Source organism: Phyllobates terribilis, unplaced genomic scaffold (assembly GCF_046119375.1).
Source record: "Phyllobates terribilis strain yellow unplaced genomic scaffold, ASM4611937v1 Scaffold_9__5_contigs__length_417890890, whole genome shotgun sequence".
Lineage (NCBI taxonomy): Eukaryota > Metazoa > Chordata > Amphibia > Anura > Dendrobatidae > Phyllobates > Phyllobates terribilis.
This window is the reverse complement of record NW_027362769.1, coordinates 394,959,882-395,031,970: the sequence shown is the minus strand read 5'-3', so window position 1 is coordinate 395,031,970 and position 72,089 is coordinate 394,959,882. Positions and strand designations below refer to the sequence as shown.

General features: G+C 45.8%; 1 protein-coding gene across 1 annotated transcript; it reads left to right on the top strand.

The window, feature by feature from the left end:
- The first annotated feature begins 25,803 nt into the window (after positions 1-25,803).
- Positions 25,804-63,771, top strand: LOC141162568 (zymogen granule membrane protein 16-like). The gene is made up of 4 exons (XM_073648800.1): positions 25,804-25,932; positions 60,786-60,890; positions 61,556-61,688; positions 63,108-63,771. The coding sequence occupies exons 2-4, from the start codon at positions 60,836-60,838 to the stop codon at positions 63,433-63,435; spliced, it is 516 nt and encodes a 171-aa protein (XP_073504901.1). The 5' UTR covers positions 25,804-25,932; positions 60,786-60,835; the 3' UTR covers positions 63,436-63,771.
- The last annotated feature ends 8,318 nt before the right edge of the window (positions 63,772-72,089 follow it).

The following is a 72,089-nucleotide window of genomic DNA, read 5'->3' as shown; positions in this document are numbered from 1 at the left end:
AAGACACATCTGACTCCTTACATTTCAGGCCCCGTCCCCATCTATTCCCAACCCGCACAAACGCCTCATCCTGCTGATACCCCAATACTGAGCCTCTGCTGCCGTATGTGACCCTATTACTGCACCTGCGGTGCCCTCTAGATGGTAAAACAACCCTCTAGAATACAGTAATGCCGTGTGCAACTGCCCTACAAAACTGTGCCCACATTGTGCCCCGTAGAAAGTAATAATGCCCTCTGTGTGCCCCTTTGACAGTCATAATAACCCGAGTTCCCTTTCTGGTAGGAAGACTCGCTCGGCCACTTCTGGAAGTAGACTCAGGAACCCGGGTTTTCTTTGCATGCTTTATTAAAGAAGTTGTCCACTACTTTTACATTGATGCGCACCCCGCACCTATTAAATTAAATGGGAGGTGGATGTGCAGTACCCCACGGTGGCCACTACCACTTGACGGCGGAGCCCCGCAGGTGAGCACTTCCAGCCGCCGGCACCGATAACAGCTGATCGGCGGGGGTGCCGCGTGCGGGACCCCGGCCGATCATACATTGATGCACCAATGTAAAAGTAGTGGACAACCCCTTTAACAGCATAAAGCTCTGCACTCCAGCAAAATAAATACAGCCTTACTTTGCAAAACAACAAAACAAAAGATAAACTATAGCACAGTCCATATGTGTGTGTGCGGGTCGCTCACACAAGTTATGTCCAGCCTTCAGCTCCCTCCTGAGCTATGGCTGTCCAGTCTGGAGACCTTGCCTCTCCAAACACAACTCAAAGAAAAAAAAACAGGACTGAACATTTAAAGGATGCTCAGCCACACCCTGAGGTGGAGGTATGGGGAATGACGTCCCTCCCATCTCTAGGTCATTCGCCTAAAACCACGCCCTTTAAGTGAGTTAACCCTCCAGCATATAACATGCTGGCAGAAAGTCCACTGGTTTCAGTTCACACAGGCTAGCAACCTGTGCGACACATACCTCCCCTCATATATTATACCAGTTACTTTGTCACACCTTATAACGATAAGTGCCCACTTAAGATTTAATAATGTCCTGAGTCTCCCCCCATGTACAGCTCCCCTCTATACAGTATGATGCTCTCTTATACACAGTATAATACTCCCTCACTGTATAGTACCCCCCACACAGTATACTGACCCCATAGTAGCCTCCAAAAGGATGCCTCCAACACTGTATGATGGCCCCCACACTGAGCAAATACTCCACATTATCTTCCACACTATATGATGGCCCCCACACTGTTCAAAGACCCCACATTATCTCCCACACTGTATAAATAGCCTACATATAGTATAATGCACTCCCCATAGTCCTTCATATAGTATAATGCACCCCCTCATAAGCTGAGACTGTAGTATAATGCTCCCCCCTTAGCAGAGTCTGTAGTATAATGCTCCCTCCCTTATAGGCAGAGTCTGTAGTATAATGCTCCCCCCCTCCTCATAGGCAGAGTCTGTAGTATAATGCTCCCCCCTCCTCATAGGCAGAGTCTGTAGTATAATGCTCCCCCCTTAGCAGAGTCTGTAGTATAATGCTCCCCCCTTATAGGCAGAGTATGTAGTATAATGCTCCCCCCCTCCTCATAGGCAGAGTCCGTAGTATAATGTTCCCCCCCATAGGCAGAGTCTGTAGTATAATGCTCCCCCCTCCTCATAGGCAGAATCTGTAGTATAATGCTCCCCCCTTAGCAGAGTCTGTATTATAATGCTCCCCCCTTATAGGCAGAGTATGTAGTATAATGCTCCCCCCTCCTCATAGGCAGAGCCTGAAGTATAATGCTCCCCTCTCCCTATAGGCAGAGTCTGTAGTATAATGCTCCCCCCAATAGGCAGAGCCTGTAGTATAATGCTCCCCCCATAGGCAGAGTCTGTAGTATAATGCCCCCCCATAGGTAGAGCCTGTAGTATAATGCTCCCCCCCCATAGACAGAGTCTGTAGTATAATGCTCCCCCATAAGCAGAGTATGTAGTATAATGCTCTGCCCTTCCCATAGACAGAGTCTGTAGTATAATGCTCCCCCCATAGGCAGAGTCTGTAGTATAATGCACCCCCCCTCCTCATAGGCAGAGTCTGTAGTATAATGTCCCCCCATAGGCAGAGTATGTAGTATAATGCTCTGCCCTTCCCATAGACAGAGTCTGTAGTATAATGCTCCCCCCATAGGCAGGGTCTTTAGTATAATGCCCCCCCTCCCCATAGGCAGAGTCTGTAGTGTAATGCCCCCTCCCCATAGGCAGAGTCTGTAGTATAATTACCCCTCCCCATAGGCAGAGTCTGTAGTATAATGCCCCCTCCCCATAGGCAGAGTCTGTAGTATAATGCTCCCCCCTTATAGGCAGAGTCTGTAGCATAATGCTCCCCCCCATAGGCAGAGTCTGTAGTATAATGCTCCCCTCTCCTCCTAGGTAGAGTCTGTAGTATAATGCTCCCCCCTCCTCATAGGCAGAGTCCGTAGTATAATGCCCCCCCCATAGGCAGAGTCTGTAGTATAATGGTCCCCCCTCCCTATAGGCAGAGTCTGTAGTATAATGCTCCCCCCATAGGCAGAGTCTGTAGTATAATGCTCCCCTCCTTATAAGGCAGAGTCTGTAGTATAATGCTCCCCCCCTCCTCATAGGCAGAGTCCGTAGTATAATGCCCCCCCCCATAGGCAGAGTCTGTAGTATAATGGTCCCCCCTCCCTATAGGCAGAGTCTGTAGTATAATGCTCCCCCCATAGGCAGAGTCTGTAGTATAATGCTCTACTCCTTATAAGGCAGAGTCTGTAGTATAATGCTCCCCCCTCCTCATAGGCAGAGTCTGTAGTATAATGTCCCCCCATAGGCAGAGTATGTAGTATAATGCTCCCCCCTTCCCATAGACAGAGTCTGTAGTATAATGCTGCCCCCATAGACAGAGTCTGTAGTGTAATCCCCCTTCCCATAGGCAGAGTCTGTAGTATAATGCTCCCCCCATAGACAGAGTCTTTAGTATAATGCCCCCTCCCTATAGGCAGAGTCTGTAGTATAATGCCCCCTCCCCATAGGCAGAGTCTTTAGTATAATGCTTCCCCACTCCCCATAGGTAGAGTCTTTATTATAATGCTTCCCCACTCCCCATAGGCAGAGTCTTTAGTAAACAGCCCCCATAGGCAGAGTCTGTAGTATAATGCTCCCCCCTCCCCATAGGCAGAGTCTTTAGTATAATGCTCCCCCCTCCCCATAGGCAGAGCCTTTAGTATAATGCTCCCCCCCTCCCCATAGGCAGAGCCTTTAGTATAATGCTTCCCCCCTCCCCATAGGTAGAGTCTTTAGTATAATGCTTCCCCCCTCCCCATAGGCAGAGTCTTTAGTATAATGCTTCTCCCCTCCCCATAGACAGAGGCTTTAGTATAATGCTCCCCTCCTCCCCATAGGTAGAGTCTTTAGTATAATGCTTCCCCCCATAGGCAGAGTCTTTAGTATAATGCTTCCCTTCCTATCCCATAGACAGTCTTTAATATAATGCCCCCCTCCCCATAGTGAGAGTCTTTAGCATACTTCCCTCCCTAAACCATAGGCAGAGTCTTTATTATAATACTTTCCCCCCTCCCCATAGGCACAGTCTTTAGTATAATGCTCCCCCCCTTCCCATAGGCAGAGTCTTTAGTATAATGCTTCCCCCCCTCCCCATAGGCAGAGTCTTTAGTATAATGCTTTCCTCCCTACCCCATAGGCAGAGTCTTTATTATAATACTTCCCCCCTCCCCATAGGCAGAGTCTTTATTATAATGCTTCCCCCCTACCCCATAGGCAGAGTGTTTAGTATAATGCTTCCCCCCTCCCCATAGGCAGAGTCTTTAGTATAATGCTTCCCCCCCCACCCTTTAGGCAGAGTCTTTAGTATAATACTCCCCCCTCCCCATAGGCAGAGTCTTTATTATAATGCTTCCCCCCTACCCCATAGGCAGAGTGTTTAGTATAATGCTTCCCCCCTCCCCATAGGCAGAGTCTTTAGTATAATGCTTCCCCCCCCCCACCCTTTAGGCAGAGTCTTTAGTATAATGCTCTCCCCCTCCCCATAGGCAGAGTCTTTAGTATAATGTTTCCCCCCCTCCCCATAGGCAGAGTCTTTAGTATACTTCCCTCCCTAAACCATAGGCAGAGTCTTTATTATAATACTTTCCCCCCTCCCCATAGGCACAGTCTTTAGTATAATGCTTCCCCTCGTAACCCATAGGTAGAGTCTTTATTATAATGCTCCCCCTCCCCATAGGCAGAGTCTTTAGTATAATGCTCCCCCTCCCCATAGGCAAAGTCTTTAGTATAATGCTCCCCCCCCTCCACATAGGCAGAGTCTTTAGTATAATGCTTCCCCCCTCCCCATAGGTAGAGTCTTTAGTATAATGCTTCCCCCCTCCCCATAGGCAGAGTCTTTAGTATAATGCTTCTTCCCTCCCCATAGACAGAGGCTTTAGTATAATGCTCCCCTCCTCCCCATAGGTAGAGTCTTTAGTATAATGCTTCCCCCCTTCCCATAGGCAGAGTCTTTAGTATAATGCTTCCCCCCATAGGCAGAGTCTTTAGTATAATGCTTCCCTTCCTTTCCCATAGACAGTCTTTAATATAATGCCCCCCTCCCCATAGTCAGAGTCTTTAGCATACTTCCCTCCCTAAACCATAGGCAGAGTCTTTATTATAATACTTTCCCCCCTCCCCATAGGCACAGTCTTTAGTATAATGCTTCCCCTCCTAACCCATAGGAAGAGTCTTTATTATAATGCTCCCCCTCCCCATAGGCAGAATCTTTAGTATAATGCTCCCCCTCCCCATAGGCAGAGTCTTTAGTATAATGCTCCCCCTCCCCATAGGCAGAGTCTTTAGTATAATGCTCCCCCCCTCCACATAGGCAGAGTCTTTAGTATAATGCTTCCCCCCTCCCCATAGGTAGAGTCTTTAGTATAATGCTTCCCCCCTCCCCATAGGCAGAGTCTTTAGTATAATGCTTCCCCACTCCCCATAGGTAGAGTCTTTATTATAATGCTTCCCCACTCCCCATAGGCAGAGTCTTTAGTATACTGCCCCCATAGGCAGAGTCTGTAGTATAATGCTCCCCCCTCCCCATAGGCAGAGTCTTTAGTATAATGCTCCCCCCTCCCCATAGGCAGAGCCTTTAGTATAATGCTCCCCCCTCCCCATAGGCAGAGCCTTTAGTATAATGCTTCCCCCCTCCCCATAGGTAGAGTCTTTAGTATAATGCTTCCCCCCTCCCCATAGGCAGAGTCTTTAGTATAATGCTTCTCCCCTCCCCATAGACAGAGGCTTTAGTATAATGCTCCCCTCCTCCCCATAGGTAGAGTCTTTAGTATAATGCTTCCCCCCTTCCCATAGGCAGAGTCTTTAGTATAATGCTTCACCCCATAGGCAGAGTCTTTAGTATAATGCTTCCCTTCCTATCCCATAGACAATCTTTAATATAATGACCCCCTCCCCATAGGCAGAGTCTTTAGTATAATGCTTCCCCCCCTCCCCATAGGCAGAGCCTTTAGTATAATGCTTTCCTCCCTACCCCATAGGCAGAGTCTTTATTATAATACTTCCCCCCTCCCCATAGGCAGAGTCTTTATTATAATGCTTCCCCCCTACCCCATAGGCAGGGTCTTTAGTATAATGCCCCCCCTCCCCATAGGCAGAGTCTGTAGTGTAATCCCCCCTCCTCATAGGCAGAGTCCGTAGTATAATGCCCCCCCCCCATAGGTAGAGTCTTTAGTATAATGCTTCCCCCCTTCCCATAGGCAGAGTCTTTAGTATAATGCTTCCCCCCATAGGCAGAGTCTTTAGTATAATGCTTCCCTTCGTATCCCATAGACAGTCTTTAATATAATGCCCCCCTCCCCATAGGCAGAGTCTTTAGTATAATGTTTCCCTCCCTACCCCATAGGCAGAGTTTTAATTATAATACTTCCCCCTTCCCCATAGGCAGAGTCTTTATATAATGCTCCCCCTTCTCCATAAGCAGAGTCTTTGGTATAATGCTCCCCCTCCCCATAGGCAGAGTCTTTAGTATAATGCTTCCCCCCTCCCCATAGGCAGAGTCTTTAGTATAATGCTTTCCTCCCTACCCCATAGGCAGAGTCTTTATTATAATACTTCCCCCCTCCCCATAGGCAGAGTCTTTATTATAATGCTTCCCCCCTACCCCATAGGCAGAGTGTTTAGTATAATGCTTCCCCCCTCCCCATAGGCAGAGTCTTTAGTATAATGCTTCCCCCCCACCCTTTAGGCAGAGTCTTTAGTATAATACTCCCCCCTCCCCACAGGCAGAGTCTTTAGTATAATGCTTCCCCCCCTCCCCATAGGCAGAGTCTTTAGTATAATGCTTTCCTCCCTACCCCATAGGCAGAGTCTTTATTATAATACTTCCCCCCTCCCCATAGGCAGAGTCTTTATTATAATGCTTCCCCCCTACCCCATAGGCAGAGTGTTTAGTATAATGCTTCCCCCCTCCCCATAGGCAGAGTCTTTAGTATAATGCTTCCCCCCCACCCTTTAGGCAGAGTCTTTAGTATAATACTCCCCCCTCCCCACAGGCAGAGTCTTTAGTATAATGCTCTCCCCCTCCCCATAGGCAGAGTCTTTAGTATAATGTTTCCCCCCCTCCCCATAGGCAGAGTCTTTAGCATACTTCCCTCCCTAAACCATAGGCAGAGTCTTTATTATAATACTTTACCCCCTTCCCATAGGCACAGTCTTTAGTATAATGCTTCCCCTCGTAACCCATAGGTAGAGTCTTTATTATAATGCTCCCCCTCCCCATAGGCAGAGTCTTTAGTATAATGCTCCCCCTCCCCATAGGCAAAGTCTTTAGTATAATGCTCCCCCCCCTCCACATAGGCAGAGTCTTTAGTATAATGCTTCCCCCCTCACCATAGGTAGAGTCTTTAGTATAATGCTTCCCCCCTCCCCATAGGCAGAGTCTTTAGTATAATGCTTCTCCCCTCCCCATAGACAGAGGCTTTAGTATAATGCTCCCCTCCTCCCCATAGGTAGAGTCTTTAGTATAATGCTTCCCCCCTTCCCATAGGCAGAGTCTTTAGTATAATGCTTCCCCCCATAGGCAGAGTCTTTAGTATAATGCTTCCCTTCCTATCCCATAGACAGTCTTTAATATAATGCCCCCCTCCCCATAGTCAGAGTCTTTAGCATACTTCCCTCCCTAAACCATAGGCAGAGTCTTTATTATAATACTTTCCCCCCTCCCCATAGGCACAGTCTTTAGTATAATGCTCCCCCCCCTTCCCATAGGCAGAGTCTTTAGTATAATGCTCCCCCCCCTCCCCATAGGCAGAGTCTTTAGTATAATGCTTTCCTCCCTACCCCATAGGCAGAGTCTTTATTATAATACTTCCCCCCTCCCCATAGGCAGAGTCTTTATTATAATGCTTCCCCCCTACCCCATAGGCAGGGTCTTTAGTATAATGCCCCCCCTCCCCATAGGCAGAGTCTGTAGTGTAATCCCCCCTCCTCATAGGCAGAGTCCGTAGTATAATGCCCCCCCCCATAGGCAGAGTCTGTAGTATAATGGTCCCCCCTCCCTATAGGCAGAGTCTGTAGTATAATGCTCCCCCCATAGGCAGAGTCTGTAGTATAATGCTCTACTCCTTATAAGGCAGAGTCTGTAGTATAATGCTCCCCCCTCCTCATAGGCAGAGTCTGTAGTATAATGTCCCCCCATAGGCAGAGTATGTAGTATAATGCTCCCCCCTTCCCATAGACAGAGTCTGTAGTATAATGCTGCCCCCATAGACAGAGTCTGTAGTGTAATCCCCCTTCTCATAGGCAGAGTCTGTAGTATAATGCTCCCCCCATAGACAGAGTCTTTAGTATAATGCCCCCTCCCTATAGGCAGAGTCTTTAGTATAATGCTTCCCCACTCCCCATAGGTAGAGTCTTTAGTATAATGCTTCCCCCTCCCCATAGGCAGAGTCTTTAGTATACTGCCCCCATAGGCAGAGTCTGTAGTATAATGCTCCCCCCTCCCCATAGGCAGAGTCTTTAGTATAATGCTCCCCCCTCCCCATAGGCAGAGCCTTTAGTATAATGCTCCCCCCTCCCCATAGGCAGAACCTTTAGTATAATGCTTCCCCCATCCCCATAGGTAGAGTCTTTAGTATAATGCTTCCCCCCTCCCCATAGGCAGAGTCTTTAGTATAATGCTTCTCCCCTCCCCATAGACAGAGGCTTTATTATAATGCTCCCCTCCTCCCCATAGGTAGAGTCTTTAGTATAATGCTTCCCCCCTTCCCATAGGCAGAGTCTTTAGTATAATGCTTCCCCCCATAGGCAGAGTCTTTAGTATAATGGTTCCCTTCCTATCCCATAGACAGTCTTTAATATAATGCCCCCCTCCCCATAGTCAGAGTCTTTAGTATAATGTTTCCCTCCCTACCCCATAGGCAGAGTTTTTATTATAATACTTCCCCCTTCCCCATAGGCAGAGTCTTTATATAATGCTCCCCCTTCCCCATAAGCAGAGTCTTTGGTATAATGCTCCCCATCCCCATAGGCAGAGTCTTTAGTATAATGCTTCCCCCCCTCCCCATAGGCAGAGTCTTTAGTATAATGCTTTCCTCCCTACCCCATAGGCAGAGTCTTTATTATAATACTTCCCCCTCCCCATAGGCAGAGTCTTTATTATAATGCTTCCCCCCTACCCCATAGGCAGAGTGTTTAGTATAATGCTTCCCCCCTCCCCATAGGCAGAGTCTTTAGTATAATGCTTCCCCCCTCCCCATAGGCAGAGCCTTTAGTATAATGCTCCCCCCCTCCCCATAGGCAGAGCCTTTAGTATAATGCTTCCCCCCTCCCCATAGGTAGTCTTTAGTATAATGCTTCCCCCCTCCCCATAGGCAGTCTTTAGTATAATGCTTCTCCCCTCCCCATAGACAGAGGCTTTAGTATAATGCTCCCCTCCTCCCCATAGGTAGAGTCTTTAGTATAATGCTTCCCCCCTTCCCATAGGCAGAGTCTTTAGTATAATGCTTCACCCCATAGGCAGAGTCTTTAGTATAAAGCTTCCCTTCCTATCCCATAGACAATCTTTAATATAATGCCCCCCTCCCCATAGGCAGAGTCTTTAGTATAATGCTTCCCCCCCCTCCCCATAGGCAGAGCCTTTAGTATAATGCTTTCCTCCCTACCCCATAGGCAGAGTCTTTATTATAATACTTCCCCCCTCCCGATAGGCAGAGTCTTTATTATAATGCTTCCCCCCTACCCCATAGGCAGGGTCTTTAGTATAATGCCCCCCCTCCCCATAGGCAGAGTCTGTAGTGTAATCCCCCCTCCTCATAGGCAGAGTCCGTAGTATAATGCCCCCCCCCCATAGGCAGAGTCTGTAGTATAATGGTCCCCCCTCCCTATAGGCAGAGTCTGTAGTATAATGCTCCCCCCATAGGCAGAGTCTGTAGTATAATGCTCTACTCCTTATAAGGCAGAGTCTGTAGTATAATGCTCCCCCCTCCTCATAGGCAGAGTCTGTAGTATAATGTCCCCACATAGGCAGAGTATGTAGTATAATGCTCCCCCCTTCCCATAGACAGAGTCTGTAGTATAATGCTGCCCCCATAGACAGAGTCTGTAGTGTAATCCCCCTTCTCATAGGCAGAGTCTGTAGTATAATGCTCCCCCCATAGACAGAGTCTTTAGTATAATGCCCCCTCCCTATAGGCAGAGTCTGTAGTATAATACCCCCTCCCCATAGGTAGAGTCTTTAGTATAATGCTTCCCCACTCCCCATAGGTAGAGTCTTTAGTATAATGCTTCCCCCCTCCCCATAGGCAGAGTCTTTAGTATACTGCCCCCATAGGCAGAGTCTGTAGTATAATGCTCCCCTCCCCATAGGCAGAGTCTTTAGTATAATGCTCCCCCCTCCCCATAGGCAGAGCCTTTAGTATAATGCTCCCCCCTCCCCATAGGCAGATCCTTTAGTATAATGCTTCCCCCATCCCCATAGGTAGAGTCTTTAGTATAATGCTTCCCCCCTCCCCATAGGCAGAGTCTTTAGTATAATGCTTCTCCCCTCCCCATAGACAGAGGCTTTATTATAATGCTCCCCTCCTCCCCATAGGTAGAGTCTTTAGTATAATGCTTCCCCCCTTCCCATAGGCAGAGTCTTTAGTATAATGCTTCCCCCCATAGGCAGAGTCTTTAGTATAATGCTTCCCTTCCTATCCCATAGACAGTCTTTAATATAATGCCCCCCTCCCCATAGGCAGAGTCTTTAGTATAATGTTTCCCTCCCTACCCCATAGGCAGAGTTTTTATTATAATACTTCCCCCTTCCCCATAGGCAGAGTCTTTATATAATGCTCCCCCTTCTCCATAAGCAGAGTCTTTGGTATAATGCTCCCCCTCCCCATAGGCAGAGTCTTTAGTATAATGCTTCCCCCCCTCCCCATAGGCAGAGTCTTTAGTATAATGCTTTCCTCCCTACCCCATAGGCAGAGTCTTTATTATAATACTTCCCCCCTCCCCATAGGCAGAGTCTTTATTATAATGCTTCCCCCCTACCCCATAGGCAGAGTGTTTAGTATAATGCTTCCCCCCTCCCCATAGGCAGAGTCTTTAGTATAATGCTTCCCCCCCACCCTTTAGGCAGAGTCTTTAGTATAATACTCCCCCCTCCCCACAGGCAGAGTCTTTAGTATAATGCTCTCCCCCTCCCCATAGGCAGAGTCTTTAGTATAATGTTTCCCCCCCTCCCCATAGGCAGAGTCTTTAGCATACTTCCCTCCCTAAACCATAGGCAGAGTCTTTATTATAATACTTTACCCCCTCCCATAGGCACAGTCTTTAGTATAATGCTTCCCCTCGGTACCCATAGGTAGAGTCTTTATTATAATGCTCCCCCTCCCCATAGGCAGAGTCTTTAGTATAATGCTCCACCTCCCCATAGGCAAAGTCTTTAGTATAATGCTCCCCCCCTCCACATAGGCAGAGTCTTTAGTATAATGCTTCCCCCCTCCCCATAGGTAGAGTCTTTAGTATAATGCTTCCCCCCTCCCCATAGGCAGAGTCTTTAGTATAATGCTTCTCCCCTCCCCATAGACAGAGGCTTTAGTATAATGCTCCCCTCCTCCCCATAGGTAGAGTCTTTAGTATAATGCTTCCCCCCTTCCCATAGGCAGAGTCTTTAGTATAATGCTTCCCCCCATAGGCAGAGTCTTTAGTATAATGCTTCCCTTCCTATCCCATAGACAGTCTTTAATATAATGCCCCCCTCCCCATAGTCAGAGTCTTTAGCATACTTCCCTCCCTAAACCATAGGCAGAGTCTTTATTATAATACTTTCCCCCCTCCCCATAGGCACAGTCTTTAGTATAATGCTCCCCCCCTTCCCATTGGCAGAGTCTTTAGTATAATGCTTCCCCCCCTCCCCATAGGCAGAGTCTTTAGTATAATGCTTTCCTCCCTACCCCATAGGCAGAGTCTTTATTATAATACTTCCCCCCTCCCCATAGGCAGAGTCTTTATTATAATGCTTCCCCCCTACCCCATAGGCAAAGTGTTTAGTATAATGCTTCCCCCCTCCCCATAGGCAGAGTCTTTAGTATAATGCTTCCCCCCCCCACCCTTTAGGCAGAGTCTTTAGTATAATACTCCCCCCTCCCAACAGGCAGAGTCTTTAGTATAATGCTCTCCCCCTCCCCATAGGCAGAGTCTTTAGTATAATGTTTCCCCCCCTCCCCATAGGCAGAGTCTTTAGCATACTTCCCTCCCTAAACCATAGGCAGAGTCTTTATTATAATACTTTCCCCCCTCCCCATAGGCACAGTCTTTAGTATAATGCTTCCCCTCGTAACCCATAGGTAGAGTCTTTATTATAATGCTCCCCCTCCCCATAGGCAGAGTCTTTAGTATAATGCTCCCCCTCCCCATAGGCAAAGTCTTTAGTATAATGCTCCCCCCCTCCACATAGGCAGAGTCTTTAGTATAATGCTTCCCCCATCCCCATAGGTAGAGTCTTTAGTATAATGCTTCCCCCCTCCCCATAGGCAGAGTCTTTAGTATAATGCTTCTCCCCTCCCCATAGACAGAGGCTTTAGTATAATGCTCCCCTCCTCCCCATAGGTAGAGTCTTTAGTATAATGCTTCCCCCCTTCCCATAGGCAGAGTCTTTAGTATAATGCTTCCCCCCATAGGCAGAGTCTTTAGTATAATGCTTCCCTTCCTATCCCATAGACAGTCTTTAATATAATGCCCCCCTCCCCATAGGCAGAGTCTTTAGTATAATGTTTCCCTCCCTACCCCATAGGCAGAGTTTTTATTATAATACTTCCCCCTTCCCCATAGGCAGAGTCTTTATATAATGCTCCCCCTTCCCCATAAGCAGAGTCTTTGGTATAATGCTCCCCCTCCCCATAGGCAGAGTCTTTAGTATAATGCTTCCCCCCCTCCCCATAGGCAGAGTCTTTAGTATAATGCTTTCCTCCCTACCCCATAGGCAGAGTCTTTATTATAATACTTCCCCCCTCCCCATAGGCAGAGTCTTTATTATAATGCTTCCCCCCTACCCCATAGGCAGAGTGTTTAGTATAATGCTTACCCCCTCCCCATAGGCAGAGTCTTTAGTATAATGCTTCCCCCCCACCCTTTAGGCAGAGTCTTTAGTATAATACTCCCCCCTCCCCACAGGCAGAGTCTTTAGTATAATGCTCTCCCCCTCCCCATAGGCAGATTCTTTCGTATAATGTTTCCCCCTCTCCCCATAGGCAGAGTCTTTAGCATACTTCCCTCCCTAAACCATAGGCAGAGTCTTTATTATAATGCTTTCCCCCCTCCCCATAGGCACAGTCTTTAGTATAATGCTTCCCCTCCTAACCCATAGGTAGAGTCTTTATTATAATGCTCCCCCTCCCCATAGGCAGAGTCTTTAGTATAATGCTCCCCCTCCCCATAGGCAGAGTCTTTAGTATAATGCTCCCCCCCCTCCACATAGGCAGTCTTTAGTATAATGCTTCCCCCATACCCAATAGGCAGAGTCTTTAGTATAATGCTCCCCCCCCCCTCCACATAGGCAGTCTTTAGTATAATGCTTCCCCCATACCCAATAGGCAGAGTCTTTAGTATAATGCTCCCCCCCGCCCCATAGGCAGAGTCTTTAGTATAATGCTTCTCCCCTCCACATAGGCAGAGTCTTTAGTATAATGCTCCCCCTCACCCATTAGGCAGAGTCTTTATTATAATACTGCCCCCTCCCCACAGGCAGAGTCTTTAGTATAATGCTCTCCCCCTCCCATAGGCAGCATCTTTAGTATAATGTTTCCCCCCCTCCCCATAGGCAGAGTCTTTAGTATAATGCTTCCGTCCCTAAACCATAGGCAGAGTCTTTATTATAATACTTTCCCCCCTCCCCATAGGCACAGTCTTTAGTATAATGCTTCCCCTCCTAACCCATAGGTAGAGTCTTTATTATAATGCTCCCCCCTCCCCATAGGCAGAGTCTTTAGTATAATGCCCTCCCCCATAGGCAGAGTCTTTATTATAATGCTCCCCCCCCCATAGACAGAGTCTGTAGTATAATGCTCCCCCCTCCCCATAGGCAGAATCTTTAGTATAATGCTCCCCCCTCCCCATAGGCAGAATCTTTAGTATAATGCTCCCCCCCTCCCCATAGGCAGAGTCTTTAGTATAATGCTCCCCCCCGCCCCATAGGCAGAGTCTTTAGTATAATGCTCCCCCCCGCCCCATAGGCAGAGTCTTTAGTATAATGCTTCCCCCCGCCCCATAGGCAGAGTCTTTAGTATAATGCTTCCCCCCTCCCCATAGGCAGAGTCTTTAGTATAATGCTTCCCCCATACCCAATAGGCAAAGTCTTTAGTATAATGATTTCCCCCTTCCCATAGGCAGAGTCTTTACTATAATGCTTCCCCCCTTCCGGTAGGCTGAGTTTGTAATATAATGCCCCCCCATAGGCAGAGTCTGTAATATAATGCGCCCCCTTTCCCCCGGCAAATAATAAATAAGCAGTACTCACCTCTCCTCCTTGTTCCCTCGCTGCTCCGAGCGCCCGGTCCGCACACATCTTCAGCACAGCAGGCCAGGCGCCAAGTGATGACGTCAGAGATGTCAGTCGCAGAGAGGGAACTGATGGGAGAGGGTACCGCGCTCTCATCACTGAGCTTGCGGTGACGGGCGGGGGGCACGATGCTGGCACTGCCCCCCCCCCTCCTGCTCAAGGGCCCCATAGCGGCCGCCGGGCGGTACAGGGACATAGAGTCCCCCTGCTCTGCCCGGAGTGTAACTGTATCGGCGGGCTGCGGGTGGGCCCTCTCAGAGCGCACCGCTCCTTTTGCTACCCCCCCCCCCACATGACACCGGGGAGGTAAAATGACAAATTGGGCACAATATGGCCATTTTCACTTAGGGGTGTACTCACTTTTGTTGCCTGTGGTTTAGGCATGAATGGCTGTGTGTTGAGTTATTTAGAGGCCACACCAAACTTACACTGTTATACAAGCTGTACACTGACTCCTTTACATTGTAACACAGGGTCAGATTTTCAGTGTTGTCCCATGAAAAGATATAATAAAAAATTTACATAAGTGTGAGGGGTGTACTCACTTTTGTGATATACTGTACATATGCGTCTCCCGGCTCTTTGCACTCTCAGCTTTCAGTGTCTTCCAAAACCACCTTTGTAACTAGAGCACCTGGCGCCTTTACCTTTAGAAATTTGATCCCTCTGAGCCGCCGTTGTTTTCAGGGTCTCCTTGACCACAGAGACGCCGACCTCCTGAGCCGTTGCTGGTTGCCTAAGTTATTGATCCCTCCGAGTTTCCGTCGCTCTCCTGGGTAACACTGACGCGCGCCTCCGGCATAGGAGCTCCTTGCTGTAACTAGGCTGCTGCTTGTCCCCGTGTGATAATTGGGGGTTTTGGAGTTTCAGTAGACGGTTGTGACGACCTCAGGTGTTCTGAACCACAGGACAAGTCTGCGGCGCGACGTGATTATTCTACATGACTCACGTGCTTGTACCTGATGTTATATCATTGCACTCATTTAAATGGATTTTCTTTGTTATTAAGTTTTATGAGCAAATCATTGTTCATGCGAATGTTCACCTTGTCTCCTCCCCTAATTTTCTTTCTTTTTTATCTAGCTGCCATTATTCCCCATGCAAATACTCACCTGAGGAAGAGGCTGCGAAACGCGTAGTCGTTTTACTTTTGTACTCATTTAACGAAAAAATAAATAAATTAGAATAGATTTGTTGCAACCATTGAGGAGAGCGGAGCCCCTTACTTCCAGTGGTTTCAGCTCACCGCCTCTACAGGAGACAGGTTAGGACTGTCCCGATGGGTGCACCGTGTCGTGGTGGGATGACCTTTATGCTTTTTTGATCAAAATAGCGTTAGCTAAGTCCCCTATGTTATTTACATATAGTATCATCATTTACTTATTTACTAGGGTATATGTTCATTTTGGGTTTTGATTTTTTTTTTCTTGGGTTTAGTCTGTTTTTTTGTACCTGAGAATTTCCGCTTCTGATGAGACCCGCGTCTCCATAAGGCCATTGGCTCCGCATTTTGCGACCCTGGCTGTTGTACACCGATTGAGTCATTTACTGATCACTTTTATACGTTTATTTGATCAGATGATGCCCTATGTGTGTGGCGCCCAGGGGATGGGGACTACTCGGCGCCCGGGCCTTAATGCCTGGTCTTGGGGGGGATGTCGCGGTGGTCGGCTCCCGGGCCCGTACCCTGGGGTCTCTCTTAAAAAAGGGGAAAATGAAATGTCAAAGTTCGTAACGCCACCTGTGGTGTCTGGTGAGGATCACCAGCGCTGCGGCAGTCCACTGAGGCCGGTGTTACGGCAGCTTTGATGGTGTAGCTCCCCACAGGTGGAGCTAAGCCTCAGGGCAGCGATGTTTGACGAGGTGCACGATATGGCGGTGACCCAGCTGGGTCACAGGAAGAACATTGGACACACACACACGGTTTGCTTCTGTACCTTTTACTGGTGGGAATGCAGGTACCGTCCGGAGCACTGTAGGGTGAGGGGTGCACTGCAGGACTCTCCCCAGTGAGCAGGTGTAGGGCCTCCTGTTTCTTCGCCGCTTAGTGTTAGTCTCTGGCCTGCCTGGAGCTAGGCCTAACTTAGTCTCTGTTCTGCACCGGCTGATCCTGTGGTAGGGCCTTCTGTTGGAGTACACACTCCCTGGTATATGGGGCCTCGGTAACTCCTGACCCTGGTATAAGAGTCAGCGTTTGGTATTCCTGGAACCTGTAGTTCGCCAGGGGTTCTGGTTGTCTTCTGCTGGGTATAAAGAATCCCTGCAGACTCGGACACAGTGTCCGGGATATGGTTTCTAGGGTGAGCTGGTAAGGCTCCTCTGCCCCCAATGCTACTCACTCCTCTAGCCTTCGGCCTACTAGGGCCCTCACTAGGCTATACACAATGGCAGTTAGCTGGCTGCCTCTTCTGCTGCTCTCTGAGCGTCAGCAACGCTCCTAGCTCGCTTAACTCGAGCTGCTTGAGTCTGACTGAGCTCCACTGCAGACTGACCTGTTTCTCTGTGTCTCACTCTGCAGGAACTGGCTGTGGACTCCAGACTGTTCTGTCTCCACTCTCTTCCTGAGGAGACCTCACTCACAGACTCTCTCCTTCTGTGTCTGAGCAGAAACTAAAAACTGCTGAATCACTCCACCTTCCCTATTTATATCCCTATCAGGCTCCCTCTGGTGGTCTGAGGTGGAAGGTGGAGGTGTGTGTATGCTCTGAGGGCCTCTTGTGGAGAAAACCTGAAATGCACCCATCCAGGATCTCTGACTCCATGCACAGCAGGGCGTCACATTCCCCCCTAGTTGAACTCAGCACTCCCGGGCTGAAGCACATTTTGTAACAAAAACAATAACAAGCTTCCCTTTATGGGAGGTTAGGACACTTGAACGTTGCATAACCAGAACATGGATAAATATACATATATAGTTCAGTAAACAGTAGGCAATGAGCAACCAGAAAGTCCAAGTCTCTTCCTGAGAGGTTACTCAAAGGGGCACTCAGGGAGTGCAAATATTTACAAATAAAGTCTTTGGGCTGCACATAGTCCTCAGCCGCAGAGTTCTTAGATACCCAAGCGGGTAATGGGAAGCAAATAAGTAAAGTGTCCGTTTCACTTGGATTGTCCATTAGAGGGGCAAAATATAAGTTAAAGGCATGTAAAGGCAATAAATACATAGCAATACATACGCAGGATAATGCAATAATATACAGTATTATACAATACAATACAATACCCCAGGGGTAACTATCTACATCTGTCGCGGTTTAACTATTTTACTTAGTGTACCTGACAGGGAGTTGACCTTTCGTGCTACGTGTAGATCTGCGTAGTGCAGTGGTCTGTGTAGTGTCAGTGTTTCTCTCAGCTACCCTGTTTAGCTACTAGCGATGGTATTGAAAAACTGCCTTAACCTCGCTACTGGGCTGGCAAGTTCACCATTGGCTGGGCCTTCTTGCTCTGCTTCTGCCGGGGATCCTTCTTCCGGGGATTCTTCCTGAGCAGGCTCTTCTGCGGCACTAGGCTCTTCTGCAGCACTTACAGGTTCAACTTGCTGTGGAGGGTCTTCTGGCTGTTGGAAGAATTGGAGTACTGGAATTATGACTGCTCCTCCGATTTGAGGCCAATCTGCAGGGAAGTCTCCTAAATCAGTATGCATTACTGCTTCATCAGGTTCCTCCGGGAAAATGAGAGGCACTTCTTCTTGGGTTTTTAGCAGATCTGGACACAACTTCAGGTGGTACCTAGATATTGTCGCAGTTGTTCTTCCTCCATCTTCGCTGATCAGACACGTCTTTCTGTTGTCAAACCTTGAATTCAGCACAGTGTAGGGTTCTCTCTCCCACTGGTCATCAAGCTTGTGGTTCCTCCGCTTCCTTTTCAATACCACTTCTCCTGGTGTGAAGGGTTCTGCTGGTGCACTTCTGTTGTACTGTGCTTCTTGTTTAGCCCTCACCCGAGTGAGACTGTCTTCGACACAGGCTTGTACTCTTCTGTACTGCTCCTGTCTGGTCGTTTCCCAGTCCTCAGTGGTCACATCAGCTTCAAGTTCTACAACACCAAGCTCCAGGTCCATGGGCAACTTCCCAGGTCTTGCCCGCATTAGATATGCCGGAGTGCAGTTGGTGGAACTTACTGGTATATGATTGTACAGGTCTACTAGGTCAGGTAGTAGGTCTGGCCACTGGTTTCTCTCCTCAAGTGGTATGGTCTTCAGCAGGTCGATGATGATGTTATTCATCTTTTCACAGAGACCGTTAGTTTGGGGGTGGTACGGTGTAGTCCTGATCTTTTTACACCCGTACAGATGGCAGAACTCTTTGAACAATTCAGCCTCAAAGGCCGGGCCTTGGTCAGTCAGTATCTGCTCAGGGTATCCATGGGGTCTGCAGAAGTACGCTTGGAACGTCTTCGCTGCTGTCTCTGCTGTCAGGTCTTTGACAGGGGCGACCACCAGGAACCTGGAGTAGTGATCCACCATGGTCAGGGCATAGGTATAACCTGACCGGCTGGGTGACAACTTGACATGGTCCAGGGCCACGATCTCCAGGGGACGAGTCATCTTGATGGGTTGCAGGGGTGCCTTCTGGCTGCTGTAGTCTTTTCTTCTGAGGCTACAGGGTCCACAGTCTCTGCACCACCTCTCAATGGAGCTGCGCATTCCCACCCAGTAGAATCGACACTTCAACAGGGTCTCTAGCTTTTTCCAGCCAAACTGCCCCGCTTGATCGTGGTAGGCCTCCAACACCATCTGGATGTCCGTCTTGGGGACCACTATCTGCCATACCAACTCGTGGGTCTTGGGATTGACGTACCTCCGGCACAACTTCTCACGGTACATAAACAGCCGGCTCCTCTCGTTCTACAGCTGCTTTGCTTGAAGAGACGCATCCTTCTCCAGGGAGGAACCTTCTTGGGTTATCAGCTCCTTGATACAGATGACAACCGGGTCGCTATCCTGGGTCTCCTTCCAGCTGTGGTGAGGCAAGGGGTTTAACGACTTAAAGCGTTGCCTCCTGGAGGCTCGTAGCTCGTGGATCATCCCATTCCGGTGGAAGGCAGGTAGCTCAATCTCCTCCAGGTCATCCACTACTTCTTCTGTGTCTGACTGGTGAGGCACCCTGGACAGGGCATCGGCGTTGGCGTTCTTGTGGCCCGCCCGGTACTTAATTGTGAACTGGTAGTTTGACAGCCGAGCCATCCATCGTTGTTCCATGGCTCCCAGCTTGGCTGTTTCAAGATGAGTTAAGGGGTTATTATCAGTGTAGGCAGTGAACTTGCTGGAGGCAAGGTAGTGCTTGAACCTTTCTGTGATGGCCCAGACCAAGGCCAGGAACTCCAACTTGAAGCTGCTATAGTTCTCTGGGTTCCACTTGGTCGGCGCTTCCTGCTTGCACACGCGATTACTTTCCCCTGGCCATTCTGCTTCTGACTTAGGAAAGCTCCCAATCCTTCATTGCTGGCATCAGTATACAGCAGGAACGGTTGGCTGTAGTCAGGGTAGGCTAGGATCTCATCACCTGTCAGGATCTCCTTCATTTCTTGAAATGATTCAGCCTGTTCTTTACCCCAGTGGAACGGGGGATTTCTGCCCTTGGGGACTGCCCTACCAGGAGGTCTTGCAGAGGTGCTGCTCTCTTGGTGTAATCTTTTACAAACCTCCGGTAGTATCCTATCAGTCCCAGGAACTGACGCACCTCCTTGAGGTTCTTCGGCTCCGGCCATTTCTGGATGGCAGTGACCTTCTCCGGGTCTGGTGCTACTCCCTCTGGACTGACAATGTGCCCCAGGTACTGTACTTTTCTCTTGAGCAGGTGGCACTTGGAGGGCTTCAACTTCATCCCATACTGGGACAGTGACTCAAATACCTCCGCCAGGTGCTTCAAGTGGTTCTCATACGTCTTGGAGTACACAATCACGTCATCCAGGTATAGTAACACAGTCTCGAAGTTGTGGTGTCCCAGGCAGAACTCCATCAATCTCTGGAACGTTCCGGGGGCATTGCAGAGTCCAAACGGCATACTGTTGAACCCGCAGAGTCCCATCGGGGTGGTGAAGGCTGTCTTCTCCCGATCCTCCTCAGCCACAGCTACTTGCCAGTACCTACTAGTGAGGTCAAGGGTGGAAAAGTAATTTGCAGACTTTAAGGCAGCCAGGGATTCCTCAATACGGGGTAAAGGGTATGCATCTTTATGTGTAATGCGATTTACTTGTCGGTAATCTACACACATTCTCATGCTTCCATCCTTTTTCCTGACTAGAACTAGGGGAGCTGCCCAGGGACTACAACTATCCCTTACTACCCCTGCCTTCTTCATGTCATGCAACATCTCCTTGGCTTTCTGGTAGTGTGCTGGAGGTATAGGCCTGTACCGTTCCTTGATGGGGGGATGGTTGCCTGTGGGGATGTGATGTTGTACCCCCTTAATCCTCCCAAAGTCAAGTGTGTGTTTGCTGAATACCTGCTCGTATTCCTGAACCACCCGGTGTACTCCCTGTTTCTGGTGGGCAGGAGTGGTGTCTGTCCCAACATGGATCTGCTGACACCAATCCTCCACCTGGGTTGCAGGGTCATTATCCTCCACTTGGTCTGGGGAGGTTAAGGACTCCGCCGTGTGAATAGAGTTATTATTTACAGTGTAAAGTTTGGCAATAGTGGCATAACGTGGTAATCTAACCTCATCTTCCCCATAGTTGAGAAGACGGACGGGCACCCTCCCATTGTGTACATCTACTACCCCCCTGGCAGTTAAGAGTGTAGGTCTGTGCTCTGAGCTAAGGGGTTCTACTACCGCCTGGTAGCTCTGTCCTTTAAGACCTATTGCTGCTCTACACCAGATAAGCATTTCACCCATTGGGGGAATCACAATGGGTATCGGGTCCGTTACCCGCACGCTACCAATCTCACCACCGGTCAGCCTCATTTGCTGCTGGTACATCAGGGCTCGGATCTCCTTCTGGATCGCTCTCTTCTGCCCTGGTCTGGCAACGTCAGCGAGCTGTTGGAGTAAAAACACAACCTCCTCCAAACAGTTACCAACAATGTTAGTGCCTAGTACCACATTCAGTCCATTTTCCTCATTGACAGTCTTCACTACAATGAGTCCCTGGTCCTTTAACTCTACTCTCCCCACTTTTACTGCTACATTCTTAACCCCAAGTAGGTCAAGAGGGAGGCCGTTAGAGGCATATACTGAAAAGTCTGGGTTTGAGGGTTGGAGACTGTCCATGGACCAGTATTTGCTATAGAGGATATCAGGTATGATTGTTACCTGGGATCCGGTGTCCAGCAGGGCAGGTATCGCAATGCCGTCCAGTATTATGGATAGGAAAGGTCTTCCTCCCACGAACCTGCGGTGCCAGTCTGAGGGGCCTGCTGAGTCTATTCCTGGGTGTTGGCCCTCAGACCCAGGGTTTGCTCGTTTAAAGGACAATCACGCACTGTGTGACCTGCCTTTTGGCAGCGGTGGCAGACGAACTCTTGGTGAGGATGGCGCTGGTTGTTGGTCCTTCCTGGGGGCGGCGTTCTCCTCCGGGGTGGCGATGTCCTCCTCCGGGGTGGCGACGTCCTCCTTCTCCTCCGGTTCATCCAGGAGACATCCTCAGGGCAGTCGGCTAGCAGGATCTTTCCCTCCGTCTCTGGCTCCGTCCGTAGCTGCAGGGCACTCATCACAGTGGCCAGGTTTTTGGTCAGCTGGCGCACTTCTGAGCGCAGACAGTCCAGCTCAGTAGGGGGCGCTGCTTGCACTTTGGCTTCAGCAGCAAGCGGGGAAAAGGTGGGTGCTGCTGGCGTTGTAGTGGCCTCACCCTGGTAACGTTGGATTGCAGTATCTGCTGTCTCCAGGGGTTGCAATCCCCTTATAGCCATATCCTTAAGGGTGTCAAAGGTAGCATCTGGATGATCCAAGGACCACCAACGCACAGTCCTGCTCTCCGCTTGGGACCTCAGACCCCGGACAAATTGTTCTTTTAGCATTTTACTCTCATTAGTTAAGCTAATTGGACTAACCTGTTTTAGAGCTCGCAGGGCCCCTTGTAAACGGCAGGCATAGTCCCGAACGCTGTCCTCCGGTTTCTGAGAGCATTGGTAGAACCTCATCCGGAGGTCTGCCTCAGTGCGGTCCTCAAAGGCAGTCTGTAATTTTTCGAAAATTGCGGACACTGATTCCTGGTCTGCAGCCGACCAAGTCTCTACTTCTCTCTCCGCAGCACCAGTCAATTGTCCCACTACTACTGCAGCTCTTTGTTTGCCCGTCATAGAATACATGTCCAGGATGCTGCATATTTTGTGCTTGAATCCAGACAGGGTGTCTGGCTTGCCGCTGTACTGGGGAAGCCACTTTGCTCCAGGCATGTATGGTAAAGTCAATGGTACGATAGGGGCTACAGGCCCTGGTGATGGAGCGGTTGCTCCGTCTTGCGCGGCGGCCGCGGGTTCATCATCGGGGCTGTCAGCCTGGGCCGCGACGTCGGGTTGTTGCTGCAACATCTTGACACCCCCCTAGTGAACCGTGGCCTACCTTCCTTCTGTAGGCCGCAGCTCCGCAGGTGACGGTCTTCTGGTAGGACCTTGCGTCGCTTATGTTCCATGTCAGAGCGTTCGCTGGGGTCTTCCTGCCAGGACCTGACGCTGCGTCAATGCGTGGGGCATGTCCTCGACTTCGCGCGCTTCCAGCAGTTACGCCCCTCTTCTTCCTGCGCGGCGACCGGAAAGATGGCGGTCAGTGGCGGGAAACTCCAGAAAATGGCGGGAAAAGTTTCACCACTGAGTTTTACAGTCTTTTAAGGCGCACAGTACCCGGTGGCAACGGGCACAACTCCTTCCGTTGCCGCGGGCACGCAATCCTGTTCGTGACGCCAGTTAGAGAGATGTGGCGCCCAGGGGATGGGGACTACTTGGCGCCCGGGCCTTAATGCCTGGTCTTGGGGGGATGTCGCGGTGGTCGGCTCCTGGACCCGTACCCTGGGGTCTCTCTTAAAAAAGGGGAAAATGAAATGTCAAAGTTCGTGACGCCACCTGTCTTGTTTGGTGAGGATCACCAGCGCTGCGGCAGTCCACTGAGGCCGGTGTTACGGCAGCTTTGATGGTGTAGCTCCCCACAGGTGGAGCTAAGCCTCAGGGCAGCGATGTTTGACGAGGTGCACGATATGGCGGTGACCCAGCTGGGTCACAGGAAGAACATTGGACACACACACACAGTTTGCTTCTGTACCTTTTACTGGTGGGAATGCAGGTACCGTCCGGAGCACTGTAGGGTGAGGGGTGCACTGCAGGACTCTCCCCAGTGAGCAGGTGTAGGGCCTCCTGTTTCTTTGCCGCTTAGTGTTAGTCTCTGGCCTGCCTGGAGCTAGGCCTAACTTAGTCTCTGTTCTGCACCGGCTGATCCTGTGGTAGGGCCTTCTGTTGGAGTACACACTCCCTGGTATATGGGGCCTCGGTAACTCCTGACCCTGGTATAAGAGTCAGCGTTTGGTATTCCTGGAACCTGTAGTTCGCCAGGGGTTCTGGTTGTCTTCTGCTGGGTATAAAGAATCCCTGCAGACTCGGACACAGTGTCCGGGATATGGTTTCTGGGGTGAGCTGGTAAGGCTCCTCTGCCCCCAATGCTACTCACTCCTCTAGCCTTCGGCCTACTAGGGCCCTCACTAGGCTATACACACTGGCAGTTAGGTGGCTGCCTCTTCTGCTGCTCTCTGAGCGTCAGCAACGCTCCTAGCTCGCTTAACTCGAGCTGCTTGAGTCTGACTGAGCTCCACTGCAGACTGACCTGTTTCTCTGTGTCTCACTCTGCAGGAACTGGCTGTGGACTCCAGACTGTTCTGTCTCCACTCTCTTCCTGAGGAGAACTCACTCACAGACTCTCTCCTTCTGTGTCTGAGCAGAAACTAAAAACTGCTGAATCACTCCACCTTCCCTATTTATATCCCTATCAGGCTCCCTCTGGTGGTCTGAGGTGGAAGGTGGAGGTGTGTGTATGCTTTGAGGGCCTCTTGTGGAGAAAACCTGAAATGCACCCATCCAGGATCTGTGACTCCATGCACAGCAGGGCGTCACATGTGCGTGGGCATTTTTTATCTGCTCTTTGTAGATTTACTGTCACTTGTCTTGCAGGGTGATTGTTCCACGTAGCTCGCGGTAATTGTCGCAGGCCGCCAGGTAGATCTTTCTGGTGGTCCTCATCATCTGCCCGGCTCTCCGGTTGCAGCCTAATCCGCCTCTCCCCTTTTTTCATCCACCATGTCTCCTCATTCAGCAGGATTTCCTTAAAATAACCTCTGATCTTACGGATAACTCCGTCTTCAGTTCATCAATTTCAGTTTTAATCCTCTTTAGCTAAGCACGGAAAAGTCTTCCTATGCTTGGAGGCGCCATCAGCCTCGTCTCAGCCTCCCGGAGCCTCGCCACAGACTTACGAGATTCCTCTTTATCCTTACAGAGATGGCTCCTCGCCCGGGAGCCACAGATGGAAACAGACTCTGGAGGTCTCTGCAGCCCCCAGCCTGGGGAGGATGTATGGCCCATGTAACTGATGACACGGCCGCTCGTTTCCAGCACAAGTATTGATATCACAGTGCCAGGTTTTATGTCAATGAAGCTCATTCATCAATCAATGGGGAGTTCTGTAACTGTAAAGCCTTAGGGCCCCATGCATTATTGCATTTGCACCTTTTTTTTTTGCATATTTTTCTTTTTTATTTAACTTCTTGTCCCTTTTAAAGCCTATGTTATATGCGTTCACCGGCTTTATTTCACGCTTGCCATTTTGGCCAAGGTTTGAGGTTTCCAGGTGTTTCATTCTGATGAAACCTCGCAAATAATGAATCGAATCCTTTATGTTTCTATTTTTCACAATTCTCAAGATCTTGATTTGCAGTTAGTGAATTCGATAAACGGGAACTTCCCTACCTGGCCGTGCCCAAATAGCTGAGGATTTGTTCCAATGCATCAGTGCAGGTGTGATCTATCAGCCGAGGCCTCCGGCTGGTGTCGCTCATAGGGGTCACTATAGACTGCAATGATCAGGGTACAATGACGCTCTGGACCGGCTCATTGCCCCAGCTGCTGCAGAACTTCTTGTTTTAGATCCGGCTTGGACTGGGATGAGTGGATTACACCGCCGTTTGCTTTCAGGGCGCAGCTGCTATTCCTCCCACCGACATGCAGACTCCGAGTGTCCAGGGTGGAGCACGGGCAATGATTTCTTATTGATCTCACTCCAGACGCCTTACAGATCAATGTCCGCAGCTTTCCTTCCTTTGAATAAGGAAAGAATATGAAAACAAGGCCACACAGCGCTGTCCAGTGTCTAATATATACTATAATACATATACATTAGATTGTCCCTCTCAGGCTGCCATAGACCTGCATGAACCCAGAGAGGAGCAGAGAGCGGGGGCTGTGCACCTGTATGGAGCCCGGGTGACTCTGTGACGGATTGGCAGCTGATAATAACGGCTACTATAAGAGATCAAGGGCAGAACGGGCTGACAGAGGAAGAGAGCAGCACTCGGCGCCTCTTCTTGCCCTTTTCTTCCCCATACTCTCTCCTTGTGTGCTGTGTGCGGAGCCATTGATATACATTATATGAGCCGCCATAAAGCGATATTTGCTGGGCGCCAGATGTCATGTGCCCGGCATTAGGGGCAGAGGCTCTAGGCGACCCGGATTACCTCTTATCTACCTGCGCCCTTTGTCTCTCCGGGTCTCAGCAGCGCTCGGCTCCCGGAAACTGAAAATACAGCAGTAAAACTCCTAAGAGATGAGCAGTGATAGGGTTAATGTGATGTCACGGTACTGAATGATGGGCGCCATATGCTACCCAGTGTCAGAGGATGCTATATATACCGCTGATAACAGTCACAGTCACATCCCCGCGACTGATACCAGGTGAGTGGCTCATCCAGGACCTCTAGGACCATGGGGGCCACACTGCTGAGGCAACATAAGGGCCCTGTTACTATGACGCCCTGTATGAAGACATTAATATATAGGAATTGATGGTATACATCACTATAACAGCAGGGGTACTCTCAGTGGTAGATCATTATCAGTATAACATTGGGGGTACTCTCAGTGGTAGGTCATTATCAGTATAACATAGGGGGTACTCTCAGTGGTAGGTTATTATCAGTATAACATTGGGGTACTCTCAGTGGTAGGTGATTATCAGTATAACATTGGGGTACTCTCAGTAGTAGGTCATTATCAGTATAACATTGGGGGTACTCTCAGTGGTAGATCATTATCAGTATAACATTGGGGGTACTCTCAGTAGTAGGTCATTATCAGTATAACATTGGGGTACTCTCAGTAGTAGATTATTATCAGTATAACATTGGGGGTACTCTCAGTAGTAGATTATTATCAGTATAACATTGGGGTACTCTCAGTAGTAGGTCATTATCAGTATAACATTGGGGGTACTCTCAGTGGTAGATCATTATCAGTATAACATTGGGGGTACTCTCAGTAGTAGGTCATTATCAGTATAACATTGGGGGTACTCTCAGTAGTAGATCATTATCAGTATAACATTGGGGTACTCTCAGTGGTAGATCATTATCAGTATAACATTGGGGGTACTCTCAGTGGTAGATCATTATCAGTATAACATTGGGGGTACTCTCAGTGGTAGGTCATTATCAGTATAACATTGGGGTACTCTCAGTGGTGGATCATTATCAGTATAACATTGGGGTACTCTCAGTGGTAGATCATTATCAGTATAACATTGGGGTACTCTCAGTGGTAGGTCATTATCAGTATAACATTGGGGTACTCTCAGTGGTAGGTCATTATCAGTATAACATTGGGGTACTCTCAGTGGTAGATCATTATCAGTATAACATTGGGGTACTCTCAGTGGTAGGTCATTATCAGTATAACATTGGGGTACTCTCAGTGGTAGATCATTATCAGTATAACATTGGGGTACTCTCAGTGGTAGATCATTATCAGTATAACATTGGGGGTACTCTCAGTGGTAGGTCATTATCAGTATAACATTGGGGTACTCTCAGTGGTAGGTCATTATCAGTATAACATTGGGGGTACTCTCAGTGGTAGGTCATTATCAGTATAACATTGGGGTACTCTCAGTGGTAGGTCATTATCAGTATAACATTGGGGTACTCTCAGTGGTAGATCATTATCAGTATAACATTGGGGTACTCTCAGTGGTAGGTCATTATCAGTATAACATTGGGGTACTCTCAGTGGTAGGTCATTATCAGTATAACATTGGGGGTACTCTCAGTGGTAGGTCATTATCAGTATAACATTGGGGTACTCTCAGTGGTGGATCATTATCAGTATAACATTGGGGTACTCTCAGTGGTAGATCATTATCAGTATAACATTGGGGTACTCTCAGTGGTGGATCATTATCAGTATAACATTGGGGTACTCTCAGTGGTAGATCATTATCAGTATAACATTGGGGTACTCTCAGTGGTAGGTCATTATCAGTATAACATTGGGGGTACTCTCAGTGGTAGGTCATTATCAGTATAACATTGGGGTACTCTCAGTGGTAGATCATTATCAGTATAGCATTGGGATACTCTCAGTGGTAGATCATTATCAGTATAACATTGGGGTACTCTCAGTGGTAGGTCATTATCAGTATAACATTGAGGTACTCTCAGTGGTAGGTCATTATCAGTATAACATTGGGGGTACTCTCAGTGGTAGGTCATTATCAGTATAACATTGGGGTACTCTCAGTGGTAGGTCATTATCAGTATAACATTGGGGGTACTCTCAGTGGTAGGTCATTATCAGTATAACATTGGGGTACTCTCAGTGGTGGATCATTATCAGTATAACATTGGGGTACTCTCAGTGGTAGGTCAATATCAGTATAACACTGGGGTACTCTCAGTGGTAGGTTATTATCAGTATAACATTGGGGTACTCTCAGTGGTAGGTCATTATCAGTATAACACTGGGGGTACTCTCAGTGGTAGATCATTATCAGTATAACACTGGGGTACTCTCAGTGGTAGGTTATTATCAGTATAACATTGGGGTACTCTCAGTGGTAGGTCATTATCAGTATAACATTGGGGGTACTCTCAGTGGTAGGTCATTATCAGTATAACATTGGGGTACTCTCAGTGGTGGATCATTATCAGTATAACATTGGGGTACTCTCAGTGGTAGGTCATTATCAGTATAACACTGGGGGTACTCTCAGTGGTAGATCATTATCAGTATAACATTGGGGTACTCTCAGTGGTAGGTCATTATCAGTATAACACTGGGGGTACTCTCAGTGGTAGATCATTATCAGTATAACACTGGGGTACTCTCAGTGGTAGGTCATTATCAGTATAACACTGGGGGTACTCTCAGTGGTAGATCATTATCAGTATAACATTGGGGTACTCTCAGTGGTAGGTCATTATCAGTATAACACTGGGGTACTCTCAGTGGTAGGTTATTATCAGTATAACATTGGGGTACTCTCAGTGGTAGGTCATTATCAGTATAACATTGGGGGTACTCTCAGTGGTAGATCATTATCAGTATAACATTGGGGTACTCTCAGTGGTAGGTCATTATCAGTATAACATTGGGGGTACTCTCAGTGGTAGGTCATTATCAGTATAACATTGGGGGTACTCTCAATGGTAGGTCATTATCAGTATAACATTGGGGGTACACTCAGTGGTCGGTCATTATCACTATAACTTTGGGGGTACTCTCAGTGGTAGGTCATTATCAGTATAACATTGGGGTACTCTCAGTGGTAGATCATTATCAGCCTAACATTGGGGGTACTCTCAGTGGTAGGTCATTATCAGTATAACATTGGGGTACTCTCAGTGGTAGGTCATTATCAGTATAACATTGGGGTACTCTCAGAGGTAGGTCATTATCAGTATAACATTGGGGGTACTCTCAGTGGTAGATCATTATCAGTATAACACTGGGGTACTCTCAGTGGTAGATCATTATCAGTATAACATTGGGGTACTCTCAGAGGTAGGTCATTATCAGTATAACATTGGGGGTACTCTCAGTGGTAGATCATTATCAGTATAACATTGGGGTACTCTCAGTGGTAGGTCATTATCAGTATAACATTGGGGTACTCTCAGAGGTAGGTCATTATCAGTATAACATTGGGGGTACTCTCAGTGGTAGATCATTATCAGTATAACACTGGGGTACTCTCAGTGGTAGATCATTATCAGTATAACATTGGGGTACTCTCAGAGGTAGGTCATTATCAGTATAACATTGGGGGTACTCTCAGTGGTAGATCATTATCAGTATAACATTGGGGTACTCTCAGTAGTAGGTCATTATCAGTATAACATTGGGGTACTCTCAGAGGTAGGTCATTATCAGTATAACATTGGGGGTACTCAGTGGTAGATCATTATCAGTATAACATTGGGGGTACTCTCAGTGTTAGATCATTGTCAGTATAACATTGGGGGTACTCTCAGTGGTAGGTCATTATCAGTATAACATTGGGGGTACTCTCAGTGGTAGGTCATTATCAGTATAACATTGGGGGTACTCTCAGTGGTAGGTTATTATCAGTATAACATTGGGGTACTCTCAGTGGTAGATCATTATCAGTATAACATTGGGGTAGTCTCAGTGGTAGATCATTATCAGTATAACATAGGGGGTACTCTCAGTGGTAGGTCATTATCAGTATAACATTGGGGGTACTCTCAGTGGTAGATCATTATCAGTATAACATTGGGGTACTCTCAGTGGTAGGTCATTATCAGTATAACACTGGGGTGCTCTCAGTGGTAGATCATTATCAGTATAACATTGGGGGTACTCTCAGTGGTAGATCATTATCAGTATAACATTGGGGTACTCTCAGTGGTAGATCGTTATCAGTATAACATTGGGGTACTCTCAGTGGTAGGTCATTATCAGTATAACATTGGGGGTACTCTCAGTGGTAGGTCATTATCAGTATAACACTGGGGTACTCTCAGTGGTAGATCATTATCAGTATAACATTGGGGGTACTCTCAGTGGTAGATCATTATCAGTATAACATTGGGGGTACTCTCAGTGGTAGGTCATTATCAGTATAACACTGGGGTACTCTCAGTGGTAGATCATTATCAGTATAACATTGGGGGTACTCTCAGTGGTAGATCATTATCAGTATAACATTGGGGTACTCTCAGTGGTAGATCATTATCAGTATAACATTGGGGTACTCTCAGTGGTAGGTCATTATCAGTATAACACTGGGGTACTCTCAGTGGTAGGTCATTATCAGTATAACATTGGGGGTACTCTCAGTGGTAGGTCATTATCAGTATAACATTGGGGTACTATCAGTGGTAGATCATTATCAGTATAACATTGGGGTACTCTCAGTGGTAGGTCATTATCAGTATAACACTGGGGTACTCTCAGTGGTAGGTCATTATCAGTATAACATTGGGGTATTCTCAGTGGTAGGTCATTATCAGTATAACACTGGGGTACTCTCAGTGGTAGATCATTATCAGTATAACATTGGGGTACTCTCAGTAGTAGGTCATTATCAGTATAACATTGGGGGTACTCTCAGTGGTAGATCATTATCAGTATAACATTGGGGTACTCTCAGTGGTAGATCATTATCAGTATAACATTGGGGTAGTCTCAGTGGTAGGTCATTATCAGTATAACATTGGGGTACTCTCAGTAGTAGATCATTATCAGTATAACATTGGGGTACTCTCAGTGGTAGATCATTATCAGTATAACATTGGGGTACTCTCAGTGGTAGATCATTATCAGTATAACATTGGGGGTACTCTCAGTGGTAGGTCACTATCAGTATAACATTGGGGTAGTCTCAGTGGTAGATCATTATCAGTATAACATTGGGGTAGTCTCAGTGGTAGGTCATTATCAGTATAACATTGGGGGTACTCTCAGTGGTAGGTCATTATCAGTATAACACTGGGGTACTCTCAGTGGTAGATCATTATCAGTATAACATTGGGGTACTCTCAGTGGTAGGTCATTATCAGTATAACATTGGGGTACTCTCAGTGGTAGGTCATTATCAGTATAACATTGCGGGTACTCTCAGTGGTAGATCATTATCAGTATAACATTGGGGTACTCTCAGTGGTAGGTCATTATCAGTATTACATTGGGGGTACTCTCAGTGGTAGATCATTATCAGTATAACATTGGGGTACTCTCAGTGGTAGGTCATTATCAGTATAACATTGGGGGTACTCTCAGTGGTAGGTCATTATCAGTATAACATTGGGTTACTCTCAGTGGTAGATCATTATCAGTATAACATTGGGGTACTCTCAGTGGTAGGTCATTATCAGTATAACATTGGGGGTACTCTCAGCGGTAGATCATTATCAGTATAACATTGGGGTACTCTCAGTGGTAGGTCATTATCAGTATAACATTGGGGGTACTCTCAGTAGTAGATCATTATCAGTATAACATTGGGGGTACTCTCAGTGCTAGATCATTATCAGTATAACATTGGGGGTACTCTCAGTGGTAGGTCATTACCAGTATAACATTGGGGGTACTTTCAGTAGTAGGTCATTATCAGTATAACATTGGGGGTACTCTCAGTGGTAGGTCATTACCAGTATAACATTGGGGGTACTTTCAATAGTAGGTCATTATCAGTATAACATTGGGGGTACTCTCAGTGGTAGGTCATTATCAGTATAACATTGGGGGTACTCTCAGTGGTAGGACAGACAAGATACAGGAGCGGGTCTAGGTAATCGGCCCCTAGAAGGCGGGAGGAACAGGCTAGGAGCATGTTCAGACAGGCCTGGAAATACAGCCTCCAGGATAGGCAGACAAGAGAACACAGAACGGGACCTGGCACCTTCAGAGTGCAAGCACACACTGAATGAAACACAATGCTCAGGCAGGGATTGATTGGAGCAGCTGGGTTATATACCAGGTGACAGACAGCAATAGGCTGAGGACGCACAAGTGGTGTGACCCACAGCAGGTACAAAAAGCAGGAAGTGATCGGGCGCCGCCCTTAAGCAGCAGAAACAGACACAAACAGACAGCATGGAGGGAAGCCAGAGAGACATTCTGGACTGGAGATCAAGTGCGCGCTCTTGCACAGTGGGAGATGGACCACCATGCAAGGGCGCCGCCAGGTATGTTACAGTAGGTCAGGGCCGGCGTCAGCACCCGGCGCACCCGGGCAAATGCCGGGGCCCTGAGCAGGCAGAGGGGCCCACTGGCGGTCGCGCACCCTGCTGGGCTATGGGCGGAGGAGAGCGGTGTCAGCGCCCGCCCTTCTCCCCCGCTTGCTCAGGGCCCCGGCAGGCGGATACTTACCTCTCCCCGTGCCTCCGCAGATCAGCTGTCTTCCTGCTCTGCGCTCCCTGTGACGTCTCAGGTCAGAGGGCGCGGTGACGTCTTTACACCGCGCCCTCCCCTGAGCCGTCACAGGGAGCGCTGAGCGGGAAGACGCCGACAACGCTGGAGTTCGGACCCGAGCAGCGGGCAGCGGGCAGCAGGTAGCAGGTGAGGAGAAGGCAGGTGAGTATTTGATTTTTTTTTTTAATGTATGGAGGCATGGGGCAGTATAAAGAGAAGGGCGGGGGGCATCCTGCATGGGGCATTATAAAGAGAGGGGGGGACATCCTGCATGGGGCATTATAAAGAGAGGGGGGGACATCCTGCATGGGGCATTATAAAGAGAGGGGGGGGACATCCTGCATGGGGCATTATAAAGAGAGGGGGGGACATCCTGCATGGGGCATTATAAAGAGAGGGGGGGAGACATCCTGCATGGGGCATTATAAAGAGAGGGGGGGGACATCCTGCATGGGGCATTATAAAGAGAGGGGGGGACATCCTGCATGGGGCATTATAAAGAGAGGGGGGGACATCCTGCATGGGGCATTATAAAGAGAGGGGGGGACATCCTGCATGGGGCATTATAAAGAGAGGGGGGGGACATCCTGCATGGGGCATTATAAAGAGAGGGGGGGACATCCTGCATGGGGCATTATAAAGAGAGGGGGGGGGGACATCCTGCATGGGGCATTATAAAGAGAGGGGGGGACATCCTGCATGGGGCATTAAAAAGAGAGGGGGGGGGGACATCCTGCATGGGGCATTAAAAAGAGAGGGGGGGGACATCCTGCATGGGGCATTATAAAGAGAGGGGGGGGACATCCTGCATGGGGCATTATAAAGAGGAGGGGTGACAGCCTGCATGGGGCATTATAAAGAGGAGGGGTGACATCCTGCATGGGGCATTATAAAGAGGGGGGGGGGACATCCTGCATGGGGCATTATAAAGAGGAGGGGTGACAGCCTGCATGGGGCATTATAAAGAGGAGGGGTGACATCCTGCATGGGGCATTATAAAGAGGATGGGGGACATCCTGCATGGGGCATTATAAAGAGGAGGGGTGACATCCTGCATGGGGCATTATAAAGAGGAGGGGGGGACATCCTGCATGGGGCATTATAAAGAGAGGGGGGGGACATCCTGCATGGGGCATTATAAAGAGGAGGGGTGACAGCCTGCATGGGGCATTATAAAGAGGGGGGGGGGGGCATCCTGCATGGGGCATTATAAAGAGGAGGGGTGACATCCTGCATGGGGCATTATAAAGAGGAGGGGTGACAGCCTGCATGGGGCATTATAAGGTGGGGAACAGCCTGCATGGGGCATTATAAAGGGGGGGGCAGCCTGTATGGGGCATTATGTGGGGGGTAACAGCCTGCATGGAGCATTATAAGGGGGGGACAGCCTGTATGGGGCATTATATGGGGACCGGTATCCTGTATGGAGCGTTATATGGGGGCCAGTATTCCGTATGGGGGCCAGTATTCCGTATGGAGCCTTATATGGGGGCCAGTATTCCGTATGGAGCCTTATATGGGGGCCAGTATTCCGTATGGAGCCTTATATGGGGGCCAGTATTCCGCATGGAGCCTTATATGGGGGTCAGTATTCCGCATGGAACCTTATATGGGGGTCAGTATTCCGCATGGAACCTTATATGGGGGTCAGTATTCCACATGGAGCTTTATATGGGGGCCAGTATTCCGTATGGGGCCTTATATGGGGGCCAGTATTCCGTATGAAGCGTTATATGGGGGCCAGTATTCCGTATGGAGCCTTATATGGGGGCCACTATTCTGTGTGGAGTGATTCACTGGTTTCTGAGCTATTGTGGAATTTACAGTAGATATCACTCATGTAATGTAAGAAGTGAAATCTTTGCATTGTACTATATATATATATTTCGCTGCGGTATCTGTGCATCATGAATCGTGGTATGTGTTAAAGGGGCCACTGAGACTCTTTCGCCCGGGGCCCAGAAAAACCTGGAGCCGGCCCTGCAGTAGGTCATTATCAGTATAACATTGGGGTACTCTCTGTAGTAGGTCATTATCAGTATAACATTGGGGGTACTCTCAGTGGTAGATCATTATCAGTATAACATTGGGGGTACTCTCAGTGGTAGGTCATTATCAGTATAACATTGGGGGTACTCTCAGTGGTAGATCATTATCAGTATAACATTGGGGTACTCTCAGTGGTAGATCATTACCAGTATAACATTGGGAGTACTCTCAGTAGTAGGTCATTATCAGTATAACATTGGGGATACTCTCAGTGGTAGGTCATTATCAGTATAACATTGGGAGTACTCTCAGTGGTAGGTCATTATCAGTATAACATTGGGGTACTCTCAGTGGTAGATCATTATCAGTATAACATTGGGGGTACTCTCAGTGGTGGATCATTATCAGTATAACATTGGGGTACTCTCAGTAGTAGGTCATTATCAGTATAACATTGGGGGTACTCTCAGTGGTAGATCATTATCAGTATAACATTGGGGTACTCTCAGTGGTAGATCATTATCAGTATAACATTGGGGATACTCTCAGTGGTAGATCATTATCAGTATAACATTAGGGATACTCTCAGTGGTAGGTCATTACCAGTATAACATTGGGGGTACTCTCAGTAGTAGGTCATTATCAGTATAACATTGGGGGTACTCTCAGTGGTAGGTCATTATCAGTATAACATTGGGGGTACTCTGAGTGGTAGGTCATTATCAGTATAACATTGGGGGTACTCTGAGTGGTAGGTCATTATCAGTATAACATTGGGGTACTCTGAGTGGTAGGTCATTATCAGTATAACATTGGGGTACTCTGAGTGGTAGGTCATTATCAGTATAACATTGGGGTACTCTCAGTAGTAGGTCATTATCAGTATAACATTGGGGTACTCTCTGTAGTAGGTCATTATCAGTATAACATTGGGGGTACTCTCAGTGGTAGATCATTATCAGTATAACATTGGGGGTACTCTCAGTGGTAGGTCATTATCAGTATAACATTGGGGGTACTCTCAGTGGTAGATCATTATCAGTATAACATTGGGGTACTCTCAGTGGTAGATCATTACCAGTATAACATTGGGAGTACTCTCAGTAGTAGGTCATTATCAGTATAACATTGGGGATACTCTCAGTGGTAGGTCATTATCAGTATAACATTGGGAGTACTCTCAGTGGTAGGTCATTATCAGTATAACATTGGGGTACTCTCAGTGGTAGATCATTATCAGTATAACATTGGGGGTACTCTCAGTGGTGGATCATTATCAGTATAACATTGGGGTACTCTCAGTAGTAGGTCATTATCAGTATAACATTGGGGGTACTCTCAGTGGTAGATCATTATCAGTATAACATTGGGGTACTCTCAGTGGTAGATCATTATCAGTATAACATTGGGGATACTCTCAGTGGTAGATCATTATCAGTATAACATTAGGGATACTCTCAGTGGTAGGTCATTACCAGTATAACATTGGGGGTACTCTCAGTAGTAGGTCATTATCAGTATAACATTGGGGGTACTCTCAGTGGTAGGTCATTATCAGTATAACATTGGGGGTACTCTGAGTGGTAGGTCATTATCAGTATAACATTGGGGGTACTCTGAGTGGTAGGTCATTATCAGTATAACATTGGGGTACTCTGAGTGGTAGGTCATTATCAGTATAACATTGGGGTACTCTGAGTGGTAGGTCATTATCAGTATAACATTGGGGTACTCTCAGTAGTAGGTCATTATCAGTATAACATTGGGGTACTCTCAGTGGTAGGTCATTATCAGTATAACATTGGGGGTACTCTGAGTGGTAGGTCATTATCAGTATAACATTGGGGGTACTCTGAGTGGTAGGTCATTATCAGTATAACATTGGGGTACTCTTAGTGGTAGGTCATTATCAGTATAACATTGGGGTACTCTCAGTGGTAGGTCATTATCAGTATAACATTGGGGTACTCTCAGTGGTAGGTCATTATCAGTATAACATTGGGGTACTCTCAGTAGTAGGTCATTATCAGTATAACATTGGGGGTACTCTCAGTGGTAGGTCATTATCAGTATAACATTGGGGGTACTCTCAGTGGTAGGTGATTATCAGTATAACATTGGGGTACTCTCAGTGGTAGGTCATTATCAGTATAACATTGGGGGTACTCTCAGTGGTAGGTCATTATCAGTATAACATTGGGGGTACTCTGAGTGGTAGGTCATTATCAGTATAACATTGGGGTACTCTTAGTGGTAGGTCATTATCAGTATAACATTGGGGTACTCTCAGTGGTAGGTCATTATCAGTATAACATTGGGGTACTCTCAGTGGTAGGTCATTATCAGTATAACATTGGGGTACTCTCAGTAGTAGGTCATTATCAGTATAACATTGGGGGTACTCTCAGTGGTAGGTCATTATCAGTATAACATTGGGGGTACTCTCAGTGGTAGATCATTATCAGTATAACATTGGGGGTACTCTCAGTGGTAGGTCATTATCAGTATAACATTGGGGGTACTCTCAGTGGTAGGTCATTATCAGTATAACATAGGGGGTACTCTCAGTGGTAGGTCATTATCAGTATAACATTGGGGGTACTCTGAGTGGTAGGTCATTATCAGTATAACATTGGGGGTACTCTCAGTGGTAGGTCATTATCAGTATAACATTGGGGGTACTCTCAGTAGTAGGTCATTATCAGTATAACATTGGGGGTACTCTGAGTGGTAGGTCATTATCAGTATAACATTGGGGGTACTCTCAGTGGTAGGTCATTATCAGTATAACATTGGGGGTACTCTCGGTAGTAGATCATTATCAGTATAACATTGGGGTACTCTCGGTAGTAGATCATTATCAGTATAACATTGGGGTACTCTCAGTAGTAGGTTATTATCAGTATAACATTGGGGTACTCTCAGTGGTAGGTCATTATCAGTATAACATTGGGGGTACTCTCAGTGGTAGGTCATTATCAGTATAACATTGGGGTACTCTCAGTGGTAGGTCATTATCAGTATAACATTGGGGGTACTCTCAGTGGTAGGTCATTATCAGTATAACATTGGGGGTACTCTCATTGGTAGGTCATTATCAGTATAACATTGGGGGTACTCTCAGTAGTAGGTCATTATCAGTATAACATTGGGGGTACTCTGAGTGGTAGGTCATTATCAGTATAACATTGGGGGTACTCTCAGTGGTAGGTCATTATCAGTATAACATTGGGGGTACACTCAGTAGTAGGTCATTATCAGTATAACATTGGGGGTACTCTCGGTAGTAGATCATTATCAGTATAACATTGGGGTACTCTCAGTAGTAGGTTATTATCAGTATAACATTGGGGTACTCTCAGTGGTAGGTCATTATCAGTATAACATTGGGGGTACTCTCAGTGGTAGGTCATTATCAGTATAACATTGGGGTACTCTCAGTGGTAGGTTATTATCAGTATAACATTGGGGTACTCTCAGTAGTAGGTCATTATCAGTATAACATTGGGGTACTCTCAGTGGTAGGTCATTATCAGTATAACATTGGGGGTACTCTCAGTGGTAGATCATTATCAGTATAACATTGGGGTACTCTCAGTGGTAGATCATTATCAGTATAACATTGGGGTACTCTCAGTGGTAGATCATTATCAGTATAACATTGGGGTACTCTCAGTGGTAGGTCATTATCAGTATAACATTGGGGTACTCTCAGTAGTAGGTCATTATCAGTATAACATTGGGGTACTCTCAGTGGTAGGTCATTATCAGTATAACATTGGGGGTACTCTCAGTAGTAGGTCATTATCAGTATAACATTGGGGTACTCTCAGTAGTAGGTTATTATCAGTATAACATTGGGGTACTCTCAGTGGTAGGTCATTATCAGTATAACATTGGGGGTACTCTCAGTGGTAGGTCATTATCAGTATAACATTGGGGTACTGTCAGTGGTAGGTCATTATCAGTATAACATTGGGGGTACTGTCAGTGGTAGATCATTATCAGTATAACATTGGGGGTACTCTCAGTGGTAGGTCATTGTCAGTATAACATTGGGGGTACTCTCAGTAGTAGGTCATTATCAGTTTAACAGTGGGGGTACTCTCAGTGGTAGGTAATTATCAGTATAACATTGGGGGTACTCTCAGTGGTAGGTCATTATCAGTATAAAATTGGGGGTACTCTCAGTAGTAGGTCATTATCAGTATAACATTGGGGGTAGTCTCAGTGGTAGGTCATTATCAGTATAACATTAGGGTACTCTCAGTAGTAGGTCATTATCAGTATAACATTGGGGTACTCTCAGTAGTAGATCATTATCAGTATAACATTGGGGTACTCTCAGTAGTAGGTTATTATCAGTATAACATTGGGGTACTCTCAGTGGTAGGTCATTATCAGTATAACATTGGGGTACTCTCAGTGGTAGATCATTATCAGTATAACATTGGGGGTACTCTCAGTAGTAGGTCATTATCAGTATAACATTGGGGGTAATCTCAGTGGTAGATCATTATCAGTATAACATTGGGGGTACTCTCAGTGGTAGGTCATTATCAGTATAACATTGGGGTACTCTCAGTAGTAGGTTATTATCAGTATAACATTGGGGGTACTCTCAGTAGTAGGTCATTATCAGTATAACATTGGGGGTACTCTCAGTGGTAGATCATTATCAGTATAACATTGGGGGTACTCTCAGTGGTAGATCATTATCAGTATAACATTGGGGGTACTCTCAGTGGTAGGTCATTATCAGTATAACATTGGGGTACTCTCAGTAGTAGGTCATTATCAGTATAACATTGGGGTACTCTCAGTAGTAGGTTATTATCAGTATAACATTGGGGTACTCTCAGTGGTAGGGCATTATCAGTATAACATTGGGGTACTCTCAGTGGTAGATCATTATCAGTATAACATTGGGGGTACTCTCAGTAGTAGGTCATTATCAGTATAACATTGGGGGTACTCTCAGTGGTAGATCATTATCAGTATAACATTGGGGGTACTCTCAGTGGTAGGTCATTATCAGTATAACATTAGGGTACTCTCAGTGGTAGGTCATTATCAGTATAACATTGGGGGTACTCTCATTGGTAGGTCATTATCAGTATAACATTGGGGGTACTCTCAGTAGTAGGTCATTATCAGTATAACATTGGGGGTACTCTCAGTGGTAGGTCATTATCAGTATAACATTGGGGGTACTCTCAGTGGTAGGTCATTATCAGTATAACATTGGGGGTACTCTCAGTGGTAGGTCATTATCAGTATAACATTGGGGGTACTCTCAGTGGTAGGTCATTATCAGTATAACATTGGGGGTACTCTCAGTAGTAGGTCATTATCAGTATAACATTGGGGGTACTCTGAGTGGTAGGTCATTATCAGTATAACATTGGGGGTACTCTCAGTAGTAGGTCATTATCAGTATAACATTGGGGGTACTCTCAGTGGTAGGTCATTATCAGTATAACGTTGGGGGTACTCTCGGTAGTAGATCATTATCAGTATAACATTGGGGTACTCTCAGTAGTAGGTTATTATCAGTATAACATTGGGGTACTCTCAGTGGTAGGTCATTATCAGTATAACATTGGGGGTACTCTCAGTGGTAGGTCATTATCAGTATAACATTAGGGTACTCTCAGTGGTAGGTCATTATCAGTATAACATTGGGGGTACTCTCATTGGTAGGTCATTATCAGTATAACATTGGGGTACTCTCAGTGGTAGGTCATTATCAGTATAACATTGGGGGTACTCTCAGTGGTAGGTCATTATCAGTATAACATTGGGGTACTCTCAGTGGTAGGTCATTATCAGTATAACATTGGGGGTACTCTCAGTAGTAGGTCATTATCAGTATAACATTGGGGTACTCTCAGTAGTAGGTCATTATCAGTATAACATTGGGGTACTCTCAGTGGTAGGTCATTATCAGTATAACATTGGGGGTACTCTCAGTGGTAGGTCATTATCAGTATAACATTGGGGGTACTCTGAGTGGTAGGTCATTATCAGTATAACATTGGGGGTACTCTCAGTGGTAGGTCATTATCAGTATAACATTGGGGGTACTCTCAGTAGTAGGTCATTATCAGTATAACATTGGGGGTACTCTCAGTGGTAGGTCATTATCAGTATAACATTGGGGGTACTCTCGGTAGTAGATCATTATCAGTATAACATTGGGGTACTCTCAGTAGTAGGTTATTATCAGTATAACATTGGGGTACTCTCAGTAGTAGGTTATTATCAGTATAACATTGGGGTACTCTCAGTGGTAGGTCATTATCAGTATAACATTGGGGGTACTCTCAGTGGTAGGTCATTATCAGTATAACATTGGGGGTACTCTCATTGGTAGGTCATTATCAGTATAACATTGGGGGTACTCTCAGTAGTAGGTCATTATCAGTATAACATTGGGGGTACTCTCATTGGTAGGTCATTATCAGTATAACATTGGGGTACTCTCAGTAGTAGGTCATTATCAGTATAACATTGGGGGTACTCTCAGTAGTAGGTCATTATCAGTATAACATTGGGGTACTCTCAGTGGTAGGTCATTATCAGTATAACATTGGGGGTACTCTCATTGGTAGGTCATTATCAGTATAACATTGGGGTACTCTCAGTAGTAGGTCATTATCAGTATAACATTGGGGGTACTCTCATTGGTAGGTCATTATCAGTATAACATTGGGGTACTCTCAGTAGTAGGTCATTATCAGTATAACATTGGGGTACTCTCAGTAGTAGGTCATTATCAGTATAACATTGGGGTACTCTCAGTGGTAGGTCATTATCAGTATAACATTGGGGGTACTCTCAGTAGTAGGTCATTATCAGTATAACATTGGGGTACTCTCAGTGGTAGGTCATTATCAGTATAACATTGGGGGTACTCTCAGTGGTAGGTCATTATCAGTATAACATTGGGGTACTCTCAGTGGTAGGTCATTATCAGTATAACATTGGGGTACTCTCAGTGGTAGGTCATTATCAGTATAACATTGGGGGTACTCTCAGTGGTAGATCATTATCAGTATAACATTGGGGGTACTCTCAGTAGTAGGTTATTATCAGTATAACATTGGGGTACTCTCAGTAGAAGGTTATTATCAGTATAACATTGGGGTACTCTCAGTGGTAGGTCATTATCAGTATAACATTGGGGGTACTCTCAGTGGTAGGTCATTATCAGTATAACATTGGGGTACTCTCAGTGGTAGGTCATTATCAGTATAACATTGGGGTACTCTCAGTGGTAGGTCATTATCAGTATAACATTGGGGGTACTCTCAGTAGTAGGTCATTATCAGTATAACATTGGGGGTACTCTCATTGGTAGGTCATTATCAGTATAACATTGGGGTACTCTCAGTGGTAGGTCATTATCAGTATAACATTGGGGGTACTCTCAGTGGTAGATCATTATCAGTATAACATTGGGGGTACTCTCAGTGGTAGGTCATTATCAGTATAACATTGGGGGTACTCTCAGTAGTAGGTCATTATCAGTATAACATTGGGGGTACTCTCAGTGGTAGGTCATTATCAGTATAACATTGGGGGTACTCTCAGTAGTAGGTCATTATCAGTATAACATTGGGGGTACTCTCAGTGGTAGGTCATTATCAGTATAACATTGGGGTACTCTCAGTGGTAGGTCATTATCAGTATAACATTGGGGTACTTTCAGTGGTAGGTCATTATCAGTATAACATTGGGGGTACTCTCAGTGGTAGATCATTATCAGTATAACATTGGGGGTACTCTCAGTGGTAGATCATTATCAGTATAACATTGGGGGTACTCTCAGTGGTAGGTCATTATCAGTATAACATTGGGGGTACTCTCAGTAGTAGGTCATTATCAGTATAACATTGGGGGTACTCTCAGTGGTAGGTCATTATCAGTATAACATTGGGGGTACTCTCAGTAGTAGGTCATTATCAGTATAACATTGGGATACTCTCAGTGGTAGGTCATTATCAGTATAACATTGGGGGTACTCTCAGTGGTAGATCATTATCAGTATAACATTGGGGGTACTCTCAGTAGTAGGTCATTATCAGTATAACATTGGGGGTACTCTCAGTGGTAGGTCATTATCAGTATAACATTGGGGGTACTCTCAGTAGTAGGTCATTATCAGTATAACATTGGGGGTACTCTCAGTGGTAGGTCATTATCAGTATAACATTGGGGGTACTCTCAGTGGTAGATCATTATCAGTATAACAATGGGGGTACTCTCAGTAGTAGGTCATTATCAGTATAACATTGGGGGTACTCTCAGTAGTAGGTCATTATCAGTTTAACAGTGGGGGTACTCTCAGTGGTAGGTCATTATCAGTATAACATTGGGGGTACTCTCAGTGGTAGGTCATTATCAGTATAACATTGGGGGTACTCTCAGTAGTAGGTCATTATCAGTATAACATTGGTGTACTCTTAGTGGTAGGTCATTATCAGTATAACATTGGGGGTAGTCTCAGTGGTAGGTCATTATCAGTATAACATTGGGGTACTCTCAGTAGTAGGTCATTATCAGTATAACATTGGGGTACTCTCAGTAGTAGATCATTATCAGTATAACATTGGGGTACTCTCAGTAGTAGGTTATTATCAGTATAACATTGGGGTACTCTCAGTGGTAGGTCATTATCAGTATAACATTGGGGTACTCTCAGTGGTAGATCATTATCAGTATAACATTGGGGGTACTCTCAGTAGTAGGTCATTATCAGTATAACATTGGGGGTACTCTCAGTGGTAGATCATTATCAGTATAACATTGGGGGTACTCTCAGTGGTAGGTCATTATCAGTATAACATTGGGGTACTCTCAGTAGTAGGTTATTATCAGTATAACATTGGGGGTACTCTCAGTAGTAGGTCATTATCAGTATAACATTGGGGGTACTCTCAGTGGTAGATCATTATCAGTATAACATTGGGGTACTCTCAGTGGTAGATCATTATCAGTATAACATTGGGGGTACTCTCAGTGGTAGATCATTATCAATATAACATTGGGGGTACTCTCAGTGGTAGATCATTATCAGTATAACATTGGGGGTACTCTCAGTGGTAGATCATTATCAGTATAACATTGGGGGTACTCTCAGTGGTAGGTCATTATCAGTATAACATTGGGGTACTCTCAGTGGTAGGTCATTATCAGTATAACATTGGGGGTACTCTCAGTAGTAGGTCATTATCAGTATAACATTGGGGTACTCTCAGTGGTAGGTCATTATCAGTATAACATTGGGGGTACTCTCAGTGGTAGATCATTATCAGTATAACATTGGGGGTACTCTCAGTAGTAGGTCATTATCAGTATAACATTGGGGGTACTCTCAGTGGTAGGGCATTATCAGTATAACATTGGGGTACTCTCAGTGGTAGGTCATTATCAGTATAACATTGGGGGTACTCTCAGTGGTAGATCATTATCAGTATATCATTGGGGGTACTCTCAGTGGTAGATCATTATCAGTATAACATTGGGGGTACTCTCAGTGGTAGGTCATTATCAGTATAACATTGGGGGTACTCTCAGTAGTAGGTCATTATCAGTATAACATTGGGGGTACTCTCAGTGGTAGGTCATTATCAGTATAACATTGGGGGTACTCTCAGTAGTAGGTCATTATCAGTATAACATTGGGGTACTCTCAGTGGTAGGTCATTATCAGTATACCATTGGGGTACTCTCAGTGGTAGGTCATTATCAGTATAACATTGGGGTACTCTCAGTGGTAGGTCATTATCAGGATAACATTGGGGGTACTCTCAGTAGTAGGTCATTATCAGTATAACATTGGGGTACTCTCAGTGGTAGGTCATTATCAGTATAACATTGGGGTACTCTCAGTGGTAGATCATTATCAGTATAACATTGGGGTACTCTCAGTGGTAGGTCATTATCAGGATAACATTGGGGGTACTCTCAGTAGTAGGTCATTATCAGTATAACATTGGGGGTACTCTCAGTGGTAGATCATTATCAGTATAACATTGGGGTACTCTCAGTGGTAGGTCATTATCAGTATAACATTGGGGGTACTCTCAGTGGAGGATCATTATCAGTATAACATTGGGGGTACTCTCAGTAGTAGGTCATTATCAGTATAACATTGGGGGTACTCTCAGTGGTAGGTCATTATCAGTATAACATTGGGGGTACTCTCAGTGGTAGGTCATTATCAGTATAACATTGGGGGTACTCTCAGTGGTAGGTCATTATCAGTATAACATTGGGGGTACTCTCAGTGGTAGATCATTATCAGTATAACATTGGGGTACTCTCAGTGGTAGGTCATTATCAGTATAACATTGGGGGTACTCTCAGTGGAGGATCATTATCAGTATAACATTGGGGGTACTCTCAGTAGTAGGTCATTATCAGTATAACATTGGGGGTACTCTCAGTGGTAGGTCATTATCAGTATAACATTGGGGGTACTCTCAGTGGTAGATCATTATCAGTATAACATTGGGGGTACTCTCAGTGGTAGGTCATTATCAGTATAACATTGGGGGTACTCTCAGTAGTAGGTCATTATCAGTATAACATTGGGGGTACTCTCAGTGGTAGATCATTATCAGTATAACATTGGGGGTACTCTCAGTGGTAGATCATTATCAGTATAACATTGGGGGTACTCTCAGTGGAGGATCATTATCAGTATAACATTGGGGGTACTCTCAGTAGTAGGTCATTATCAGTATAACATTGGGGTACTCTCAGTGGTAGGTCATTATCAGTATAACATTGGGGGTACTCTCAGTGGTAGATCATTATCAGTATAACATTGGGGGTACTCTCTGTGGTAGGTCATTATCAGTATAACATTGGGGGTACTCTCAGTAGTAGGTCATTATCAGTATAACATTGGGGGTACTCTCAGTGGTAGGTCATTATCAGTATAACATTGGGGGTACTCTCAGTAGAAGGTCATTATCAGTATAACATTGGGGGTACTCTCAGTGGTAGGTCATTATCAGTATAACATTGGGGGTACTCTCAGTAGTAGATCATTATCAGTATAACATTGGGGGTACTCTCAGTGGTAGGTCATTATCAGTATAACATTGGGGGTACTCTCAGTAGTAGGTCATTATCAGTATATCATTGGGGGTACTCTCAGTGGTAGGTCATTATCAGTATAACATTGGGGGTACTCTCAGTAGTAGGTCATTATCAGTATAACATTGGGGTACTCTCATTGGTAGGTCATTATCAGTATAACATTGGGGGTACTCTCAGTGGTAGATCATTATCAGTATAACATTGGGGGTACTCTCAGTAGTAGGTCATTATCAGTATAACATTGGGGGTACTCTCAGTGGTAGGTCATTATCAGTATAACATTGGGGGTACTCTCAGTAGTAGGTCATTATCAGTATAACATTGGGGGTACTCTCAGTGGTAGGTCATTATCAGTATAACATTGGGGTACTCTCAGTGGTAGGTCATTATCAGTATAACATTGGGGGTACTCTCAGTGGTAGATCATTATCAGTATAACATTGGGGTACTCTCAGTGGTAGATCATTATCAGTATAACATTGGGGGTACTCTCAGTGGTAGGTCATTATCAGTATAACATTGGGGGTACTCTCAGTAGTAGGTCATTATCAGTATAACATTGGGGGTACTCTCAGTGGTAGGTCATTATCAGTATAACATTGGGGGTACTCTCAGTAGTAGGTCATTATCAGTATAACATTGGGGTACTCTCAGTGGTAGGTCATTATCAGTATACCATTGGGGTACTCTCAGTGGTAGGTCATTATCAGTATAACATTGGGGTACTCTCAGTGGTAGGTCATTATCAGGATAACATTGGGGGTACTCTCAGTAGTAGGTCATTATCAGTATAACATTGGGGTACTCTCAGTGGTAGGTCATTATCAGTATAACATTGGGGTACTCTCAGTGGTAGATCATTATCAGTATAACATTGGGGTACTCTCAGTGGTAGGTCATTATCAGGATAACATTGGGGGTACTCTCAGTAGTAGGTCATTATCAGTATAACATTGGGGGTACTCTCAGTGGTAGATCATTATCAGTATAACATTGGGGTACTCTCAGTGGTAGGTCATTATCAGTATAACATTGGGGGTACTCTCAGTGGAGGATCATTATCAGTATAACATTGGGGGTACTCTCAGTAGTAGGTCATTATCAGTATAACATTGGGGGTACTCTCAGTGGTAGGTCATTATCAGTATAACATTGGGGGTACTCTCAGTGGTAGGTCATTATCAGTATAACATTGGGGGTACTCTCAGTGGTAGGTCATTATCAGTATAACATTGGGGGTACTCTCAGTGGTAGATCATTATCAGTATAACATTGGGGTACTCTCAGTGGTAGGTCATTATCAGTATAACATTGGGGGTACTCTCAGTGGAGGATCATTATCAGTATAACATTGGGGGTACTCTCAGTAGTAGGTCATTATCAGTATAACATTGGGGGTACTCTCAGTGGTAGGTCATTATCAGTATAACATTGGGGGTACTCTCAGTGGTAGATCATTATCAGTATAACATTGGGGGTACTCTCAGTGGTAGGTCATTATCAGTATAACATTGGGGGTACTCTCAGTAGTAGGTCATTATCAGTATAACATTGGGGGTACTCTCAGTGGTAGATCATTATCAGTATAACATTGGGGGTACTCTCAGTGGTAGATCATTATCAGTATAACATTGGGGGTACTCTCAGTGGAGGATCATTATCAATATAACATTGGGGGTACTCTCAGTAGTAGGTCATTATCAGTATAACATTGGGGTACTCTCAGTGGTAGGTCATTATCAGTATAACATTGGGGGTACTCTCAGTGGTAGATCATTATCAGTATAACATTGGGGGTACTCTCTGTGGTAGGTCATTATCAGTATAACATTGGGGGTACTCTCAGTAGTAGGTCATTATCAGTATAACATTGGGGGTACTCTCAGTGGTAGGTCATTATCAGTATAACATTGGGGGTACTCTCAGTAGAAGGTCATTATCAGTATAACATTGGGGGTACTCTCAGTGGTAGGTCATTATCAGTATAACATTGGGGGTACTCTCAGTAGTAGATCATTATCAGTATAACATTGGGGGTACTCTCAGTGGTAGGTCATTATCAGTATAACATTGGGGGTACTCTCAGTAGTAGGTCATTATCAGTATATCATTGGGGGTACTCTCAGTGGTAGGTCATTATCAGTATAACATTGGGGGTACTCTCAGTAGTAGGTCATTATCAGTATAACATTGGGGTACTCTCATTGGTAGGTCATTATCAGTATAACATTGGGGGTACTCTCAGTGGTAGATCATTATCAGTATAACATTGGGGGTACTCTCAGTAGTAGGTCATTATCAGTATAACATTGGGGGTACTCTCAGTGGTAGGTCATTATCAGTATAACATTGGGGGTACTCTCAGTAGTAGGTCATTATCAGTATAACATTGGGGGTACTCTCAGTGGTAGGTCATTATCAGTATAACATTGGGGTACTCTCAGTGGTAGGTCATTATCAGTATAACATTGGGGGTACTCTCAGTGGTAGATCATTATCAGTATAACATTGGGGTACTCTCAGTGGTAGATCATTATCAGTATAACATTGGGGGTACTCTCAGTGGTAGATCATTATCAGTATAACATTGGGGGTACTCTCAGTGGTAGATCATTATCAGTATAACATTGGGGGTACTCTCAGTGGTAGATCATTATCAGTATAACATTGGGGGTACTCTCAGTGGTAGGTCATTATCAGTATAACATTGGGGTACTCTCAGTGGTAGGTCATTATCAGTATAACATTGGGGGTACTCTCAGTAGTAGGTCATTATCAGTATAACATTGGGGTACTCTCAGTGGTAGGTCATTATCAGTATAACATTGGGGGTACTCTCAGTGGTAGATCATTATCAGTATAACATTGGGGGTACTCTCAGTAGTAGGTCATTATCAGTATAACATTGGGGGTACTCTCAGTGGTAGGGCATTATCAGTATAACATTGGGGTACTCTCAGTGGTAGGTCATTATCAGTATAACATTGGGGGTACTCTCAGTGGTAGATCATTATCAGTATATCATTGGGGGTACTCTCAGTGGTAGATCATTATCAGTATAACATTGGGGGTACTCTCAGTGGTAGGTCATTATCAGTATAAATTGGGGGTACTCTCAGTAGTAGGTCATTATCAGTATAACATTGGGGGTACTCTCAGTGGTAGGTCATTATCAGTATAACATTGGGGGTACTCTCAGTAGTAGGTCATTATCAGTATAACATTGGGGTACTCTCAGTGGTAGGTCATTATCAGTATACCATTGGGGTACTCTCAGTGGTAGGTCATTATCAGTATAACATTGGGGTACTCTCAGTGGTAGGTCATTATCAGGATAACATTGGGGGTACTCTCAGTAGTAGGTCATTATCAGTATAACATTGGGGTACTCTCAGTGGTAGGTCATTATCAGTATAACATTGGGGTACTCTCAGTGGTAGATCATTATCAGTATAACATTGGGGTACTCTCAGTGGTAGGTCATTATCAGGATAACATTGGGGGTACTCTCAGTAGTAGGTCATTATCAGTATAACATTGGGGGTACTCTCAGTGGTAGATCATTATCAGTATAACATTGGGGTACTCTCAGTGGTAGGTCATTATCAGTATAACATTGAGGGTACTCTCAGTGGAGGATCATTTTCAGTATAACATTGGGGGTACTCTCAGTAGTAGGTCATTATCATTATAACATTGGGGGTACTCTCAGTGGTAGGTCATTATCAGTATAACATTGGGGGTACTCTCAGTGGTAGGTCATTATCAGTATAACATTGGGGGTACTCTCAGTGGTAGGTCATTATCAGTATAACATTGGGGGTACTCTCAGTGGTAGATCATTATCAGTATAACATTGGGGTACTCTCAGTGGTAGGTCATTATCAGTATAACATTGGGGGTACTCTCAGTGGAGGATCATTATCAGTATAACATTGGGGGTACTCTCAGTAGTAGGTCATTATCAGTATAACATTGGGGGTACTCTCAGTGGTAGGTCATTATCAGTATAACATTGGGGGTACTCTCAGTGGTAGATCATTATCAGTATAACATTGGGGGTACTCTCAGTGGTAGGTCATTATCAGTATAACATTGGGGGTACTCTCAGTAGTAGGTCATTATCAGTATAACATTGGGGGTACTCTCAGTGGTAGATCATTATCAGTATAACATTGGGGGTACTCTCAGTGGTAGATCATTATCAGTATAACATTGGGGGTACTCTCAGTGGAGGATCATTATCAGTATAACATTGGGGGTACTCTCAGTAGTAGGTCATTATGAGTATAACATTGGGGTACTCTCAGTGGTAGGTCATTATCAGTATAACATTGGGGGTACTCTCAGTGGTAGATCATTATCAGTATAACATTGGGGGTACTCTCAGTGGTAGGTCATTATCAGTATAACATTGGGGGTACTCTCAGTAGTAGGTCATTATCAGTATAACATTGGGGGTACTCTCAGTGGTAGGTCATTATCAGTATAACATTGGGGGTACTCTCAGTAGTAGGTCATTATCAGTATAACATTGGGGGTACTCTCAGTGGTAGGTCATTATCAGTATAACATTGGGGGTACTCTCAGTAGTAGATCATTATCAGTATAACATTGGGGGTACTCTCAGTGGTAGGTTATTATCAGTATAACATTGGGGGTACTCTCAGTAGTAGGTCATTATCAGTATATCATTGGGGGTACTCTCAGTAGTAGGTCATTATCAGTATAACATTGGGGTACTCTCATTGGTAGGTCATTATCAGTATAACATTGGGGGTACTCTCAGTGGTAGATCATTATCAGTATAACATTGGGGGTACTCTCAGTAGTAGGTCATTATCAGTATAACATGGGGGGTACTCTCAGTGGTAGGTCATTATCAGTATAACATTGGGGGTACTCTCAGTAGTAGGTCATTATCAGTATAACATTGGGGGTACTCTCAGTGGTAGGTCATTATCAGTATAACATTGGGGTACTCTCAGTGGTAGGTCATTATCAGTATAACATTGGGGGTACTCTCAGTGGAGGATCATTATCAGTATAACATTGGGGGTACTCTCAGTAGTAGGTCATTATCAGTATAACATTGGGGGTACTCTCAGTGGTAGGTCATTATCAGTATAACATTGGGGGTACTCTCAGTGGTAGGTCATTATCAGTATAACATTGGGGGTACTCTCAGTGGTAGGTCATTATCAGTATAACATTGGGGGTACTCTCAGTGGTAGATCATTATCAGTATAACATTGGGGGTACTCTCAGTGGTAGATCATTATCAGTATAACATTGGGGTACTCTCAGTGGTAGGTCATTATCAGTATAACATTGGGGGTACTCTCAGTGGAGGATCATTATCAGTATAACATTGGGGTACTCTCAGTAGTAGGTCATTATCAGTATAACATTGGGGGTATTCTCAGTGGTAGGTCATTATCAGTATAACATTGGGGGTACTCTCAGTGGTAGATCATTATCAGTATAACATTGGGGGTACTCTCAGTGGTAGGTCATTATCAGTATAACATTGGGGGTACTCTCAGTAGTAGGTCATTATCAGTATAACATTGGGGGTACTCTCAGTGGTAGATCATTATCAGTATAACATTGGGGGTACTCTCAGTGGTAGATCATTATCAGTATAACATTGGGGGTACTCTCAGTGGAGGATTATTATCAGTATAACATTGGGGGTACTCTCAGTAGTAGGTCATTATCAGTATAACATTGGGGGTACTCTCAGTGGTAGATCATTATCAGTATAACATTGGGGGTACTCTCAGTGGTAGGTCATTATCAGTATAACATTGGGGGTACTCTCAGTAGTAGGTCATTATCAGTATAACATTGGGGGTACTCTCAGTGGTAGGTCATTATCAGTATAACATTGGGGGTACTCTCAGTAGTAGGTCATTATCAGTATAACATTGGGGGTACTCTCAGTGGTAGGTCATTATCAGTATAACATTGGGGGTACTCTCAGTAGTAGGTCATTATCAGTATAACATTGGGGGTACTCTCAGTGGTAGGTCATTATCAGTATAACATTGGGGTACTCTCAGTGGTAGGTCATTATCAGTATAACATTGGGGGTACTCTCAGTGGTAGATCATTATCAGTATAACATTGGGGGTACTCTAAGTGGTAGATCATTATCAGTATAACATTGGGGGTACTCTCAGTGGTAGGTCATTATCAGTATAACATTGGGGGTACTCTCAGTAGTAGGTCATTATCAGTATAACATTGGGGGTACTCTCAGTGGTAGGTCATTATCAGTATAACATTGGGGGTACTCTCAGTAGTATGTCATTATCAGTATAACATTGGGGTACTCTCAGTGGTAGGTCATTATCAGTATAACATTGGGGGTACTCTCAGTGGTAGATCATTATCAGTATAACATTGGGGGTACTCTCAGTAGTAGGTCATTATCAGTATAACATTGGGGGTACTCTCAGTGGTAGGTCATTATCAGTATAACATTGGGGGTACTCTCAGTAGTAGGTCATTATCAGTATAACATTGGGGGTACTCTCAGTGGTAGGTCATTATCAGTATAACATTGGGGTACTCTCAGTGGTAGGTCATTATCAGTATAACATTGGGGTACTCTCAGTGGTAGATCATTATCAGTATAACATTGGGGGTACTCTCAGTGGTAGATCATTATCAGTATAACATTGGGGTACTCTCAGTAGTAGGTCATTATCAGTATAACATTGGGGGTACTCTCAGTAGTAGGTCATTATCAGTATAACATTGGGGGTACTCTCAGTGGTAGATCATTATCAGTATAACATTGGGGTACTCTCAGTGGTAGGTCATTATCAGTATAACATTGGGGGTACTCTCAGTGGAGGATCATTATCAGTATAACATTGGGGTACTCTCAGTAGTAGGTCATTATCAGTATAACATTGGGGGTATTCTCAGTGGTAGGTCATTATCAGTATAACATTGGGGGTACTCTCAGTGGTAGATCATTATCAGTATAACATTGGGGGTACTCTCAGTGGTAGGTCATTATCAGTATAACATTGGGGGTACTCTCAGTAGTAGGTCATTATCAGTATAACATTGGGGGTACTCTCAGTGGTAGATCATTATCAGTATAACATTGGGGGTACTCTCAGTGGTAGATCATTATCAGTATAACATTGGGGGTACTCTCAGTGGAGGATCATTATCATTATAACATTGGGGGTACTCTCAGTAGTAGGTCATTATCAGTATAACATTGGGGGTACTCTCAGTGGTAGATCATTATCAGTATAACATTGGGGGTACTCTCAGTGGTAGGTCATTATCAGTATAACATTGGGGGTACTCTCAGTAGTAGGTCATTATCAGTATAACATTGGGGGTACTCTCAGTGGTAGGTCATTATCAGTATAACATTAGGGGTACTCTCAGTAGTAGGTCATTATCAGTATAACATTGGGGGTACTCTCAGTGGTAGGTCATTATCAGTATAACATTGGGGGTACTCTCAGTAGTAGGTCATTATCAGTATAACATTGGGGGTACTCTCAGTGGTAGGTCATTATCAGTATAACATTGGGGTACTCTCAGTGGTAGGTCATTATCAGTATAACATTGGGGGTACTCTCAGTGGTAGATCATTATCAGTATAACATTGGGGGTACTCTAAGTGGTAGATCATTATCAGTATAACATTGGGGGTACTCTCAGTGGTAGGTCATTATCAGTATAACATTGGGGGTACTCTCAGTAGTAGGTCATTATCAGTATAACATTGGGGGTACTCTCAGTGGTAGGTCATTATCAGTATAACATTGGGGGTACTCTCAGTAGTATGTCATTATCAGTATAACATTGGGGTACTCTCAGTGGTAGGTCATTATCAGTATAACATTGGGGGTACTCTCAGTGGTAGATCATTATCAGTATAACATTGGGGGTACTCTCAGTAGTAGGTCATTATCAGTATAACATTGGGGGTACTCTCAGTGGTAGGTCATTATCAGTATAACATTGGGGGTACTCTCAGTAGTAGGTCATTATCAGTATAACATTGGGGGTACTCTCAGTGGTAGGTCATTATCAGTATAACATTGGGGTACTCTCAGTGGTAGGTCATTATCAGTATAACATTGGGGTACTCTCAGTGGTAGATCATTATCAGTATAACATTGGGGGTACTCTCAGTGGTAGATCATTATCAGTATAACATTGGGGTACTCTCAGTAGTAGGTCATTATCAGTATAACATTGGGGGTACTCTCAGTGGTAGGTCATTATCAGTATAACATTGGGGGTACTCTCAGTGGTAGATCATTATCAGTATAACATTGGGGGTACTCTCAGTAGTAGGTCATTATCAGTATAACATTGGGGGTACTCTCAGTGGTAGGTCATTATCAGTATAACATTGGGGGTACTCTCAGTAGTAGATCATTATCAGTATAACATTGGGGGTACTCTCAGTGGTAGATCATTATCAGTATAACATTGGGGTACTCTCAGTGGTAGATCATTATCAGTATAACATTGGGGGTACTCTCAGTGGTAGGTCATTATCAGTATAACATTGGGGGTACTCTCAGTGGTAGATCATTATCAGTATAACATTGGGGTACTCTCAGTAGTAGGTCATTATCAGTATAACATTGGGGGTACTCTCAGTGGTAGGTCATTATCAGTATAACATTGGGGTACTCTCAGTGGTAGGTCATTATCAGTATAACATTGGGGGTACTCTCAGTGGTAGATCATTATCAGTATAACATTGGGGGTACTCTCAGTGGTAGATCATTATCAGTATAACATTGGGGGTACTCTCAGTGGTAGGTCATTATCAGTATAACATTGGGGGTACTCTCAGTAGTAGGTCATTATCAGTATAACATTGGGGGTACTCTCAGTGGTAGGTCATTATCAGTATAACATTGGGGGTACTCTCAGTAGTAGGTCATTATCAGTATAACATTGGGGGTACTCTCAGTAGTAGGTCATTATCAGTATAACATTGGGGGTACTCTCAGTGGTAGGTCATTATCAGTATAACATTGGGGTACTCTCAGTGGTAGGTCATTATCAGTATAACATTGGGGGTACTCTCAGTGGTAGATCATTATCAGTATAACATTGGGGGTACTCTCAGTGGTAGATCATTATCAGTATAACATTGGGGGTACTCTCAGTGGTAGGTCATTATCAGTATAACATTGGGGGTACTCTCAGTAGTAGGTCATTATCAGTATAACATTGGGGTACTCTCAGTGGTAGGTCATTATCAGTATAACATTGGGGGTACTCTCAGTGGTAGATCATTATCAGTATAACATTGGGGGTACTCTCAGTAGTAGGTCATTATCAGTATAACATTGGGGGTACTCTCAGTGGTAGGTCATTATCAGTATAACATTGGGGGTACTCTCAGTAGTAGGTCATTATCAGTATAACATTGGGGGTACTCTCAGTGGTAGGTCATTATCAGTATAACATTGGGGTACTCTCAGTGGTAGGTCATTATCAGTATAACATTGGGGGTACTCTCAGTGGTAGATCATTATCAGTATAACATTGGGGGTACTCTCAGTGGTAGATCATTATCAGTATAACATTGGGGGTACTCTCAGTGGTAGGTCATTATCAGTATAACATTGGGGGTACTCTCAGTAGTAGGTCATTATCAGTATAACATTGGGGTACTCTCAGTGGTAGGTCATTATCAGTATAACATTGGGGTACTCTCAGTGGTAGGTCATTATCAGTATAACATTGGGGGTACTCTCAGTGGTAGGTCATTATCAGGATAACATTGGGGGTACTCTCAGTAGTAGGTCATTATCAGTATAACATTGGGGTACTCTCAGTGGTAGGTCATTATCAGTATAACATTGGGGTACTCTCAGTGGTAGATCATTATCAGTATAACATTGGGGTACTCTCAGTGGTAAGTCATTATCAGGATAACATTGGGGGTACTCTCAGTAGTAGGTCATTATCAGTATAACATTGGGGGTACTCTCAGTGGTAGATCATTATCAGTATAACATTGGGGTACTCTCAGTGGTAGGTCATTATCAGTATAACATTGGGGGTACTCTCAGTGGAGGATCATTATCAGTATAACATTGGGGGTACTCTCAGTAGTAGGTCATTATCAGTATAACATTGGGGGTACTCTCAGTGGTAGGTCATTATCAGTATAACATTGGGGGTACTCTCAGTGGTAGGTCATTATCAGTATAACATTGGGGGTACTCTCAGTGGTAGGTCATTATCAGTATAACATTGGGGGTACTCTCAGTGGTAGATCATTATCAGTATAACATTGGGGTACTCTCAGTGGTAGGTCATTATCAGTATAACATTGGGGGTACTCTCAGTGGAGGATCATTATCAGTATAACATTGGGGGTACTCTCAGTAGTAGGTCATTATCAGTATAACATTGGGGGTACTCTCAGTGGTAGGTCATTATCAGTATAACATTGGGGGTACTCTCAGTGGTAGATCATTATCAGTATAACATTGGGGGTACTCTCAGTGGTAGGTCATTATCAGTATAACATTGGGGGTACTCTCAGTAGTAGGTCATTATCAGTATAACATTGGGGGTACTCTCAGTGGTAGATCATTATCAGTATAACATTGGGGGTACTCTCAGTGGTAGATCATTATCAGTATAACATTGGGGGTACTCTCAGTGGAGGATCATTATCAGTATAACATTGGGGGTACTCTCAGTAGTAGGTCATTATCAGTATAACATTGGGGTACTCTCAGTGGTAGGTCATTATCAGTATAACATTGGGGGTACTCTCAGTGGTAGATCATTATCAGTATAACATTGGGGGTACTCTAAGTGGTAGGTCATTATCAGTATAACATTGGGGGTACACTCAGTAGTAGGTCATTATCAGTATAACATTGGGGGTACTCTCAGTGGTAGGTCATTATCAGTATAACATTGGGGGTACTCTCAGTAGTAGGTCATTATCAGTATAACATTGGGGGTACTCTCAGTGGTAGGTCATTATCAGTATAACATTGGGGGTACTCTCAGTAGTAGATCATTATCAGTATAACATTGGGGGTACTCTCAGTGGTAGGTCATTATCAGTATAACATTGGGGGTACTCTCAGTAGTAGGTCATTATCAGTATAACATTGGGGGTACTCTCAGTGGTAGGTCATTATCAGTATAACATTGGGGTACTCTCAGTGGTAGGTCATTATCAGTATAACATTGGGGGTACTCTCAGTGGAGGATCATTATCAGTATAACATTGGGGGTACTCTCAGTAGTAGGTCATTATCAGTATAACATTGGGGGTACTCTCAGTGGTAGGTCATTATCAGTATAACATTGGGGGTACTCTCAGTGGTAGGTCATTATCAGTATAACATTGGGGGTACTCTCAGTGGTAGGTCATTATCAGTATAACATTGGGGGTACTCTCAGTGGTAGATCATTATCAGTATAACATTGGGGTACTCTCAGTGGTAGGTCATTATCAGTATAACATTGGGGGTACTCTCAGTGGAGGATCATTATCAGTATAACATTGGGGTACTCTCAGTAGTAGGTCATTATCAGTATAACATTGGGGGTATTCTCAGTGGTAGGTCATTATCAGTATAACATTGGGGGTACTCTCAGTGGTAGATCATTATCAGTATAACATTGGGGGTACTCTCAGTGGTAGGTCATTATCAGTATAACATTGGGGGTACTCTCAGTAGTAGGTCATTATCAGTATAACATTGGGGGTACTCTCAGTGGTAGATCATTATCAGTATAACATTGGGGGTACTCTCAGTGGTAGATCATTATCAGTATAACATTGGGGGTACTCTCAGTGGAGGATCATTATCAGTATAACATTGGGGTACTCTCAGTGGTAGGTCATTATCAGTATAACATTGGGGTACTCTCAGTGGTAGGTCATTATCAGTATAACATTGGGGGTACTCTCAGTGGTAGATCATTATCAGTATAACATTGGGGGTACTCTCAGTGGTAGATCATTATCAGTATAACATAGGGGGTACTCTCAGTGGTAGGTCATTATCAGTATAACATTGGGGTACTCTCAGTGGTAGGTCATTATCAGTATAACATAGGGGGTACTCTCAGTGGTAGGTCATTATCAGTATAACATTGGGGGTACTCTCAGTAGTAGGTCATTATCAGTATAACATTGGGGGTACTCTCAGTGGTAGGTCATTATCAGTATAACATTGGGGGTACTCTCAGTAGTAGGTCATTATCAGTATAACATTGGGGGTACTCTCAGTGGTAGGTCATTACCAGTATAACATTGGGGGTACTCTCAGTAGTAGGTCATTATCAGTATAACATTGGGGGTACTCTCAGTGGTAGGTCATTATCAGTATAACATTGGGGTACTCTCAGTGGTAGGTCATTATCAGTATAACATTGGGGGTACTCTCAGTAGTAGGTCATTATCAGTATAACATTGGGGGTACTCTCAGTGGTAGGTCATTACCAGTATAACATTGGGGGTACTCTCAGTAGTAGGTCATTATCAGTATAACATTGGGGGTACTCTCAGTGGTAGGTCATTATCAGTATAACATTGGGGTACTCTCAGTGGTAGGTCATTATCAGTATAACATTGGGGGTACTCTCAGTGGTAGATCATTATCAGTATAACATTGGGGGTACTCTCAGTGGTAGATCATTATCAGTATAACATTGGGGGTACTCTCAGTGGTAGGTCATTATCAGTATAACATTGGGGGTACTCTCAGTAGTAGGTCATTATCAGTATAACATTGGGGGTACTCTCAGTGGTAGGTCATTATCAGTATAACATTGGGGGTACTCTCAGTAGTAGGTCATTATCAGTATAACATTGGGGTACTCTCAGTGGTAGGTCATTATCAGTATAACATTGGGGGTACTCTCAGTGGTAGATCATTATCAGTATAACATTGGGGGTACTCTCAGTAGTAGGTCATTATCAGTATAACATTGGGGGTACTCTCAGTGGTAGGTCATTATCAGTATAACATTGGGGGTACTCTCAGTAGTAGGTCATTATCAGTATAACATTGGGGGTACTCTCAGTGGTAGGTCATTATCAGTATAACATTGGGTACTCTCAGTGGTAGGTCATTATCAGTATAACATTGGGGTACTCTCAGTGGTAGATCATTATCAGTATAACATTGGGGGTACTCTCAGTGGTAGATCATTATCAGTATAACATTGGGGTACTCTCAGTAGTAGGTCATTATCAGTATAACATTGGGGGTACTCTCAGTGGTAGGTCATTATCAGTATAACATTGGGGGTACTCTCAGTGGTAGATCATTATCAGTATAACATTGGGGGTACTCTCAGTAGTAGGTCATTATCAGTATAACATTGGGGGTACTCTCAGTGGTAGGTCATTATCAGTATAACATTGGGGGTACTCTCAGTAGTAGATCATTATCAGTATAACATTGGGGGTACTCTCAATGGTAGATCATTATCAGTATAACATTGGGGTACTCTCAGTGGTAGATCATTATCAGTATAACATTGGGGGTACTCTCAGTGGTAGATCATTATCAGTATAACATTGGGGTACTCTCAGTGGTAGATCATTATCAGTATAACATTGGGGTACTCTCAGTGGTAGGTCATTATCAGTATAACATTGGGGGTACTCTCAGTGGTAGATCATTATCAGTATAACATTGGGGTACTCTCAGTGGTAGATCATTATCAGTATAACATTGGGGGTACTCTCAGTGGTAGATCATTATCAGTATAACATTGGGGTACTCTCAGTGGTAGATCATTATCAGTATAACATTGGAGTACTCTCAGTGGTAGGTCATTATCAGTATAACATTGGGGTACTCTCAGTAGTAGGTCATTATCAGTATAACATTGGGGGTACTCTCAGTAGTAGGTCATTATCAGTATAACATTGGGGGTACTCTCAGTGGTAGATCATTATCAGTATAACATTGGGGGTACTCTCAGTGGTAGATCATTATCAGTATAACATTGGAGTACTCTCAGTGGTAGGTCATTATCAGTATAACATTGGGGTACTCTCAGTAGTAGGTCATTATCAGTATAACATTGGGGTACTCTCAGTGGTAGATCATTATCAGTATAACATTGGGGGTACTCTCAGTGGTAGATCATTATCAGTATAACATTGGGGGTACTCTCAGTGGTAGATCATTATCAGTATAACATTGGGGGTACTCTCAGTGGTAGGTCATTATCAGTATAACATTGGGGTACTCTCAGTAGTAGGTCATTATCAGTATAACATTGGGGTACTCTCAGTGGTAGATCATTATCAGTATAACATTGAGGTACTCTCAGTGGTAGATCATTATCAGTATAACATTGGGGGTACTCTCAGTGGTAGATCATTATCAGTATAACATTGGGGTACTCTCAGTGGTAGATCATTATCAGTATAACATTGGGGGTACTCTCAGTGGTAGATCATTATCAGTATAACATTGGGGGTACTCTCAGTGGTAGATCATTATCAGTATAACATTGGAGTACTCTCAGTGGTAGGTCATTATCAGTATAACATTGGGGTACTCTCAGTAGTAGGTCATTATCAGTATAACATTGGGGGTACTCTCAGTGGTAGGTCATTATCAGTATAACATTGGGGGTACTCTCAGTGGTAGATCATTATCAGTATAACATTGGGGTACTCTCAGTGGTAGATCATTATCAGTATAACATTGTTGTACTCTCAGTGGTAGGTCATTATCAGTATAACATTGGGGTACTCTCAGTGGTAGGTCATTATCAGTATAACATTGGGGTACTCTCAGTGGTAGATCATTATCAGTATAACATTGGGGTACTCTCAGTGGTAGGTCATTATCAGTATAACATTGCGGTACTCTCAGTGGTAGATCATTATCAGTATAACATTGCGGTACTCTCAGTGGTAGATCATTATCAGTATAACATTGGGGTACTCTCAGTGGTAGGTCATTATCAGTATAACATTGGGGTACTCTCAGTGGTAGGTCATTATCAGTATAACATTGGGGGTACTCTCAGTGGTAGATCATTATCAGTATAACATTGGGGTACTCTCAGTGGTAGGTCATTATCAGTATAACATTGGGGTACTATCAGTGGTAGGTCATTATCAGTATAACATTGGGGTACTATCAGTGGTAGGTCATTATCAGTATAACATTGGGGTACTATCAGTGGTAGGTCATTATCAGTATAACAGCGGTGGTACTCTCAGTGTATATTCCTCTATCTGGTCTCCTCTGTTATAGCTCTGGACCAGTGACTCCTCCACGACTGCGCTGCGCTCTCTTCCTCCAGGATGCTGGCTTTGCTGTGCCTGTGCCTGCTCCTGGGCTCCTCGGTGGCCTCCAGTGGTGAGTGGCGTCATTACAGCTTGTCTTGTTCTCATCCACATAATCTGCGGAGCCTTTATTATCTGATAATATTTGTCAGTGTATATACAGTCATGACTGAAAGTGTTGGTACCCTTGAAATTGTTTCAGAAAATAAAGTATTTCTCCCAGGAAATTATTGCAATTACAATAATGGAGATGGACTTGTAACCTTGAGATTGTTGATATTTTTCAACAATTTTGGTTCTCAAGTCCTCAGACAGTTCTCTTCTCCTCTTTCTGTTCTTTGTGCTTAGTGTGGCTCACACAGACACACAATGCGATGATTGAGTCAACTTCTCCCCTTTTTATCTGGTTTCTGGTGTGATTTTCATATTGCCCACAGCTGTTACTTGCCACAGGTGAGTTTAAACGAGCATCACATGCTTGAAACAAAGTTTTTTACCCACAATTTGTTGGTGCCAACAATTTTGTCGGGTGCATTTTTGGGGTTTTGTATAAAATTATATCAAATTGCCTTTTTTTCCTAGTTTTTTTTTTGTGTTGTTCTAATACACACAAAGGAAATAAACATGTGTATAACAAAACATGTGTAAATGCAATAATTTTCTGTGAAGAATTTTAAGGGTGCCAACACTTTCGGCCATGACTGTATGTAAATCTGTGTATTTCTTTTCTTTCTATAGTGCAGTCCCGTATGTCTTCCTTTGTGGGGGAGTACGGGGCAGGAGGGGGCACTGCATTTTCCTTCTCCTCGGAGCAGCTGAATGGGCCGATAACAGGACTGCGAGTGCGGGAGAATCCAAGTCATGTCATCGGGTGAGATACTTGAGATTTTGCCCTGTTATATTTCTATATTGTTTTTTATTGCATGTTGATGCTAACCTGTAGGTGAATGTAGTAGGGTCCACAGACAGAAGTCTTGGCAATTATCCGTAAGTGTGTGAAAGTGTTTGTCACTTGGTTATTTAGCTGAAAGGGGTTTTCCCACAAACAAAGTACATTTTAATCAATAGATCTTGTAATAAAAATAAGTTCCATAATGTGTATAAAAATGTTCCTGTGCTGAGATAATCTTATACATTTGCTCCTGATGTGTATTGTGTAATGGCCGTGTCTGACTGTACAGGAACATGGTCTGATCATACCACAGTTACCAGGGGAGGATGGAAAAAATATACAGACAGGACAGCATGGGATTGCAGGCATTTCTTTCTGTGAGGTAAAACATTTCGCCGACTGTTTTATCACAGGAGTGAGGGTTTCTGCCTCATGTCCAGCCCTCCGAATTCTTTATAAATCAAGCCAGTGACATTTGAGCTCAGCGGCAGCCAGAACTCCAACATTAGTGACATGATTTATGAAGAGCGCAGGGGAGTGAAGAACCAGCAGAAACACTCACTCCTGTGATAAAACAGGCAGGGAAATGTTTTACGTCACAGAAAGCAGCAGCTGCAAGCAATTGCTATGTCTGCATAATCACTTATTCTTCCTCCCCTGGAAAGTAATTGCTAGAGCAGCTCTACATGGTGGGTCACAACAAATAAGAAAGTACATAGCAGTTGCACATTTACAAAGTTATCTCAGAGCAAGGTTTTTTTTTAAAACATCCAATTGTGAAACCTATTATTATTCCAAGATCTATGATTAAAATGTACTTTGTTTGTGGGACAACGCCTTTAACCTTGTGGTATACTGTCATACTGAACACTGCAGCAGTATAGTGAGTGAAGAGTTAAGTTTGTTGTCCAGGGGACTGCAGGGGATGGTCACAGAGGTTACTTGTGAGTGGGCTTTCCTCCAGTGTCACTTGCAGAGGGCCTATGTGGTGAGTTTGAGCCAAAGCTAGCACATTAACAATGGAAACATCTTGAACTGTGAGCTGCCCTAGAGGAGAGATTGCCTCTGTGACTGTCCCTAACATGAGATTATGAGACTTTCTACCCATAAAGGATAGAAGGATGAGACTGCTCTGCTAGAGATCTCAGTGGAGATAGTAGTTAGGGAGGGAGGGTGAATTCATGCTGCCTGAAGTACGTGCGACAGGGTCCCCGGCATCACGCTCCTGCACAGGCGTACTTCTCTGAGTATTGCAGTGCGCGTGCACCGGGAAAGGTCAAAGAGCCCTTTAACTGACACACTGCCATGCACTCATTCATGTGCTTCTCCCCCTCCTGGCTGCGGAGCATCTTCTCTCTCTGCAGACCGTCTCTCTTACTCATGTTCTTGTCTCCTCAGGATCCAGTTCAAGTATGGAGATACCTGGGGACCTTATTATGGGTATGCCTCAGGAACGCTCTTTGAGATCCTACTATATCGAGGAGAGAATATCGTACAAGCGTCCGGGAAGGCGGCCTCATACGTGAATGAGCTGGTGTTTGTGACAAGCCGCGGGAGAATACTAAAATTTGGACAACCCTCCGGAAACAGCTTCAATGACTTCCCCCTGTATGACACCACCGTCCTCCGCTATGTGAGCGGCCGCTATTCATCCGTTCTACACAGCATTGGTTTCCACTGGGGACTCAACCCAGGTTGTGTCCATTGCAAAGAGGAGTCCAAATGATCAAGAATGATCTAGAGGGTCCAAGAACCCGACCCATGGATGACGACGGATCTCCTACATAACCCATAGATATGTCATACAAAAAAAATGAGCTTTTACTTGGTGTTTCTACCTCTTTGGTCACTTTGCATGTACCTGCACTATACAGCTTTGGGAGCTGCCATTGTTTGGCCTCGGTATTGGTGCAACTTACTAATATCTGTCATTATCAAAATATATAATAATGTATAAACTTATTATCCTGCAAAGTATTAAAGTGACCACAAGGTGGCGACGACCTGTCACTTCTCTAGAAAATAATCACTAAATAAATGATTTTTCTATGATAAAAAAAAATTGTAGATGTATCAGTCACTAACACTCACTGTGGAGTCACTGTGTACATACATTACATTACTAATCCTGAGTTACCTCCTGTATTATACTTCAGAGCTGCACTCACTATTCTGCTGGTGGAGTCACTGTGTACATACATTACATTACTGATCCTGAGTTACATCCTGTATTATACTCCAGAGCTGCACTCACTATTCTGCTGGTGGAGTCACTGTGTACATACATTACATTACTGATCCTGAGTTACATCCTGTATTATACTCCAGAGCTGCACTCACTATTCTGCTGGTGCAGTCACTATGTACATACATTACATTACTGATCCTGAGTTACCTCCTGTATTATACCCTAGAGCTGCACTCACTATTCTGCTGGTCCAGCCGCTCCCTCTCTCCTCACACACATATTATACATATATACAGAATAATAACTACCTACACCATGACATCTGGTCCGGTTACCAAACAAATAATAACAATATAATAAACAATAACCTCGTAGATTGTGAGCCCTCGCGGGCAGGGTCCTCGCTCCGCCTGTACCAGTCGCTGTCACATTGTGTTCAAGATTATGGAAATTGTTCTTGTATTATACCCCCTTTTTCACATGTAAAGCGCCATGGAATAAATTGCGCTATAATAATAAATAATAATAATAATAATAATAACCGACAAATTATATACAAACTAATATATACATTCTTTTTTTTTTTTTTTTTTTTAAATAAATAAAATAAATACTAACTATACAAATATATACAAGACAAAACAAAACCCCCCACACTGGAGCCCACCAGTCCCTCCCCGGCACTGACCTGAGAGCTGGTCCTGCGCCTCAGGCCTCAGTCCAACGTCCATAGGACAGATCAGGCAGTGCCAGTTTTTCACCCAAATAACCAGTGTCCCACAAGATGAACCCACCTCCCCCCTTTTCCCTCCACCCAACCTAACACCTCCACCCAAACCCATATATACAATATATACAGAAACAAACAATACAATAACCACAACTGACAAAGCCCAAGTTCGGCGCCTGCAGCCCTACATCACTGTCTACTGATCAATAAAACAAAAATCTATGGTGTCAGCAGCAGCCCACCACCAGGAGAGGAGACGACCAGACTAGGGCACACTAAAAGAAAAGCCCCTCCAGAGGAGAGCGGCCCTCCGTGTACCCAGTCTCTCATACTCCAGAGAACGCACCTTCACCAGGTCACCGAGTATGGTCCTAAACACATTGTCCACTGGGAGGATTTTCCGCTGCGTCGATACTAAGCACCGTGCGTTCCACGTGTGATACCTAACCACTGCGCTAACTAGAAATAAGGTGCAGCGGTCCCGACCACCCAGGTCCCCGAATGCTCCATAGGCCCATTCCGCATAAGAGAGACCGGCCAGCCGGGGCCAGCCAATGGAGGCGCCCACCCTGTTGTACACCTCTGTGTTAAAGGGACAACAAAGCAGGAAGTGGTCCATGCTTTCAAGCATGGTACCACAATGCTCCCAAGGACAGTTCCTGTCCTCAGAGCTCCTACACTTCAGATTGTCCCTCACACACAGTTTCCCATGGAAGCAGCGCCAAGCCAAGTCCCAAACCTTCGAGGGGATCCTGATAGAATTCAAAAGATGCAGACCCACCCCAAGATCCCGACTTGGGCAATCCCTGAGCGCCAGAGGCCTCTGAAAATGGGTCAACAGAACCCTTTTGTCAAGGAGCTTCCTTGGCAGAGTCCTGACCTCCCACATTCCCAGACCCCACCGGCGAATTACCTTCAGAACCACGGTAGCGTAAGCCGGGAGATGTCCATGCGGTGTGCGGAGATCCTTCACTTGCCCTCCTGTCTCCCATTCCTGGAAGAAAGGCTGAAACCATTCCTTACAGGAGAATACCCACGGAGGAGCCCTCTCTTTCCAGAGGTTTGCAATATTGATCTTAATGAAGGTATTCACAAGGAATACCACAGGGTTGACCATACCCAACCCTCCTAGTCTCCTCGTACGGTAAGTAACCTCCCTCTTGACCAGGTTCAGTCTATTCCCCCATAACAGTTGAAAGAACAAACTGTAGACCCGAGTCCAGAGAGGCTCTGGCAAGATGCACACACTGCCCAGATAGATCAGCAAAGGGAGCAGGTAAGTTTTGATCAGGTTTACCCTTTCCCTTAGGGTCAAAGACCAACTCTTCCATTGGTTCACCTTCTGAGTGGCGATCTCTAGCCTGCTGTCCCAATTTTGTTTGGGGTAATCCCCCTGGCCAAATTCGATGCCAAGAACTTTTGCAGAGACTTTGGGTTCTGGAAGGGTGTCCGGGAGATCAAAACCAGGATCTCCTCCTCCCAGCCAGAGACTCTCACACTTATCCCGGTTGATCTTAGACCCGGATGCCTCCAAGTAGCGATTTACCTCTGACATCAGCCATTCTGCCTCCCCATCAGAGGAAACAAAAACGGTGACGTCATCGGCATACGCCACCACTCTCAGAGTGGCTTCCGGTGCTGCCCGGTCCATCCCGATCCCAGCTAACGGTCCACGCTCCACCCTCCTAAGAAGTGGGTCAATCGAAAACGCGTACAGTAGCAGGCTCAAGGGACAACCCTGGCGAACACCACACCCAACCTCAAAAGAGCTGCCAATCCAACCGTTCACAAGCGGGAAACTCTCTGCCCCAGCGTACAAGGTCTTAAGCCAATCAACGAACCCCCCCGGCAGGCCATACCTCAGAAGGACAGACCAGAGGTACTCATGATTAACCCGATCAAACGCTTTTGCCTGGTCCAATGACAGCATGTACCCCTTCCAGTGGCCAGCCCTACCCTGCTCCACCGCCTCTCGGACACAGAGTACAGCACTAACTGTACTGCGGCCCGGAACAGAGCAATGCTGGGCCCCCGAAAGGAGCTGGGGTGCAAATTTCACCAGCCGATTAAACAGCACCTTTGCCAAAACCTTCCTGTCTGCATTGAGAAGCGCTATGGGACGCCAATTCTCAATGCAAGATGGGTCCTTACCCTTTGACAAGATGATCAGGGCAGACCTCCTCATTGACTTTGGCAGAGTGCCCGAGGAAAGACACTCATTGAATACCTCAGTCAAGAGGGGAACCAAGGCGTCCTTAAAGGTCTTATAGAATTCAGATGTTAAGCCATCCGGACCGGGAGATTTCTTCAGGGCAAGCCCTTCAATCGCCAACTTAACTTCCTCTTCCCTGATCATCTCTGTCAAAACGCCAAGAGAGGGGTCTACCCCTGGTTCGGGAACGGCTTCAGCCAGAAAAGCCGACATCTCATCCCAATCCAGATCCCTCTTCCCCAAGAGGTGCGAGTAGAAGGATCTGACGACCTCCAGGATCCCTGATCTGGATCTTTTCAGGGACCCCGCAGTGTCAACCAGTCCTGTAACAACTTTACTATTCACTGACATCTTGCAGTTTCTGTAAGGGTCGGGCGAGCGGTACTTCCCGTAATCCCTCTCAAAAACCAAAGATGCGTGTCTATCATACTGACACCTCATTAGCAAAGATTTCACTCTGGAGATCTCCTCGCAGCTACCTCCAGTTGAGACAAGATGCTCGAGTTTCCGCCTCAGGCCCTGATACAGGCGATACCTGTCCAGGCTCCTGAGGCTCGAGAGCTGGCGGAAGAATCTCGCCACCCTTTTCTTGAACATCTCCCACCACTCTGACTTACTACTACAAAGATCCAGTAAGGGTACCTGGCTCTGAAGAAAATCCTCAAAGGACTGTCTTATCTCCGCTTCTTCCAAGAGAGACGAATTGAGCCTCCAAAAGCCTCTTCCCATCCGGGGGGTCTCTGTAACATTCAGGGAAAACAAAATCATACAGTGATCGGAGAACTCCACCTCAACAACAGATACTGCTGAAGAGACGGCTTCCTCCTTTAAATAAAACCTGTCTATCCTGGACCTACAGTTACCTCTATGATAGGTGAACCCCTCGTGGCCTGCGGTGTGCCGGATGTGGACATCCACCAGGCGAGCCTCACTAGCTATACTATTAAGGGCGACGCTATCATAAGTCAGCTTGTCTCTGGAACCTCCTCTATCCCGGGGCCTCGTGACAGTGTTGTAGTCCCCTCCAAAGACGACCTGCCGACTCGTAAAAAGGTAGGGCTTGATCCTCGTAAAGAGACACTTCCGGTCCCACTTAGATTGGGGACCATAAATGTTAATGAGCCGAAGCTCCTGTCCCTTCATGAGGACATCTAATATCAGGCACCTCCCCATTTCTAACTCAATAACCCGTCGGCATTCTACTGGTGCGGTAAAAAGGACCGCCACTCCGCTATACGGCTCGGCCGCAAGAGACCAATAGGAGGGCCCGAGTCGCCACTCCCTCTTAGCTATAAACACCTCTGCCATATTTGGCAGCCTGGTCTCTTGCAAAAAGAAAATGTCAGCTTCAACCCGGCTGAGAAAATCAAAGGCCGCAAATCTAGCCATATTTGACTTAATGCTGGCGACATTAATGGAAGCCAGCGTCAACGGAGTGGGTACCGCCATCATTGGTGATTGAGTTAGATGGCTTTCTTCTTCCCACTCCCCTTACCCTCTGCCTCAGAGGAGGAATCCTTCCCCCTCTTTAATGACACAGAGGTGTCCATTCCCACATTTTTCCTTCTTTTCTCGTCCTCGTCTCCGGACTCTGGGCCAGTCCCTCCCCCCAAGGACCCTGCATCCCCAGGAGAAGGAGACTCGGCGCCCCCTGTAAGCTCCGCTGAAACCGGAACCTCACCCTCGGCCTCCTCCTCAGAGGAAGAGATGTTATCAAGGGCTTGGAACCGGTTAGAAAGACCAACCAGAGGGGAGTCAGTTTTACCTTCCTTAGGTACCTTGGTCAGAGCGGGAGAAGATGTTTTATCTCCCTTCTTTTTCTTCTTTTTGGTGCCGAGCTTACGCTTGTTCTCTAGCCACCGCTTATTATCCTCATCCATACTTTCATAATGGGAGGATTCTGAGGCAGAGGCGGTTTCCTACCTGTGGATCCTCCTGACCTCCTCATCCAACTCATCATCCCTCGGGGCGTCAGCAGCAAGACTGGCATCCAGGACAGGGGCTGCCCCGGTAGTCTGGGGCTCGCCCCGCTCCCTCTCCTGTCTGCGCTTGTCTAGACGCCTCAGCTGGGCAGGCGTCTTTTTATTGCTTTTCTTCCCTGGCCCCTCGGCTCCCCCACCCCTGCTAGTCCCCTCCCCAGCAGAATCGGCCTCACGGCTTACTCCCACCGGGGTCTTGACTGCATTAGCGAAGGAGCGAGGACAACGGCTGAATGGGTGACCTAAATCACCACACAGGTGGCACCTAATCTTCACACAAGAGGCGGCAAGATGGCCGACACCCCCACACAACGCACATTTCTGCACGGTGCAGTTTGCACTGAAGTGTGTGGGGTCGCCGCACCTGTGACAGAGCTTCGGTTGCCCCTGGTAGAAGACCAGGATACGATCCCTACCCAGGAAGGCAGACGATGGAATGTGGGCAACCGTACCACCTGAACGCTTAAGTTTTACCATAAACGTCCAGGCCCCTGACCAGATACCAAACTCGTCGCGGTTTTTCTTTGGCATCTCCACCACCTCTCCATACCGACCAAGCCACGTCATGATGTCATAGCAAGAAAGCGACTCGTTATGAGTCATCACGGTCACTTTCTTGATCTGGTTTTGGCGAGACACTGCCTGAACGGCAAAGTCTCGCCAGCCGGGCTCATTTTTTGCCAGCTCATAATTCTCCCAGAAGAGCTCAAGCCCCTCCGGCCGTACAAAGCTGATATCAAACTCAGGCGTGGAATAGGGATGTATCAAGGCGTAGATGTTAATCGCCATGAAGCCCATCCTCAGCAGGAGCTCCACAACTTTAGACCTTGGAGGACATGCATCACTGCCCCTCCACTGAAGACAGACCACATTCCTACGCACACTGCCTGGCCCGGCTGTTGGGAGGGACCACACTGTATCCCCCCCTTTTTGCTCTCGGAAGGCCCCGAGGCCATGCCTCTCTATCCATAAGGATAGATCAACCTCTCGACCCTCTACCATTAGTGATCTCTCCCCCTTCTTTAGAGCCTCCAGAAGGCGCCGTTGCAACATGCCGTCCCCAAAGCCCGGAGACAAGGAGGATGCCCTATTTGCCCCAGAGGTGACACTGGCATAACTCTGGACAGGTGTTGCCACCCCCGGGGGGGCAACCGGACCAGTGACCACATCAGCCCGAACAGCAACACCATTACCCACCTCCATCTCACCCTCCACCAAACCAGCAACCACACCACTAGACAATGAATTAGCCTCATTCACCCCCACCACCACATTCATTCCTGCTTGACCAGTAACAATGGCGGATGACATTTTGACCTCTACATCAGGCACAAGGGGCTCAGTCACCTCCATAGAACTGGAGGCGACCTCACCCCCGGTCTTATGTGTGCCCTCCACATCATTGGTCGGTAATTTCCGCTGTTTGGCATTCGGAATAATGTGCCGCTGATCTTTAGATGCTGTTAGGCGCCGCTGATCTTTAGCATCAGGATCTTCCGGACCAGCGACGCCAACACACAATAGCACTTTCGTGGGAGGACCGGAACGCTCAGCCCCGACAGCCCCCTCACACTGCCGTCGCTTCTCAACTAAGTGATCAGCGGCAACAGCTTTCAGAGGCGCCGAGGCTACCGGAGCTGCCCCCGACACCGGGCTGCTCCCCCTCCCACTGAGGAGCGCACCACAGCATCGTGGCCTGATGGAACGCCCGCCGCCGGGCCGCCCTCACTGTCCAGCCTCTCGGCTGATGCACCTCCTGCTGCGTCCCCGCAACTACAAGCAGAGACGGAGCTCTGCGCCTCACTACCGCGCTCTGTAATCTCCCCGCGCCTTTGCACCGGATCCACAGCAGAACCCGGGCTGGGCTGGGCAACGGGCTTATACAGCGAGCTGAGCCTGCCGCCGACTCAGGGGGTACAGGGAGGGGGGCATATACGTATCTTACCGCCTCCTGCAGCTTTGGCTTGGTCTTCTTTGCCTTTTTGTGGCCCCCAGGTGCCTCTTCTGGTAGATCGTCACCAAGATGGAAGTTTTGGAGGCACACTGGGGACTCCAGGAGCTTAATCTCCGCCATTAGCGCCCCTCCCTGGCCGCTGCTGTCACTGTCCTCCCCAGAGCCGGCAGAACTGCGACCGGATGTCACTGTCGCCTGTCCTGCAGGGAGCTCGCTGCATGTGGCCTGTGGGTGACTTTGCAGGCTGCCAGGTGGGGCTTCCTGCTGGTCATCATCACTCTCATCATCCACCTGGCTCTCAGGCTGCAGCCCCATCTGCCTTTGCTCTCTGGTATCAGCCATTTCTCTAAAGCGGTCTCCATTTATTAGTTTTTCTTTGAAATGACCACTCTGCTCCCTGATGTCAGCTTTCCTCATTTCCAGCAGGTGAATCTCGCTGGTCAGTCGCTTTACCTCGGCCTGGAGTTTAGCCTTCCTCTGTTTGGAGGCCCCCGCAGCTTTGGCGCTTGTGCAGCGCAGCTCCTCCCGGAGCCTCCTGATGAGCTTACTGGCATCTTCATACTCACGGAGGCGGATCATGACCCGGGAGGCATAGGTGGACACAGACTCCCGGGGTCCCTGCAGCGCCCAACCCCCCTCAGGGAGGTCGGCCTCACCTCCGTGAGCACTCCGCTTTCCTCCGGAAGGAGCACCATCTTGCACGCCGCTGTCAGGCTTTACCTCCATGCTGGAAGCCTTGCGGCTTCTAGGGGTCTCCACAATCCCGGGAGGAGTAGGAGCCACATTGCTGCGACTCCTGGTGCAGCGTCTCACCCCCGAGTCCTCTGATGTGCAGGCCGGTTGCTGGTTTCTTCTGCCCCCCGCCGGCCTGGTTCGGGAAGCAGAAGCCTGGGACTTGGCTCCTTCACTCATCCCAGAAACCAGCTCTCCCTCCGGGAAAGAGAGAGAGCAGGTCCCCAGGTGGAGAGGTGTTGGTTCTCAGAGATCAGGAGCTCACAGCAGGATCTGCAGCCACCACACCCGTAATCAGCACACTGACTAGCAGCTGATCAGAGCTGCACCCAGTATGCTGCTGGTGCAGTCACTGTGTACATACGTTACATTACTGATACTGAGTTACATCCTGTATTATACTCCAGAGCAGCACTCACTATTCTGCTGGTGGAGTCACTGTGTACATACATTACATTACTGATACTGAGTTACATCCTGTATTATACTCCAGAGCAGCACTCACTATTCTGTTGGTGCAGTCACTGTGTATATACATTACATTACTAATCCTGAGTTACCTCCTGTATTATAATCCAGAGCTGC

What these genes read in the sequence shown, in the direction of transcription:
- LOC141162568 (XM_073648800.1), top strand. Translation starts at nt 60,836, where the DNA reads ATGCTGGCTTTGCTGTGCCTGTGCCTGCTCCTGGGCTCCTCGGTGGCC. An exon ending in CTCCTCGGTGGCCTCCAGTG is followed by an intron (nt 60,891 to 61,555) that starts GTGAGTGGCGTC and finishes TTCTTTCTATAG; the next exon opens with TGCAGTCCCGTATGTCTTCC. An exon ending in AATCCAAGTCATGTCATCGG is followed by an intron (nt 61,689 to 63,107) that starts GTGAGATACTTG and finishes TTGTCTCCTCAG; the next exon opens with GATCCAGTTCAAGTATGGAG.